The following is a 72,089-nucleotide window of genomic DNA, read 5'->3' as shown; positions in this document are numbered from 1 at the left end:
AGAGATTATTGGTGATTATTATTGGATTATTATTGGATTAATCATTGTTATTACATTGTATTATTATTGGATTATTAATAAAAAAACGAAAAAAGAAAAAAAATAGCATGTATTTGCTGCAGTCAGAGGCAAAACCTCAGCAAATAAGTGGGCATTATTTGCTGCGGTTTTGCCTCTGACCGCAGCAAATAATGCCCACTTATTTGCTGCGGTTTTGCCTCTGACTGCAGCAAATAATGTCCTTTTTTGCTGCGGTTTTTAACCGCAGCATTTAAAAGTAGGACATTTGCTGCTATTACTATTGCTGGGGGCCAAAACCGCAGCAAATGAGGTTTTGTCCACTAGTGTTTGTTGTGATCCAAGTATAAGGGTGATGAACAAGTTGTCCTGTTTGGTTAGTATAGCTGCCGACAGGTATTATTATTTCTGATACTTGATACGATGTTTGGTCTTTCTTCTATTTGTTGTGATCCAAGTAGAAGGGGTATGCATACTAGGGTTCCCTGAGACTACTATGCTGGCCTTGAATTATTTGGGGTGACGACCTCTTGATGAAGTAGGTATAGGGGTAAAGCCTCGGCCAACTGGTGTTTCTCGTTCCCTCAAATTAAAAAATTTGATTATGTGTTTGTCATTATTAAATATTAAATTAATAAATTGGTTCATGTGATATTATATATATATATTGTTTTCTCAAATTGTTTTTCTTTTAAACTCAGCTATTAGTTATTTTCTAAAATTATTTTCAATTTGATTATATTTTATTTTTTTGAAATTATTTTCAAACTTAATCGTTTTACGGGATGGAGTTGGAATTACTCAATTTCTTGATTTTGTGAGTTTTTCCCTTGTTTTTCTTGCATTCTTATGTTGCAGGTTATTGATTGCGTGGGAATCGTGGAGTGAGGATCACCTAGAAACATAGCTTTTGTTAGAGTCGTATTTCAGTTTAAATTTTACCTTAAGTTATTTAAATTTTATATGGACATAGATTGCGTTTCAGTTTTCTCTTATGTTGTAAGACCCTTTGTTGTATTTAAAGTTATTAAGTTATTTCTTAGTCGTTAAGCCTTACATTTATTTTATTAGAAATAGATGTGGCGATAACACTCTCATGAGTAGGTTTTGGCTCATGTTTTTCATTAAAGGTGTTTTCAAAAGTCTGACCTATTCCGAGAGCGTTACAACACGTGTCACGCATACAAACGCTTCCATATTTGTAGGTACTGTACGATTAAATCGTATATATATCCCCGTTATTTGCCTGTTTCTTAAAAAAAATAAAATAAAATAAAAAAACATAAAAACATAAAAAATCCTTCGTTCCCAAGCAATTAACTAATTACAACTCCAAATAGAATTATTAATTCTGTTCAAATAAACATTTTGCAAAGAAAAATTACACAATGATGGAAACGACAACTCCCAAAATCTAACGACAGGAATCAAACAGAGCAGCTTAGATTCACTGAAGAAGAATTGGAAGTGGCTGATATCTTGGTTAACCTTCTTCCTTTTTCTTTTAATAAATCATTAACTCCAAATCCTGATTCTGTTGCTCTTAATGATCTCTCACACTCAAACTTAAATCATTCTTCTAATAAACCTCCCACTAAGAGAAAAAAATCTAAATCAAATAAGGTACTTTTTTCTTTTTATATATTTATAATATAGTAGGAGTATTATTTATTGATTTATTCATTGGACTAGTTTTTTTTTTTTGATAAAATAGAGTTTCTATTAATTAATTTGTTGCAGAAAAAAAAAAGAAATTAAAGGAATTTGAAGTGAAAAGATTAGTGGAAGGAGATCAACGACTGAGAGTGGTGTGTTTTTCTCTTAAATAAATAAATTGAATATTGTTTTGGATTAATTAATTTGATGATTTTAGTTTTTCGATTAATGATTTGTTTGGAATTTTTGCAGACACAAGAAAGCGGGGAAGAGGGATTATAATGATTCATTGGCTGAAAATGATCATTTAAAGCCTAAGAAATTACCTAACGTATAAACACTAAAAACATCTGCATGTAGAATTGAGTTTTTTTTTTTTTTTTTTTTAATGTTTTTGAATTCGTTGAATATTTTTCTCATAAGTTATTGTTTTAACAGTTGTTGATAAAATTTGGTAATGAGAAAAGCATCAGTAAGATAATGCAACAATAAAAACAGTAGATGATTCTGTACCTGATGCGGTCCATCAAGTATGATCAATGATTCAATACATGCAAGTCCATCAAAATTTATGCAATACGATCATCAGCATGATCTACAACATCATCAGTTGGATACGGACGAGCAAGAAGATATAGGATTTTGAAAATGAAGGAGAAGAGAACACGTCGCAAATTTTGATCCATTGTGTTTCCTACATTTTTTTTTTCCCTAGCCAAAAGTTCTCATATGGAAGATAGCTAGATACTCTACTAATTCAAAAAAATTAGTTAGATTGAATCGCTTAATCAGGCAGTAGCATATTTGCAAAAATTATAGGGCATAATTGTAAATGTAGGATTGATAATATGAGGTTTAGGTGGAAAAAAAAATAATTTAACTGATATTAGGATAGTGAACTTTCATAATTGTCAATAATTAATTTTTTTTATTGTGAAATGTTATATGATATTTGCTTTTTAAATCATATTCACATTTAGGGGATGAGGCCATATCAATTTTTTTTAAGTTAAAACGATCATTTATAATTTTAAAGTAATTAACTATAAAAATTGATTAATTATATGAGACCGTCTCATAGCTTGCCTCACAATGAGATGGTCTCATACGAAATTAACTTAGTTCATATATATTGTTGAACATACTAGTCTGTCAAAATAATGATGAATTAACATGGTCTGTTAGGGTAATAGTTGAAGCGTAGAAGTAACAATACCGTTATATTTGTTTTTGTTGTGATTGGTGTGACTTGAGTGCACATTTGATGAGGTGCATTCATGTGTAACCTTTGGGATGGAATCCCATGAATGTGTTAAGTTGGTGTATTAAGTTGATTATTGTGGTTTATGATGATGATTAAAGTATGGATTAATGAGGTAATGAAGTATGAGTTAATTAAGGGAGTTATGGGACTTAATGAAAAAGTGCAAAGGTTTAGTTCAAGATGCTCTACAATGTAAGGTCGAGCAACTACTGACAGAAGCCTTCTGAAGTGCCGCTCGACCAGCTCACTCGACCGAGCGAGCTTCAGAATGGGTCGAGCGAGCAGACAGAATGCAGGCAGACACTTCCTGTATCCCGCTCGACCGAGCGAGCCCCTGCTTTGGTCGAGCGATGTTTCTGATGCTCCTAAGATGTTGTTTTTGACTCTTCAAGTACTTGGAGATGTTTTATTATCATTTATTCATAGCTTTAATATACTTAATGTAACTTAGTGTGATCTCTCCTATAAATAGAGAGCTCTCAATCACATAGTAATAATCCACAAATACACCCCAAGCCAAACACTAGCCTATATCTCTTCTCTATTGTAATTCTCCATATTTGTGAGTTCTTTGAACTTCTTTTGATAATATAAGAGATACTACACACCGGAGAACGTAACCTTAGTTGGGTGAACCTCGTTAAATCTTTGTGTCATTTTATTGCATTATTTTCTCCTACAAACATCGATATCGTTGATAGCGTAATTTGTTTGTCACAAAACCTCATACACTCGATCTTGGTAATATTAGAGTTTGAAACACATTGTTCGAACTCTAATACATCGTCGTTTACAGTTTTTAGTTAGAGTTCTAAAAATGGGGATGAAATTTAGTCTCTGGTTGTCAATTTGCTTAGATTTAGTCATACGTTTTGTGCGACTTGGCTTATGTTAGGTAGTTTGTTTGTGGACTAGATTTGATTTCATATTTTTTTAAATCAAAACTGAAGAGTCCATTAAAAATTACGTTAAATTGTTTTTTGTGTGGTTAATTTAATTATTATATCTAAGTTTTAAATAAATGAAAAGTTTGAGGAGAAACGTCAGGTATGTTTAGAGATAATAGTGTTGGAGTATTATTATGAGGCTATTTTTAGGGAGAAGGGATAATTTCATAATTTCATTAAAAAAATTACCGACACAATCAAATAATGTCGAAGAATTGAAACTAATTAGAATAATACTTATTTACACTTTTGTTGTACAAAGACTTCTCCATATTTGTGCCTCGATCCTCTTTGGTTAAACTTGCAACTTGTTACGTCCTTCATAATCTCAACTACTCCCAAGTATGATATATATATATATATATATATATATATATATATATATATATATATATATATATATATATATATATATATATATATATATATATATATATATATATATATATATATATATATATATATATATATATATATATATATATATATATATATATATATATATATAATATATATATATATATATATATATATATATATATATATATATATATATATATATATATATATATATATATTATTGTATTCATTTGAGTCAAATCTATAATCTAATAACATAAATTTAGATTTAATTTTGAAGACTCAACTCCTTTTAATGATGTTATTCAAAATTCATTTTAAACTAATCAAAAAATAAATAATTATATTCAGTTAATTAATTGGTCCAAAATCATATTTAGTATAAAAAGGATAGGTTTGTCTGAGTCTTGAAGAACCCTTAAAAATAGTTATACGTGTTTAATTTAGTCAAGAGAAGCGTTTAACAAACTGATGTACAAGGATTTGAATCTTAAGTCGAAAACTTGACCAAATGGAGAAAGATCAAATAATATATATAACAGCAAGTAGGAGTAGTCCTATATATTTAAAGCTTTTATCACACTTGAAGAATTACATCTATCATTAAGTAGTTTTTGAAGTTTTAATGATCCACTGCCGGTGTCCTGCCTGTTTGGGTTCAACATAGAAGAGATAAATGATATGTTCAAAAACACTTATGATGCAAAATTCAATACCATTTCAGTCAATACAAGAGATACATACTCAAATCCAAGCTTTTAAAACAATGACAGACAAAGAACAAATTGATACAATATAATGCAGGTAAAAACTGAAAAAGATAAGCATATGAATGACAAGAGTGTATGTCTAGTTCTCGTAACCATCTTCCTCGTTTTCGTAATCTTCCTCGTATTCCGCAGTTGCATCTTGGTATTGTTGATATTCAGCCACAAGATCATTCATGTTACTCTCTGCCTCTGTGAACTCCATCTCATCCATTCCTTCTCCGGTGTACCAATGCAAGAAAGCCTTGCGCCTAAACATAGCTGTGAATTGCTCACTCACTCTCCTAAACATCTCTTGGATGGAAGTGGAGTTCCCTACGAATGTGGAAGCCATCTTTAAACCAGTCGGTGGGATGTCACACACACTCGACTTCACATTGTTAGGGATCCATTCTACAAAGTAAGACGAGTTCTTGTTTTGGACGTTGATCATCTGCTCGTCTACTTCTTTGGTGCTCATCTTACCACGAAACATGGCAGAAGCTGTAAGGTACCTACCATGACGCGGGTCAGCAGCACACATCATGTTCTTCGCATCCCACATTTGTTGCGTCAGCTCAGGGACTGTGAGGGAGACGTACTGCTGAGACCCACGAGAAGTCAGTGGGGCGAAACCCACCATGAAGAAATGGAGCCGAGGGAATGGAATGAGGTTGACCGCTAGCTTCCTCAAGTCGGAGTTGAGTTGACCAGGGAATCGGAGACAGCATGTCACCCCACTCATTGTGGCCGAGATCAAGTGGTTGAGATCACCAACTGTGATGCCAACCAGACATCAAATACACAAATTATGATTGATCATGAATTAACTCAACCAAAAAAACGAACTAATTGACCATTTAGACGGGTCGACATCCTAATTGAACAATAAGAACTAATAATCATCATTTGAGATCAAACACTTACAGCTGGGGTTGCTGAGCTTCAAGGTCCTGAAGCAAATATCATAGAGAGCCTCATTGTCCAAAACCATGCATTCATCAGCATTTTCAACCAATTGATGAACAGAAAGAGTAGCATTGTAGGGTTCAACGACGGTGTCAGAAACTTTCGGAGAAGGGAAAACCGAAAAGGTAAGCATCATTCTGTCGGGGTACTCCTCTCTAATCTTTGATATTAAGAGAGTTCCCATACCAGAACCTGTACCTCCTCCAAGTGAGTGACATACCTGGAAACCTGTCATCAAATAATTCAAAGTCTTAAGTGAACTCAGAGTGATGTACACTCAAAACATACCTAGAATATCAGTAAATTAAATAATCCTTTTTGGTTTAAAAGCATTTTCCAAACAAGTCAAACCGAAAGGCCTACTCCATCTTTTTTAGTCTTGAAAAAAGTCAACACACAAAATCTGATTTGTTCTCAAAAGTCTGAAGCATTAAAGTACACTTTCAGATAAGGAAACTTCTAAATATGTAAGTTCTCAAATTCCAAAGGAGATCACTTGCCTTAATTACCAAAAAAGAGTTATGAAGTATATCCAAAAATGATCGACTTTGTAGCAATGAATTTTCACACATAAACTATAGAACCTAATCCACCAACTACTAGTGATCAATATATTTCATTGGCTCAATTTCAATAAGTGGGCCAACAAAACAGAATTTGAGAGTTCATGTATACACAATCTTATCCTGTAAATATATATTCCTATTTACCTTAATAATACTTCATAAAAATTTTTACCTTCAACAATTACAGATCATCACAAAAATAATCAAATTTGTTATAAACAAATTAAAAAACACACAACTATGCTATGATCAACAAAATTAATAACCATTAATAACTAAAAGATCTTAAACCTTGATTTTCTACTATCGAATAAATCTCAAAAAAATGAATGAACCCGGAATATCATATACTATGATCAACAAAATTACATTAAAATAAGATCATAAATATTAGAGCAAGAAAATCTAAGTTCGGGCCTCATCTAACTACAAACCTTTATTTATACACAAATTCTTTATAAGAGACGGTCTCTTTGAGAAACCATCTCTAATTGGACCGGCCTATTATATATTTTTTAGAATATTGTAAGTAAGCATTAAGAATGATGTAAGTAGACATTTAAGTTATTGAAAGCAGGCATTAAGAATACGATAAGTAAGCATTAAGGATAATGTAATTAGCATTAAGGATAATGTAATTAGCATTAAGAATACGATGTGTAAGCATTAAAGATAATGTAATTGTTGGGTTTTTGGGTTCCTGTGGAGAAACCATTTTATGTGGAGCCCAAATGTCCACTTGTTATAACTCATGTGGGGTTAGTATTTTAGCTTCTTTGGGAAGCTTAGGGTATAAGTGTTTTTTTCCCACCTTTCATATAACATATCTAAGGTTAATATTCCCGCTGATAATGATAATGTTGAAGAAGTTGATCATCAAGATCACCCTGAAGACCAGCCACCTCATGCTCCTGTTAGAAGATCCGAAAGAGGTCATATTCCTTCTACTAGGTATCCTTCTACTGAATATATTTACTTGACCGATGAGGGAGAACCTGAATGATTTGAGGAAGCCATGGAAAGTGATGACAGGGAGCTTTGGATGGAAGCAATGAAAGATGAAATAGGTTCATTGCACGAGAATCACACTTATGACCTTGTGAAACTACCTAAGGGTAAAAAGGCTTTGAGGAATCGTTGGGTCTACAAGAAAGGTGTAGACTTTGAAGAAATTTTTGCACCAGTTGTCAAAATGTCTTCTATTAGAGTTGTTTTGGGTTTATTTGCTAGCCTTGACTTAGAGATTGAGCAGCTTGATGTGAAGATTGCCTTCCTTCACGGTGACCTTCAGGAAGAAATTTATATGCAACAACCAGAGGGTTTCAAAGTTAAGGGAAAAGAAGATTATGTGTGCAAATTGAAGAAGAGCTTGTATGGTTTGAAACAAGCTCCAAGGCAATGGTATCGCAATTTTGATCTTTTATGGTGGAGCAAGGCTTCAAGAAGTCTGCTATGGACCATTGTGTTTTTCAAAAGAAATTTGTTGTTGGCAGAATGTTGATCATATTGTTAGCTTGAAGCAACAGTTGAGCAAGAAGTTCTCCATGAAGGAACTTGGGCCCGCGAAGAACATTCTTGGCATGAAGATTATTCGTTATCAAAAGGCTCGAAAATTGCGGTTATCACAGGAAGCATATATTCATAAAGTTCTTCAACGTTTTAATATGGATAAAGCAAAGCTAGTGAGTACAACTCTTGGTTTGCATTTTAAGTTGAATGCTGAACAAAGTCCTTCCACTGTTGAAGAGAAGGAAGCTATGCGACATATCCCTTACGCATATGTCGTGGGTAGTTTGATGTACGCTATGGTTTGTACGAGGCTTGATATAGCACATGCAGTTGGTTTGTTTAATAGGTTCTTGTCTAATCCCGATAAAGAGCATTGGAATGCTGTGAAGTGGATTTTGAGATACTTGTGAGGCGCTGCGGATTTGAAGTTATGTTATGGGAGTGATAAGCCTATCCTTGTGGGTTACTCAAACGCTGATATGGCTGGTGATATTGACTCGAGAAGGTCTACTTCGGGTTACTTGGTCACTTTTGCAGGGGGAGCTGTAGCTTGGCAGTCTAGACTACGAAAATGTGTTGCTTTGTCTACTACAGAGGCCAAGTTCATTGCTTCGACTGAGGCATGAAAGGAATTGCTTTGGATGAAGCATTTGTCCGACAACTTGGTTTCACTCAAAAGAAGTATTTGTTGTTTTGTGACAATCAAAGTGCAATTCATCTTGCTAAGAATTCCATCTTTCATGCAAAGTCGAAACATATTGATGTGAGGTATCATTGAATTCGTGATGTACTTGATGCAAAATCACTTGCTTTGGAGAATATTCAAACCAATGACAATGGTTCCGATATGATGACTAAGGCCTTACTTCGTGGGAAGCTTGAAATTTTCCGTGAGATTGCCGGGATGGCAATTACCTCGACATAGTCGCGAGGGGGAGTTGGGTTTTTGGGTCCCATCCTTTGCAGAGAAACCTTACGGCTTGTGGACAGAACCTGCAGTTTTGGGTGAATTCTTCCTCTTTTGTTCCTCAATTGTAGCTTATTATGGTTGTTTGTTGTTAGGTAGTTTGAGGACCCTTTTGAGAACTTGGATTGGATTTTTATAACCTCTTTTTCATCATAATAAGAGAATTTTGGGTGGACTCCTAAAGTCCCGTGGTTTTCACTCTTCACGTAAAAATCTTGTGTCTTCGCCCTTGATTATTACTTGCTTTATCTTGTTTAATTGCTGATTTTTATTGTGATTTATTGGCGATATTTGAGTGTGTTAAATTGGTGCTAAGTATAAATTTGGTGAATTAATTTATTCGGGTTATTTCCGCTATTTTTATGTAATCAATATGTGTAATTGGTAGTTATTGGAGGTGTTCTTACCTCATCTCTCAAGAGACAAACTATTATTATATTGACTTGTGTTGTATATAACACAAGAAGGATGGTAGGCGAGTTGATTAAGCACATTTGCAGATGTGATGTTTACTCTATGCTATGATAAGATCCTGGATTAGCCCCTCATTAACAGACTAATCGATCTATATATAAAATTCAGCATAACATGATAAAATCCAGAAATCAAATCACATAAAAACAAAAAATTGATAAACCCAGAATGTCAAATGTATTGACCATCAAAATTACATTAAAACATAATCATACATATTAAGCATGATGAATCTAGATGAACAGAATCATTTTGCTAAAAACCCAGTTAATATTGAATTGTGTAAGGTATAGCAATTAAAGCAAGTTAATTATTAGGCTAAACTGATCTATTTATTAAATCTAACATAAAACCCAGAAATTAAATCACAGTAGAACATAAAAATATCAAAGGAATCATTTAAAAATGGAAACAAAATATCAAAAAATCAAAAAAAATACCTTGAAGGGCGTCACAATTCTCTGCTTCTTTACGAACAACATCAAGAACAGAGTCAATAAGTTCAGCACCTTCAGTATAATGCCCTTTAGCCCAATTATTCCCAGCACCAGATTGTCCAAAAACAAAATTATCCGGGCGAAATATTTGACCTAAAGGTCCGGATCTGATACTATCCATGGTACCAGGTTCAAGATCCATAAGAACAGCCCGAGGAACATAACGACCAGCAGCAGCTTCATTGAAGTAAACATTAATACGTTCCAATTGAATATCAGGTGATCCAGCACCATCAGAATTATTGAATCTACCCGTTTTATCAACACCGTGTTCATCACAAATAACTTCCCAGAATTTAGACCCGATTTGATTACCACATTGCCCACCTTGAATATGCAAGATTTCCCTCATTTTGATTGGATTTTGATTGGGATTTTGGGAATGGAAATGAGGATGAGAAATGTAATGGACAGATGGTAATGGAGTAGAGAATATATGGAAGAACAGGGGAAAGACAGTTGTCAGAGGTTTTTTTTTTGGGGGGGTTGGAGAGGTGAAAGAATAAATAGAAAGGCGGGATATTTTTGAAGAGTAACTGTCGTAGAACATGGAAGAGGAAGGGAGGTTACGTTTTTTTACTTTTGTAATTATTATTTTTTTAAAAAAATAATGTTAAGATTTCTGAAATTTTAATTTATATTTTATTTCTAAACTACTAGTTAAAAGTATTTATATTTACTAGTTGGTGTAAGAATATTTATGTTATTGGAAATATATTAACTAATACTTAGGGAGGAGCAAAGTTTTTAGAGGTTCTATTTTTTTTATGTCTTTTAAAATTGGGTCATTTATTATATTAAAACTTAAAAGTTAAAAAAAAATTATTTCAAGAAAAATAATTCAGCATTATTTACTTTAAATATAAAAAAAGTTTATAAATAAATCAATTAAAAAGTGTTGCTCAAAACTGAGTCTAAATAGCACAATTATATTTAAAGCCCCTTAAATTCGAAGGAGTCTTAGGCGATCGGTTACCTCGGATGCCCTAAATAGTAAATACTGGCCAAGGTAATACTATTTATAAATAAATTGGTCATAAATAGTTACTCCATGGTTCTATTACAACACTACTCTCTGAATAAATATTATTGATTGCACACGGTCTCACAGTGAGACACACCTCATATATAGATTTAATAGCCTAATAATTAAAACTTTGCTTATAGGCTTCTTGTTATGATATCGCCTTACAGTAAAACGATCTAATGCAAGACAGGCTAGAGTGATTGAGCTTCTAATACAACAATACTCTCTAAATAAACATTAATAAATATTATTGATTAGAAAACGAATAATCACTTTTTAGTATACGGAATATTTCAACTCCACTCTTTGCCATTTTCTTTTACATTAATATATAGGTGAGGATAATATTTCTAATATAAAAATATAGCAATTAATTTGAAACAACTTAAAAAGTAATATGTAGCAACTAACTTAAGATGGCGGGAATACTAAACATAATTAACAGAGATGTTATTAGATATGTATTATTTAGGCACATATTTAGTGTAGTAGCTTGCGTGGTTATTGGTGGATTAAAATTATACTTTTTAAAACTAATACATAAAAATGTTAGGAATTTAATTTACCAAGAGCATGTCGATAATTTCACCATCATGTGTTAATTTCAAATTCCTATGTTCAACAAAACAATAGAATTTTAGCGATAGAAGTATCTTATATATTGAGGGTAAATATTGTAGTGGAAAATAAAGTTAAATTATGAAGTGAATTTGATATAAAAGATAAATAAAAGATGATGTCAGGTTAAACAGAGTTTGGTTTAAACCGCAAATTAAACTGGATCAAACTGTGATTTTAATATTTGGTCTGGTCTACGGTCTAAACGGTTTGGTCTGATTTTTTTTTTTTTAAATTACGATTTACGTTCTGATTCTGGTTTTTCATTTTTCAGACCTAACCAGACTGCAAACCGTACTATAACCAAAAATCATAATTTTTTTTAAAAAAAAAATGTTGCTATCTAGATATTTCAAGATGTAGTTATTTTAATAGTAATATATACTTAAATAATATAAATATAATCAAAAAATTACAAATTATTATATTTGGTCATTCTAGGTACGAAATATTAGTATAAACACGTATATTTAATTTGGAAAAAATATAAAAATAAAAAACCGTAGACCAGACCGTTGTAGAATAGTTTGGTCCGGTCCGATCTGGTGATTTAAGCGGTCCGGTCTGAAAATTTTTCAAATCGAAATTTTTTTGGTCTAATTTTAGAGTCAGACCAGACTAAATCAGACCGTGTGCTGTGGTAGGAGTTGGATGAAGTAAAGATGAGATTATTATCTTATTTAGGGAGTGATGGGGGGAAATATTTTCACTCATCCCACTAGATAAATATTTGTACCAAAATAAATGGATTAATAATTTGTAAATGATATTGTGGAAAACAAATCCATATTTATGATTGTATTAGTTGCTACACTTGCATAATAATCAAAATTCATTAAGCACAATATGTTCAGATATAGTAATAAATTTATAGTTATAAGATGAAAGTATATTAGGAAATTAACTTGTATGAGACTATCTCACCATGAAATGGATCCATATAATAGTTTATTTATTCAATTGATTACTTTAAGATCATAAGTAATCGTTTTAAGGTTATAAGTTTTTACTCTAAGTCTATAAAAAGTAATTATATTAAAATTATAAGTAATTACTTTAACGTTATAAATGATTATTTTAAGAAAAAAATATATATTAATTCAGCCCAATAGAAACAGTCTCACCATAAAACTATCTCATATAGAAATTAGTATTAGAAATTGTCTATCAATTTAACCAAGGGAAAAGATTCAGTTGGAAACATGGACTAAGTTATGGAGTGTGTGGATGGGACCCACGTAGATATAATTTATTGACCAAAAGCAGACAATTTTAGGAGAAAATTATAGTAATGGGGGGGGCTTCAATAATTAACAAGTAGTAGTAGTATGAATGAATGTATGATAGTAAGTGTTGAGACTGGATCTACCTTATGACAGCTCCACATTTTGTTTGTTTTTGTTCATGAGGTGACTACTTAGCACTTTTATTATTTTACATCATTCATTATATATAATACCAATAATAATTATAGCAAAAATAGTTTCTTGTCTGTTACATATCAACTCACAAAACGGTAATAAATAATAACTCTACTATGGTGGACAAGGCTGTAAATTAAATTTACTTGTTTGGGTTTTAGATAGGACTATATATTGAGTTTTAGTTATGTCAATTTAAAATATTAAATTAAATTAAATTCGAAAGTTTTAATTGAATAATGCTGAATTTTCACTCAAAAAGTTAAGTTTATATCGGGTACATAGTAAAATAAAATAATAAAAGTCGAGTTATGATCAGTATTGGGTTCATGTGTGCTGAATCAATATCGTGTTAAGTCAAGGTTGAGGTCTTGTTAGCTCATTCAATTACAAGTCAATATATTTCGAGTTAATTTAATTATATCCTTGCTACTTGAGTCAACTTGTGTATAGAAAAGTAGCAATCATGGATGAAAGCATCCCAACCTTCCAAGAAAAGACTATCAAATGAATAAAAGGTGGAACAGCAATTCATTACATAGGATGCTCCAAACATACTCAAGACACAACCATAAAGCCACAATGATTTAACATTTCTCATTCCTGAGGTAGACACTAGACCTCCAACCTTATCAATATAAGACGAAACTACTATTAGGGATGTGTTCTTTTCAAACTTGATTCCAGTTCAATAAGCTGACTGAAGTTTAATTCAATTTAGTTCAGTCCAATCCTAGAGAACACACTTTTAAGTAAACGGAAAAAGAAAAATAAGAGTGTTACGCCCTCGTCAAGGCCTAAACAGTGCCAATCATAGTGTAAAAATAAGGTCGCATCTCCTCGCGTCAACCGCATTGTAAAGGTTTTCAAAAACAATGAACCGATATATCCCACATTGTAAAGGTGTAAAACAATCGCATTATGGGCCGTATCAAGGGATATCTTACAGTTTCGACCGATATTTAGGCATTACGATAACCACATCACTCCTGTTACTGTACCATCATTACGTTACCACGATCGCAACCATTACCACATTTTTACATTATGGTGTCGGCATAATGGGATCATGGCTTGATTTGCTCTAAATTTATATATATAAGGTCTTTTTAGAGAAAAAAAACTCTCCGTCTGTTCATTATGTCAGGATACACTGACCATGAAGGATGCAAAACAAGATAAACCATAGAAATTAGATGAGCAATAGAAACCATCAAGAGAAGTAATTTGTTGCAACCAAAAGAGGAGAGATTCCCAGTATAAAGGAATAGTAATCAAATGTTTTACCACATTGGAAATAGGTTTCCTAATCTACTTAGTGTGCACCTACAGATTCTGAAATAGCCTTACAGCTCCAGTGACAGGTACAGGCCCTAACGTTGCAAGGCGTCATTACAAATCTTCTTGAAGTTGGAAGACTCTTCGACTAAGAAATCACTGTTTGAAAAAAAGAACATAAATGTAAAAATGTAGGCAATGTGAATAATTAGGTCAGAGTAAACCAAAAAAGGAAAACAAGGGCTCTAAAGAAGATTACAAGATCCGAGAAGCCATTTCTGATAGTTCCCATCTGGGACTCCAAGGATAGTTTGACATAGGAGGTGACTTGACTGGGATCCCTTGTGTGTTGAAATGCTGCAGTAGCAAGTGATTCAAATATTATATATACATATAAAACTACCTCTATGCCAGTGGCAAGTAAAGTTTTATATTTTTTTCAGTCAACCATTTCAAAATATCAATTTAAATGTGCATTTGAACATGTAGTCATAACATGAGAAAGCTCTTTCGTAAAACAGCTACGTGTATGCGTAGGACGAATCTCCAATATTTCAATGTACTTCATATATTGAAGTAAAAGCAATATTATCTTATATGTTGTCCTCTAGTGTGGTCCCCCTCTAAGCTAAGCTTGAGACACTAGTCGCAACACAACAACATGCCATTACCCTAATACAATTAAATTGCTATGACTTTTAAAAGTTAAGAAGAAATTAAGAAAATAAATTTGAAGAACAGAAATAGAAAAGGTAATAGAATAGCTGATTTTCGACTATCAGTAACTCCCTGTTAATTTTATTATACATTTTTTATATTCAACTCCTATCTCCTTTTGTTCAAGAAGAAATTGTAAGCTACTATGATCGATGTTTACCATTAATTTATGTCCCAACAAATAATGACTCCATTTGATAAATGCAAATACGATTGTCATCAATTGCTTCTCGTAAATGGGCTTCAAGCTGGCTCGAGGTCCAAGATTATACTAAAAAACGCCATTGGATGCTTATCTTGAACCAAAAAAGCCCCTATTCACTACTTGAAGCGTCAGTTTCCACCACCAACTTCTTCTCAAAGTCAAGCAATGCTAAAACGGGGGCTTAGTCATGGCTACCTTCAAAACTTCAAATGTTGCAGCTTCTGTATTCCAATTGAACGCATCTTTTTCAATTGATTGGTGAGTGGCCTAGTAATCGATCCATATTCTTTCACAAACTTACCGTAATACCCTGTCAAACCAAGGACTCCCCTTAACTCTTTGAGATTAGCAGCTATTTTCTCCAAATTCATGGACAACCCTGCTCCTGAGATAATATGACCTAGATAGGCCACTAGCGGTACTCCAATGCCAGACTTTGATTTATTCACAAACAATATATTTCTTCCAGTATACCCAAAACAGTGTGTGAATGTTGCACATGTTCCTCTACTGTTCAGCTAAAATTGTCACAAAGAAGACTAAGACAAAGCGTCTCAAGAACGGCCGAAATACCTCATCCATTAGAGATTGGAAGGTAGCTGGCGCATTCATAGTGTCCCTCGTGAGTACGAAATGCGGTTTTCTCCACGTCATCTAACTTCATTCTTATTTGATGATATCCCGACTTCAAATCCAACTTTGATATATGTTTGCCCAATGAAGCTCATCAAGTGTATTTATCCAAAACGATCACCTTGTACCATGTCACGTACCATCTTTTCAATTTCATTTTTTTTGGATTTGTGGATAGCGGTATGGCCTAACACTAAACGGATTTGCTCCCTCTTTGAGTACAATTGCATGATCTTACTCACGAGTCACGACATGGAGACAATCCTTAGGGGTCTCAAAGATGGATTGATGTAACTGTACTACCTCCGTTAAAGCTACTGCATACTGGAACCTCCCATTACTTTTCCTGCTTCACACCTACACACGTCAACTCTATTAGTACACCTTGTTTTCTTTCATTAATACTCTCTCCATGGCTTTTAGGGTAATTTGAGTTCCCTAGTGAAGGATCCCCTCTAAGTTCCACTACTCCCTGTTCCCATGAAAAAGCATATGTTGGATCTTCTAGTTAGTTGCTATTTCTCCTAACTTCTCTAGTCATTGCAACCCCAATATTAAATCAGTGTTCCCTAATTCTAGGATTAGGAAGTCCCCCTTAATCTGAATCCCCTGTAGGGTCAGTCATACATTATTGCACTCTCCTTTTCCCCATACCTTCTCCCTGTTACCCTAAGTGACCCCAAGTTTTCACTGATCAAAAATTGGTATATTTAGGCGGTCTACTGTGGTTAAGGATATAAAATTATTCATGGCTCTAGATTCAATCATCACAATTACTTCTTGTTCCCCAATTTCACCCTTCATTTTCATGGTTTTTGGATTAGTCAATCCCACTACTGAGCATATAGAAAATTTATGCCATGGTGTTTTCGTCCCCATCTTCCTTTGCTATCCCTTTATCCTTCTCTAGTTCTCCTTCCTCATCATTTCTTATAAGCATCACGCTAAGTTCTCTTCGATTCTTACGGATGTGGTTATAAAACCATTTGTCATCACTGGTGAAACAAAGACCTTTGGCTCGTTTATCCATCATCTCCTGGTTGGTAAAGTTAAGCTTAGGACAGTTTCTGGGTAGCAATTGTTTTTGTTATTTGATAAGTTTGAAGGGTTTTAGAGGTGGGTTCGATGGGAAAGGTTTCTGGAATTTGGGTAGTAAGTTTCTTGGTTTGTCGGGTTTGAAGGAGATGGTAGGTTCTTTTGTGGGTGGAAAAAAGAGTGGGTCATAAAAGATGAGGAGTTTCTTTTGTTATTAAATCCCTCTTTAGGTGGGTCTTTCAAATTCCTGTGGTCCACATTTAATTTTTGGTTTTTTTAAATGACCAATATTGTATTCTCTATGGTTGTTGGTCAATGAACTATGAGTTCTCTTTTCACCTCTTCTTCCATGCCATTAATGAAAGCTACAAAATACAACAATTCTAGATTTTTTTGCCAAATAGGTGGCTCTCCCGAGGAACTCCAAACAGTAATTAGCCACTGTCCTAGCTTTCCCTACAGCCAGCCATTGCTCATGCAATAAACCTTGGTTAGTCGATCGAAAGTGTCCCAACGAACAATCGACCTTCTCTAATGCTCCTATTGAAACCACACATGGGCGTCTCCTTCAAGGCCGCTTCCACCTTCTCTTCTTGATTCAGTCTATAGAATTAAAAAAAATGTTCCACGTTCATGATCCAACCATAGGGATTATTCCCATCGAACATAGGTAGGTCAAGTTTTTTGGTTTTCCAACTTCTCGTTTCAGAGTTGTTGGTATTTCAAAAGTAGTTAAGGTCGTTCTCCATCATTGGAGTGACTCTGAAATTGGGTTGAGTTTGGTTGATTTCAAAGGTTGGTGCGTTTGGAGTGGTGAGTTTCTCTCCCAGCAATTGTAAGGTTGGGGAGATATTTTCCATTTGTGAGGATAGGGTGGTGTTTTGTTGGTTTAGGGTTTCGATTTGGGAGCGAAGGGCCATGCTTTTTTGGGTAATTTTAGAACAAAATTTATCCAATTCTGAGTTTATTCGGGGTGGGAAGGTTGTGAACTTGGTTTTCTAGTTGTCCGAGCCTCTGTGACTGTGATGGGTTTGCCATCATTGATAGCTCTGATACTAGATTTTCTATGATTTTCACAGGTTAAGAAGAAATTAAGAAAATAAATTTGAAGAACAAAAATAGAAAAAGGCAATAGAACAGTTGTATCGGTAACCCCCCAAGCTTCAAGGTATTTTGTATTCAGTTTCGACGTGCTTCATTACATTATTTCTCGGCTATTTACACTACTTGCTAGATTACTTTCCACTTCATATAACTGATTCATTCCCCCCATACATTGTACTTGATCTCCTCCACCCTACATTCTGTTATGACATAAGAAATAAATTATCAAACATTCGTTTCTGCCAGCTCAGCATTGGCATTGTTTCTTCCTCCTTCTCTTGTAGGTTACCCATGGTTTGCTATGTGAATACGATATAGCGTAAACCACAAAGGTGGGTTTTGGGAGTGTGGGTCAATATGCGGAACCTAAACTTGTGGACTGTGGTAACAAAGAGGTTCTTCCAATTGACCCTTGATAGCATACTCATCTACAACTTCCCATTTAAGAAAGAAGTGAACTCTTGGTTGGCGAACGATTAAAAATAGTTAGCATTATTAGTACGATGTTAGGGTTTTTAAAGAGGCAAATCTTCTCCCCAACCAAGATTGGATCCTAAATTCTGGCCAATTTTCTTACCCAATCCAAGGTGTTTTCTATTTTAGTAGGCCCTAATACTCTCATTTCCTTCTTGACATCTTTTAAACCACCTAAGAATACACCACATCATCATAGCCTAGGGAACCCAATCAAGATGCATCACCTTCTCCACAAACATCCTTCTATATAAACTAACAACCAAAAACAATAGACATTCATTATTCATATAAATCACCTTCATCCAAAGTACGAAAGTGTTTTAAGATAAGAGCCTCAGATCCTTTCACTTTGTTACTAGAGTGTGGCCATTCTCCCATTGGTACCACAATAACGCTTCACCCTCCATGCTTACCATAACCACTTCTACTTTCTCTTCTTCAGTCAATCCATAGAAGGTAAAGTACTTTTCAGCTTCATGACCACTATGGAAAATTGGTAATCCAACTTTTTAAACCGTGGGTTAGAACTAACTTCATTTTGGTACCCTCTACTATTCAATTCATCATTTGGCGAGAAGATTCCATGTGGTAATTCAAACTCCTACTCTTTGTTCTTTCCCAAAATACCATGAACATTGGGTGAAACTTGCCTTCCACAAACATTAGTATGCATTTGATTTTCTCGGTCAAATTACCCCTTTCAAGAAGTTTTGATTGCCCCTTCATGATAATAACCAAAGCTTTACCATTGATTCATGTTTCCTAGACAATCATTCCTCCATTGATTTTTGTTTCCAAGACCAATGTTCCTCCAACGTTGAACATTTGGGGTGAATCCAATTCTTGTTCAATCTTTGTTTAAATTGTTCAGCACGTTGTTGATTAGTAGGATTTCCCATGGGATCGAAAGAAAGTGCTTTGATACCAATAGTAATGGATCAAGTTATGGATTCTAGAAAAGAGAAGAAAAGTTAAGGAAGAAAATGGAGAAGAAAGAAAAGAAACAGCACATCACATTTCAAGCATTGCTAACTCTAAGACTTATCATTCATTCATTCATTGCCTGATCTTTCCCTATATCATATCATTATATAGTTATTAAGCCTAAAAGTCTAAAACAGAATTCTCATAACAGAATAATTATTCCACTCTTGCTAGTTACTTGCTCTCCTCTAATAAATTTTTTACGCCTTCTTTTGTAGGTTGCAAACACACTTGGTCCCTCCTTAATAGTTGGTGTGAAACATACGTGCGTATTTTCTTCTTTGGTTTTCATTGGCATTATGTTGTGGAAGTAAATATAATATGGAAGAAGATTATTACAAGAAACACATCGAAGCTACTTCATACTTAATAACCAAAGAAACAATCGATTGAAGCCTCAACAACTACATCAGTCATTATCACAAAAGCTACAATCAACAATCAAAACTTATGTTTCATAGACAAAAGTAAGTCATATACACAAGAAAAAAATTGACATTATGAACTAAAATAAACCAAAACATACAATACTTCAAAGTTCCTACGACACGTTAGGTTAAGGTAAGTGGCACTAAATGGCGATAATGGTGAAACAATTTTACAATTACAAAGGATGTCATATCTTGACCTTCATATACTTGTACATATCCCCAACAATTTATATTCAACATAAAAATCATTACCACTATATTACCACGAGTACAGGGACTATAGTATTATGTAGCATTGGAAATTTCTAAAGAAAGCACATGTTTGAGGATGGAGCGTCATTGACATAAGAATGACATTAAGCTTTGCTGGTTTATGCTAAGATTGATTACTAGTCATACAGCTAGCAAACAAGATATCAAAGTAAAATTTAGCCAAAACTTACTTGTGAACTTTGAAGGATTAGCGTTGGTTTTTGCTTAGGGAATTGGAGGGGAATAAGAAAATGCACCTACAACAAAAAAAGAAAAAGCAAACATTAGATAACACAATAGTTGGCAATCAAAGCACAAGCACTCATGTAAAAAAAAGCGCGATCCTAGATCCATTCGCGGAAACAGTCGTTGTCACAGAAACTACTATAACGAAGTAATAACGCGAATCGCTGCCGACGCAGTGTGAATTTTTGGGAAAAAAAAAATCACATAAGTTGAGTTTCAAACTTATAATTGCATTTTTGTTGTTAACTACTATAGTAATGCAATAATATGCCCATAACTATCATAATTTCACTATATGAGATACTTTTAGTGGATTATAAACTAACTCATTAGTTGATTATTTTGTTTAATGATTAAAAATTATGGGTATATATAACTTAAGTCATCCGTAATAATTAAAGTTAATGGGTGATAATGAACTTTTATCCGAAAGATATTATAAGAACTTTTTCTACAATTTAGAGAGATGTTTGAAGAAAATTTCTATGACCTCTTTTTGACAAATGACGTAATAACGGACAAACGGTAAAATATCTTTGCAATTAGGGGTGTAGGTTATTTGGTGAAAAATCGAAAACCAAACTGAAACACATTGAATTAGTGATTTGGTTTAACAATGCTTTTAGTTTGGTTTGAATCTGAACTAAAAAACTTGTTTTATTCAGTTTTCGGTTCAGTGTCGATGTTGATTTCTAAAAACCGTATACACCAAAAAAGCCTGGCCCGACTTGAAAAAAATGTAAAGAGTAAATGCACAAACAAACCCTACTCTCATTCTTCACTCTTTCAATGTCGCCTTTCATTCTCTTCTTTTTGTCCTCATTCTCTCTCATTTCACGGCTAACACAAATTCTAATTTCTTCTCGTTGTAAAATGCATGCCTCCCATTGAAGGCCAAAGTAGGTTTTTTCGTTGTTTTCTTTAGTTTATATTTATACGTTTCATTTTTTTGATTTGTTTATGTTTCATTTTTTCAATTCAAATCTATGCTTCAGTTTTTCCAATTTGTTTTTATGGTCTTTCATCATCTTTCTACACTTAGTTTTACAAATAATTTCAATTAGATTCTTTCTAGGCTATGAACTTGTTTTAATTATTAGTTTCTTTGTTTACGTTTTGTGTATTGCTAACATTTTTCTATTTGGTCTAATGAGTTTGTATTTTTTTTATTTTCATTACATTTGCTTGATTTTATTTATCTGTTTATGTAAGATGTGAATTTATTGATTTTTGTATTTTTGTTTTCAACTTTTAGCTTGTGTTTATAATTTTTTGATTTTTGATTTGATGTGAACTCTATTCCTTAATTTTATGGTTTCTGCAATTTTGAAGGAAGCTTTGGAAAATCTTGAAAAACTTGAAGGTTGAAGATTTTTGTTGTTGCTGATTTGGATCATTCAATGGATTTGGATCCTTGCTTATTTTCATTTACTTAAAATGGTTGTTTCAAATTTTATGTTCTTAAAATATCTGTATTGAACTCATTCTAGGATGCTTTTCTTGAATTTGAATAGTTATTATTGCTTTGAAATGCTTTGTATAAATTTTATTGATTAGTTAGTAGCTTACCTGCTGATTTTAGCAAAATACAAGTTATTATATATTTTAATTTATAACATTAGGTTCAATTTGGATTTCCGGTGTAAAATGGACATTCGATGCAATCTTAAAAACTCGGCTTAATTTGGTTTGGTAAAATGCAATTCGTTTGGTTGAAATCGGAATTTATCAAATATGAATTGGAAATGAAATGAACAATTCAAAACCAATTTTGATTTGGTTTGATTTAGTTTTGTATTGAATCTAAACCAAATACCAAACTTTAAAATCTAGACATAACAGTGGAAATATCAATGTCACATGTTACGTAACGATCAACGCGCAACGAAATTTCATGCACCGTTATAATGGGATTTAACGCCACAACAGCTCTCAGAAAGGTTACATAACGACTGTTACATAACGTTACAAGCGAGTTTGTATTCCATGCAAGCATTATAATTTGCATTTCAAAGAGAAATCAAGCTACGATAACTGTTGAGTTCCAATGGCCGAAGTTAATCGCAAGCAGATAAATGTGCACGCATCTAAGAAATTTTTAATCGATTTTTAGCATATTGCAGAGTAATGAAATGAGGACCTAAACATACCAAAAATGTGAATACTCCATTAGCAACAAGAAATGTTGCCTTCCTGCAAAATATCTGCACACATGCACACAAACACATTACAAGTTGATGAATTTACAGGCATAATCAAAATACATTAGTGGATTCAGCTTTTAGTACATACTGGTTCGGCTTCCAAAGGTCTCCCAAAGACAGCAGGTAATGTCTCAATAAAGTGTTTTCTCACCCCAATTAGAGAAACTGCCTCCAAGATCTAATTAAGAGGAAACGAATCAGCAAATCATGAGTATTTTGTGTAATACTTGGATACAGAATACAGACTTAAAACACGAGATTAACCTGCATCTGGATAGTTTCTTCTACACCAGGAAGATACTCAGCCATGCACCTGCAAACAGAAAGGATTATTGAGAAATACTATGAGACACCAGTACATCGCCTCTGGAGAAATTCCTCATGAGTTTTCATACATACATCCCGCCTGACCAAGTAGGAAGTTTGATATCTTCAGCAGAAAATAGAGACCTCAACTCTGGAGTAGATAACAATTTCAGTTGCGGAGCAGATTGATACTTCCTACCAATTGGATATATCACCTGTAGCCAAGATATTAGCCAAGAGTGTACACTGTAGTACATTTATCACTGTTGCTACTTGCAAATACAAAGAACACAGAAAATATCAAAGATTCTAACCATGCTCAAGATAGAATGACCTACATGAAGTTGCTTATAATATATGCACATAGATCAAAGTTTCCACAGTTTTGAAGACTTCCAGGAAACAAAAGAATTAAAAGAAGTTGAAATACATACAAAAACAGCAAGTGGATTATAGAAAGGGCATTGTCTCAAGTAATTTCCCATGATTTATACATTAGAGATTAGAACTAAACCTTCATGTTCATGTATCTGTCCATATTTTGAAAATTTTCCACTTTCACTACAAATACTAGTCACTAATTCAAAGACTGATTGAATGTACTTCATCTTAGACCTTATATTAATTAGTACATGGACAATACACTTCAATGACACAGTGGTAGTAATCTCATAATAACAGAAATATACCAAGTTTTGGGAGTAAACACATTAGCATACCTGTAAATAAATTTTCTGCTGTCTCCAGGAGCAACCAGGGACCATATTGTTTATACTTGTCCCAAGCAATGGTATTGAAAACTTAACCTCCTCTGGCTATGCTAAAGTTTAAGAAATCAGAAGCAGTAGTATTATGACACAACCAGAATAATCTCCAATCTATGAAAATTTAAGGCTATATGAGAACAAGAATTCTGATATGTAAATACCTTTTCAATTCCTGACAAAAACATCTCAATCCCCTAAAACAAGAAATGATGATTAATCATCAAGTACACTGACCAGAATGGAGGATATAAAATAACCATAAACAATCAATTTACCATAATATTATCCCAGCAACTAATTCAGACTTCAGCATTAAGATAAATTAGAAAAGACTATCTATAGCATGCAGTCATGATTCGGAAAGGACATCTTATTGCCTTACCCTAACAAGTAAAGAAAGAAAGAACATATAACGAAGGAGAGGTTTGAATGCAAGATACGAAAGCTGCTAACAGGTTAATTTCCAAGGAATAGAAGTTGAGTAGCCAGCCCCCATGACACTTGAAATAAATGCACATAGACCAATCAAATGCACACTATACCAGTCAAAAAGGTCTGCCAAGTATGTTTTGGGTCAGATTGATTTGGGTCGGGCTGTTTTCGAGTCAGTTTCATGCTGGATTGGGGTCCACCCAAAAGGTAAACAGTTTTTAGTTCTTTTCCTTATCATTAAATATTCTTAAAAACACCATATACCATAAATGTAATGGACTAAAATATAAGATCAAAGATCTTAACGAGGAAATATCAACTCGAAATATAAAAAAGATGGAAAACAGACAGAATATGACTCAAAATGATAACCTAAAACTCAAAAATTTTAGATTTGGAAGAAAAATGTCAGAATATGTCAGGTCAGGCCACAGATGTGATACTCAAGTCGGGTCAAAAAATAATATTTTTGGTTATATCCCAATATAGACGTCTCAAGTTTTAACCGTGACCCAAATTGACCTGAAACCTGACCCGAAAACAGTGGGTCATAACCTGGAAATTTAAACAGTGACCCGAAAACAACCTGATCCCAAAAAATCAAAAAAATTTGGGTCAACCAAAATCCAAACCCGACCGTTCATCTTTTTTATTTGGAACCTATTACATTTACAGTCAATTTCTATAATTTTGATTTAACATTTCTTTATTATAAGGTCCTTTTTGACATAAAAATATTTTCTATGAAAACAAAAAAAAATTATTGTATGTTTTTTAAAAAATAATGATAAGAAAAAAAAATTATATAAGTCCTTAAACCATTGGGCCGACACAAACCCGGCCCAAAGTTGACCCAATCGAAAATGTCTTGACCTAATACCGTCCAACCGACAGGTGTACCCATTAATTATCTGTCACATTTTGGGGCGATTACAAGTGGGATTATATACTGACATCTGTGCACACACAACATTGGGTATGAATGAAAGTTTGACGTGAACAATAACAATTCTTAGGCACGTATCAATTATCCAAAAAATGATATTCAAGGGGTATGGATGCTATCCTTATGTTACAGATTAATATAATTTCTCCATGACTAATTACAACATTTCCTTTGTATAGGGAAATTTCAAAATGCTTGCATTATTACGATGTTAGCTTGCTTTTCTGCTGAAAATGAGACATTGTTCTTCCTTGTACATTAGCTCCTAAAGACTCCTCATTAACCACTAATGCAAAGTGAAACTTAAGGCAATACTACTAGTGTACTCCCTTTCTACTTTTTGCATATAAGGAATAATCAAAGCAAGTATTAGGTGAAATATGAAGTTATATGAATTAGGCTGCTAGGAAGATATAAATTATGTCTTCAAGCAAAATTAAAGTGTTCCAACTTCCAACTGTGTACGATCAAATACCATCAAAGCATCATTGGTACAGTAAGGGAGAGTTATCAAGTCGGACTCTATATGTCTAGGAAGTAGACTGAATAGTGTTCTCTCCAACTTGTAAACCTAAATTCAGTCAATTTTATTCTGAAATCAACCAACACCTTTTTAGATCCTTTCATTTTAAGAAATGGGTGTGGTACTAGACATATAGTACTAGTAGTAACTTTCTACTGCTCCAACTAATAGAAGAAGGAAACCAAGTTACATTGAATTGTAAGACTGGGAGGTCAAGAGATGGGGGTTAGAGGAGAGACAAGAGCCAACTCAAGGAAAAGAAGAAAACCGGGGAAAGAGTTAGGAAAACTAAAAGGCATGTAATGAATAGCCCAGAACAAAGTGGCGGCCCAAGTACAGCAGCAAGCCCACGTACTTTCCTCACTTACAAAAGAAGAAACAAGAAGAATTGAGAAGGTTGAGCTGGCAGAGAATCTTGGAGTTTGTTAAGGCCTGCATTTTTCAGTTATGCATTGGATTTCCCTTCTTATTCTGTTATGAGATCATGTATAAATAGAGGTAGGATATATCATCAGATTTCATGCTTGTATTCACTGAATTGTGTATTCACACTAAGGAGTTACTCAACCACTCGAAGAGTTTAGCGGGGCACCTTACCTTGGTTACATAATATACAAGCATTCCACCTCTACTCTCTCTTTTTTCTCTTTTCTCTTCTTCATCTCATCTCTTTTTCTGTGTTAATTCCGTTGCTATAAGTGCAGAACAGTAGTGGAGTATTACAAACCACTACCCCTAATTATTCACTCTCAAGGGCAACAGAGAAATAAAACAATCTTAGCCCGTAAGCATCTCTTCAAACTCCCTTATCTGATCTATAGCACACCCCACAATCAGCAACCAAAATCCTTACTCTAGATCTAGTTCCACCAACTACCAACTTATAATTGACCCCTTCCACCTCCATTTCCTTTTTCTCCCTAATAATTGCACCAACACTTCACAACCGCCCTTCTTGATTTCACCTTCCACTGAAACCTACTATCAACACTTAAATATAATCCCATCACCCTAAATCTCTCGTCAACAACAAAACACATTCAACCTCACAAGTAAACCAAATTATACAAACCTTAGGAACATCAGTCTACATTTTTGGCGAGAATGATAGCGCTTTTTAAATTAAGTATACCACATGCTTAAAAACCCTGTTAAACAAAGAAAAGGCAGTAAGAAGTTTAAATCTATACAAATTTAGTTCTCTTCAGATTTAATTTTCATTAGAAAATTCTAAAATTTAAAAATCAATGCATATAAAAATTTCATTTTAACAAAAACCATGTGAAGACAACATGGTTGTAAGTAGTTGGAATTAAAACAAGAAAGTTCAAAATCTAAAATTCCAGAATCAAAACTACATGAGCCCAATACATCCATATTGACAAAGAATAGTGACACTGATCCACTAATCAAAATTTCTCACCGATGCATACTAATGGTAAAGATTGTTCTGTAAATTTTCTAACTTTTCTAACTGCTGGTTCTCAATGAAAATTGTATAGGCTCGAAATCTAGAGTGGTTAAACTCATAAGGTGAAAACATATTGGGGAGAAGCCCATGATTGAGGGAAAAGGAATCAAACACCGCAAGTTAATTTTAAATGGGGGAAGGAATAAAGCGAAGCTAAGGAGTAAGATGTTGAGATGTGGTAGATGATTAATTAGCTAATATTCCAGGTTAAATAGATAGTGGGTGGTGATACAAAATATTTAGATCTTATAGATGATTGGCAATAATTATTTTGACATGGGGTCTTAGAGATGATCTAAGGCATAACACCCATATATTTTTTTTGGGGGGAAGGGGGGGGGGGAAGATTACTATACAATCATGATGCTTGATACGGGCAAACCAATGGAAGTAATGGATAGTACAATTATTGATGTCAAGAACTTCGATGATTGAAATTGTTTCTTCTAAATGAAACCTTATAAGTACGTCAAATTCCAAAAAAAAAAAAAGAAAAAAAAACCTTCAAAAGTATGATATCAGAAAATAAAAAAGCGATCAAGTAGCAATACGAACATTCACCACACCATCACCACTAGGCCCTACACAATAACAATGTAATAAAATTACCCTTTTGAGCTTTTCTAGACTTTTCCAAACATTTCTCAATTTTCTATGCCTCTTTTACTACATTGGGTGCTTTTGTAACTTTGCACTAGGATTCCAAGATTGAAAACAAAAAAGTCCAACACACCCTTATAATACTAGGTGAACTCAAATGCTACTCAGCTACTGTATATGTGCACATAATTTTCCATAATGACGTTATTGTCCAATGTCATATGTTGAATCATTTCCCTTTCAAGCTTCCCCTATTCCCCTTTGACAATGGATGATCCCATAATGGAGTCTTTGCGTTTGGGGAACAAGTTTCATTCCAAAATGATGGAATTTAACATTGATGCATGATGGCTCAGATTCATATGGTTTGCTATCGGCTATACAGACAGCACGTTCAGTACACATTATAAGTACTAGAGTAATTTAAAAAAGGAACTAAAAATAAACATAAAATACAATGAAAACATTTCAGGGTCAATGGTCCATTGATATTCGTATTTAACAGATTTGAGATCGTTGAAACAAAGACATAGATTATGGGAATCATGTATGGCATAGTGTAAAAATGCGGTAACGGTCACAATCGCGATAACGGAACGTTAATGCGGTAACAGGAGTGATGCGGTTATTGTAACGCCTAAATATCGATCGACACTATAAGATATCCCTCAATTCGGCCCTAAACGCGATTTTTTTTACACCTTTACAACGCGGGAAATATCGATCCGTTTATTTTGAAGACCACGACCGATGCGATGCGATGCGGCCTTGTTTTTACACTATGAATTGTACGGACAAAAACTTTCAAAGCCAGGGGTTCTTTTTATGAAAATAGTGGAGCCTAAGACATGAAATAGCCTCAATTAGAACGGGACATGCACTAGCTTAACCATCCTATCAAACAAGCAACCATAAGAAATGGGATTTTTTTTTCATTGTTCTATTGGTTATGTTATTCTGAGAGGGTAATGTCACAAAATTGCACTCTTCAAAACATTTTTTAGTCAATTAGGGCAAACATTAAATAACACAAGGAGTAGGCAGTTCGAAAGAAACAATTTCCTTTGTTTGCTCCAAACAAGTCTATTATGTATATTGCTGTCACATCCGTTCTAGCACCTATGTTAAACAACACTTTTCCAACTACGATCCAAATTCATTTAAAATTCAATTCTACTAAGAAAACATCACCCAAAAATCTGCTACAAAATCACTTGTATTATTTTGAAGAAAAAAAGAAAAAGAAAAAGAAAAAACAATCGTTACACAAAAAAAACCTACTGAGCAAAGGCTCGAGAAAGGGTTCCACCACAAAAGAGTATGTAGGAAAACCTTACCCTATAGACCTTTTCAGTCACACCTCGACATCTACACCGAAGCGCCAAGGCTCCCCTTAACCAATCACATATAGCAATCTTAAACAAGAAAAATATTTAACCCAAACATAAAGAAGCACTACCTCCCTAGACAAGATAGTGCTAATTTCAAACTTCACTCTCTCATCATCAACATCTCCAACACGTTTCCATTGATAAGCAGCATAAAACTCCCTGCATTTAAAGGAAACAAAATCAAAAAAAATCCCAACTCAAATTACAAATCCCATGATTTAAATTTTTGGAGCAAGATAAACCTGAGTTGAAGAATAAGATTCAATAATCTTGAAGGATCTTTGCTATTCCAATTACTTAAACTATGCATAGGTGATTTACTAGGATCACCAGACATAAGAAATGGAAGAAATTTATCATCTTCTGCCCCAAATATTACATCGGGTGCTGATAATGGACTCTCCACATTGAATATAATATCCCCTAAATCCATCAATAATAAATACAGTTGAGAAATTCAAAATACTTTCATGTTTATTTCAAAAAAAGTTCCAAAATTTAGAGCCTAAATACAATTATTAAATAAAAGTAAAAATCCCTTCGTTTCTTTTTTGTTTGTCCATTTTAACTTTTGCACGCATTTCAAAGCAAATTTTGAGCCTCAATATCTCTACGTACGCATCATACAAAATTATAAAAATTATATATTAAAAAACTTTGCATGATTACAACAAGATAAATCTTACAAAATACCACATAAATATATTTTATCTTCAATAAATTTAATTTAAGTTTCTCTCTCCTGAAGTGAAAAAACTTAAATTAGACAAATAAAAGGGAACGCCGGAAGTAAATAAAACTAATATTTAAAACCATTAATTTTCTCCACATTGAATATGGTATCCCCCAAAAATACATCAACAACAAATAGGGGCGAAACCAATTTAATATATATTTTTCCTAAATTTTGAGACAAGAAACAAGTACATTTTTTTTTAGAATTAGTAATGTAAACTTTAATTCAAAAGAAGCATAGTAAACTAATACTCCTGCTCATAAATTTCAAGTGTCCCATTTGAGATTTAGCACTATTAACCAATCAATCTTGGTTTGCATTTTATTCTTGATCTATAAGTATAATCATAGACAATGGGATCTTGTTTGATTCATCTCAATGTAAATATAATGAATATCACAATTTATAAATTATAATTATAAACAATTAGAGATATTAAGAGTCACATTAGTGCATTGGCAAGTTATAAAGGCAAATGGCACACTTGAAATAGATGTGAGGGAGTGTAAACTAATAGTAGTATTTGAAACCCTTACTTGGCTCCATAATGAATATAATAGCCCCTAAAAATCAATCAACGATTAAAATGTGGAGCAAATACAAGCTACAAGATCAAGCAATGATCTAAAGAAAATATGCAAGTATGTAATGAATAGGCATAGAAAAGCAAAAAAGATAATAACACCATATTTAAGGTGGTTCACCAATTAAAGGCTACATTCACTGTACCCAGCTACGGTTGTATTAATAATGTGTTTAAAAGAAAAAAGCAACAAGCTTCAAGGGACAATGGAGAGATTAATGGGGAGGAAAGACTTAATGTTAGAGGATAATATGCTAGAAAGGATAGCTAATATATTAGATTTTTGGCTTGCTAAAACATATGACCTAGGTGTGTGGTATTTATATATAGGAAATATCGGGCAAAAATAAGGCAAAGACATAAAAACATCAGCACAATGAACAAAACAAGGCAAAAGACTTCTGGTGGCTTGTGCTCGTTCGAGCATAAAGTTTCTAGTTGGATCTCAACTTTGTACAACGTGTCCCTTGGTCCCCAAATCCCAATGCACTATTTGGGCATCCTACACTTGTCTTAGGCTCGTTGCTAACCTTGGTGCCCAAGGTTTCTCCAACCAATGATTGCTCGATCATTTGTACATTGATTATTCCCTTCCATCCAATCCCAAACTAGCATCTGGCTCTTTTTAATCCATGCCAACAGGCAACATACTCAATTAATTACCTTAATTAAGTCCTAAATACTTGGTGAACAAAAGTCACCAATATTCCTAACAACAATAAATATGGGCAGAGCAAAAATACAAAATAATTTCGTGTCTATTATATTTTTTCAAAATTTTGGGCTAAAACAAGTAATTAAGCTACAGTAAAGTTTAAAATAAACTAATATCTGAATCCGTAATTTAGGCTAATCAATCTCTTCGGACACATTGAACATGCCCGTGCCCGTGCCCGTGCCCGTGCCCATGCCCATACCAATGACAACAAAATAGGGTTTCGGATCGGAAACAGAAGCCATAGATGATAAACTCACATTTGATAAAATCGAGGCAAAAGGGGATATGCAAACTAAATCGATCAATCCAAGGCAGGGTTTTCGAGCCAGACCACATTTGTTCAACCTGAAATCGAATAAATTATAAAAATTAGGGTTTCTGAAAAGGAAAGAAAAACTAATCTTGAAAAAAGGAGGGAAATTACCTTGATTGAGTAAGGGGAGTGAGACAGAAGGTAGTTAAGTTGAGCTGCGATGATGGGTGGAACTCCGTCGACCGCCATTGTTGTACACTAAGAGAAAACGCTTAGGTACGTATTAAAAATGTCATCAAAAGTGAAAAGACATCTTTTTTAAGGTTTTGTTTTAAAAAACCATATAGCTGGTTAGAAAACATTAATTTACTCATTAAATGTTTAATTATTTTTTTGTACAAATAAGTTTTTTGGGTATTGATATTCACTTTCTCGTTATGAAATACTTGCTATTGATGGTAACATGTTTAGTGGAAAAATGTCACTATCAGTAGCAAGTATATTGGAACAGAGTAAGTATAATTTTTGGGGTTGTACATAAAAATTAACAAACTCTCTTTATTATCAGTAATTTAATTTTCAAGAAAATCTAATCTATAAATTGGAAAATAATTAATATTTTATATAATAACCCCAACTAAAAATGATATAACCCACACTAAACATTGTTTTAACCGCAACTAAACAATGTTATACTTCCACTACATCATGTTATAATCTCAACTAAAAATGATCTAACCCACACTAAATAATGTTATACTTCCAACTACATCAACCTATGTCAAATGTTCACAATTATAAAACCAATTATATTTGGTTATATCCCCAAATAGGTAAATTTATAACCACAATTGGTCTTATTACCTTTCTCCAAACAATAGACATTGTTGTATTCTTTAACATCATTATTTTCCACCATTGAAGAAGCTTAATTAAAAAAAAATAAAATAACCACAATTGCTTTTATTACCTTCTCCCAAACAGTAGACATTGTTGTCTACTTTAACATCGTTGTTTTCCACCATTGATAAAGCTTATAAAAAAAAATAAAAATATTGTACACTTATTATTACAATCATTTTCAACAAATAAAATCTTAAATTTTCATACCTTTCAAAACATTATTGTTGTCTTGAATTTAAGATGTATTCGAATAACAATCGAATTCCTGCATTAAATCTTCTATTGTAATATGCACTAGTGGAAAAAAACGTATCTGCAGCTAATCATTTGTTGCAATTTGCTGCGGTTTTTATTATACGCAGCAATAAATAGGAAAAAGAATTAGAAAAAAAAATAGTCAACAAATATTGCGGTTTTTTTAGTTGCCCGCGGCAGATAATCTTATGGATCATCAAATGTTGCGGTTTTGTCTTTGCCCACAGCATATAACTTCATCAAATGCTGCGGTTTTGTCTTTGTCCGCAGCATATACTCTTGGAATTCCTTGTTAAACCGCAGCATATGACTTGTTTTTTTTTTCTTTCAAAATCCCGCCAACAGCATTAATAATATAGGGCAAAGCCTCGAAATTTTTTACACTTCTTGCATATTATTACTGTACGTATGGTTCTTCTTCCTAAACTTGCATACCACTGTGTTCATGAAAACCCACGTAAAATTCAACTTTCATCTTCAAAATCCCGCCAGCATTGTTCTTCGAAGACCCATCATTGTTCCTTCTTGCATACCACTGTTCTTCGTTTCCTTCAAAAACCCACCGTTGTTGTTTTTCCTTCTTCATCTTCAAAGACCCATGAAATTTCAACGTATTTTTGATTTTCCTTGTTTTAATCTATTACATTTCAACCCACCATTGTTGCTTTTCCTTCAAAAAACCCACGAAATTAGGGCTAAGCATTCTTCTTCTTCTTCTTCAAGGTATAAATTTTTCAATCTTTATTTAAGTATGTACATGAATATTTGAATGTGAATAATTTTAATCAATTAGGAATTTTAGGGTAGATTGAATGTGAATAATTTACTTATGTATGTAGTTGTATATTATTAGTTATGTTGTTTTATTCTGAAAAATCTGAAATCTTCCTTACAAAGGATTAGGCCCCCTATTTATAGAGCTATAAGACCTTCTAAAATTAGTTAATACACATGTTTACACAGCCAAACGAGAATAACGGCTAAAAATTAACACGTGACTATCATGTGCACGTTTGAAGAACAAAAATCAGAAAACAGAATGCTGATTTATTCTGGTATGATATCAGCTGACCAGGGGACCTTGGTGCTGGTCCTGTGGGTTCTCTATAGATTATTAGGCTACCCTTTGTCCTTGACTTCTTGTTCCATGTACAAAGATGTCATCCCTTGGGTTTTTTTGGTCCTTGGTGTACAAACCGGCTCTCCAAATGTCGTGCAAGTTCAGCTGGCAGAAAGCCTGTTCTTGTTTGTTCTTCTGTCTTTGTTGTTGGATTGATTGGTGCACATTGTGCTGCTGCTTCACTTTGCTGAATAGTCATACACACACTATTTGCTTACTTGCACAAGTTATTACATAGTTATGAATGTGTAAGACACCTGCATCATGTCAAACATGGATTCTTATTATTTTGATTTATGTGTATTTGATTAAAGAAAATGGCTTTTTTTTTAGTTATATATGTTTTGTCATTAAGATATGTTTTTGGTTATATAGGGTTAACTAGGCTTAATTTGGGTTAATTATATATGTTAAAAGTTGTGTATTAATTTTGTTTGGAATTAATTATTCACACTAGTTAGGATGACAAAAGATCATTCTTGGATGTATGGAAGCATTCAATCGTCAGAATTTATTGATGGCGTATTAGAATTTTGTAGTATTGCGGTTGAACATCAAGTTAGGACAGGGGAAGTTGGTTTTTATTGCTCATGTGTCACTTGTGGCAATGTATCAAAGGTAGATAGTGTTGATATCCTTAGGAAGCACATACTTCGACGTGGGTTTAGGCCTCAATATCATGTTTGGGTTTGGCATGGTGAGGAGAGAGTTTACAAAGAGAAAAGTATTGTTGAGGACGTCAATAATGTGGCTGATGTCAATGAGGATGTAGTAGATCATGTTGATGGGTATGAGACAGATGAACAGAATGTCAATGAGGATGTGGATCGTGTTGATGAGATGATGGAGAGAGTCGAGGATAAGTTAGGAAAACGTCCTCGTGTTATTGACTTGTTGACAGAGGATTCTCAAAAGCCTTTGTAACCTGGATGTACAAAGTTCACCAAACTAACAGCAGTGTTGACAATTTTCAACATTAAGTCAAAGTTCAATTGGAGTGACGCTAGTTTCACAATGTTATAAGCGTTAAGTGAGATGCTTCCTGAGGGAAATAAACTTTCAAAGTCGACATATTATGCCAAAAAGCTCATGTGTCCTTTCGGCTTAGAGTACCAGAAGAATCATGCGTGTCCGAATGATTGTGTGTTGTATCGAAATGAAAACGAGAACTTAGAAGAGTGTCCTAGGTGTGGGTTATCGCGCTACAAGCGTAAAGGGGCTCGGGATGCTAAAGGGCCCGGTATTGTATTATCTTCCAATAATACCTAGATTCAAGCGCTTGTTTTCTATAAAGAAAAATGCGTTAAATTTAAGGTGGCATGCAGATAGGGTGAAGAAAGGTCACTTGCTCACACATCCATTTGATTCTCCGGAGTGTAAGAGTATTGATAGGTTGCATAAGACTTTTGGGGATGAGGTTCGTAATTTAAGAATCAGGCTGTGTAAGGATGGAATGAACCCATTCGGCAATCTTAGTTCTCAACATAGTACTTGGCCGGTACTGTTAGTGATCTATAATTTACCATCTTGGTTGTGTATGAAGCGTAAGTACATTATGCTTTCGCTTCTTATCTCGGGTCCTAAACAACCTGGCAATGACATAGATGTATATCTTGCACCTCTCGTTGAGGATTTGAGAAATATGTGGGATGAAGGCGTTTTCGTGTTTGATGCATATGCTAATGAGGAGTTCACCTTGCGTGCAATGCTTTTATGCACCGTTAATGATTTTCCGGCATATGGCAACTTATCGGGGTATAAGAACAAAGGGAAGAAAGCATGCCCAATATGTATCGATGACATGGAATCCACGTGGATTCCTAAGTGCAAACACGTATTCATGCACCATCGAAAGTTCCTCCCACGAGATCACCAATATCGTAAGAAGAAGAAGATGTTCAACGGGGAGGTTGAGGACCGTCTAGCTCGTCGACTGTTGACCGGTTATGAGGTTTATGAACAGATTAAGGGAGTTGAGAATGTATTTGGTAAAACAGGGCAAGTGCAAGGGGGTGAAGACCGATTATGGAAAAAAGAATCAATCTTTTGGAAGCTTCCATATTGGAGAGATCTACATGTTAGGCATTGTCTTAACGTTATGCATATAGAGAAAAATATATGTGATGCTATACTCAGGACTCTCATGAACATTCCGGGTAAGACAAATGATGTTAGGGCTGTGCGAGATTGGTTTGAATGTAAGGGTCTTCGTCCGGAGTTGTGGGGACATGTTAAGGTGAGTAAGAAAAGAAATAGAGCTGATGAAGTTGGTGGCAGTAACAAGGGAAAGGCGGTAAGAAGAAGTTGAGTAATGACAAAGTTTATTTGCCTCCAGCTTGCTACACATTGTCCAAAAGCAGAGAAGCGAACATTTTGTGAATCTTTGTATGGCATTAAGGTTCCGTCTGGGTACTCATCCAACATGAAGAGATTTGTGAGCCTAAATGGTGAGCTGAAGTTGGGAAGCATGAAATCTCACGATTGCCATATAATGATGCAAGTGTTCTTATCAATTGCAATCCGTGGAATACTGCCAAAACATGTGAGATATGCTATTACCGAGCTATGTTCTTTCTTCAACACAAGTTGTAGTAAAGTTCTTGATCCCTTTAAACTTGATGCTCTTCAAGTCGACGTGATTGTAACTTTATGCAAGTTTGAGATGTATTTTCCACCTTCTTTCTTTGACATAATGGTTCATCTTATTGTCCATCTCGTTCGTGAGATCAAGCGTTTGGGTCTAGTTTTTTCAATGTGGTGTTATCCTTTTGAATGACACATAGGTGTTTTACAAATCATGGTGAGGAATTTAGCACAACCCGAGGGGAGTATGATTCAAGGCACTGTGAGCGATGAGATTAGTAACTGTATAGCCGAGTATTTAGCCATGGCAAAGCCTATTGGACTTCCCACCTCTCGACATGAAGGAAGGCTTGAGGGAAAAGGAACAATTAGTTCCAAATCGACCACACCTCCTAGAGACAGTCTTCTACAAGCACACTTGTATGTGTTGCATCATATTCCTGAAGTTCATCCTTTTTTGAGTGAGAATTTAGATATATTGCGCGCAAAATATCCTTGTAAAGGGGATAGAGGATTGATGCAGTTGCATAACAAGACGTTTATTAATTGGTTTCATAATCTAGTAATAAGTGAAGAACTCAAGGGTGTATCAGAAATTGTTAAGTGGTTAGCTTTTGGTCCTTGTGATGATTTCAACAAATATGAGGGTTACGATGTCAATGGCTTCACATTTTGGACTGAGGGTTAAGATAAGAAGTCATCTTATCTACAGAATAAAGGGGTTTCTATTTGGCATTATCTATATTTTACGCGAGTGCCAAGGATTAAGCGCCAGTTGATGCTAAATTGGTATACTACAGGCGGGTACATGAAATATAGGAGCTTGACTACTCTACTTTCATTATTGGTCATTTCAAATGTAAGTGGGTAGATAATAATCGATGATGTATAAAAAATGACGACCCTTGAAAGAAGCATCCTTGGTATAAGTGATGTTGAGGATGAGGAAGAATATGAAGCTTTTGAAGACTCCTCGCCCTTTATCAATCCAAAATCAGTGGATCAAGATGATGTAGATGTTGGTTATATGCGTGTAGATCACACGGAAGGAATACATTTGAATTAAGTGATTCACAAGGTATGAATTTTAAAGTTTTTAAAGTTTTTTTGGCACTTTCGTGCATAAAGTAGCTCAAACTTGGTTTTTTTTGCATGAAACTTTGCACACAACACTATTTGGTATATATTATTGTGTTGAACGTATTAGAATTGTAAATCATAGTCATATTCTTAATATTACTTGGTAAGTTGCGATTTTAAGGTTTTTTAAGCTTTTTTGGCACTTTAACACACAACACTATTTTGTTAAAATTGAATTTACGTTCCTATGTTCTAATATATTTCTATTTATACTCTTTCAGGTACTGATATACAATGCATCTTTTCAGAGACGAAATTGTCCCCGAGATTGAAATCTCGAATAATGAGCATCATAGTTGTGACACTGAAGAGGACCAAATTGTTAGATACGAGCGTATGGCTGAAGACGCTCCACCACTTAACAATGATTATGATACTGAAGACGCCCCACCAACAAATGCTCCCACTACCACTAAGAAAAGAAAAGGGCGAGGTCCTACGAAAAACCTCAAAGTCACAGAACCCATGTATTTGGAAATCAATGCATTTGGTCAACCCTACGGAAAATGGCGTAGGCAATATGGAAAACAAGTGGGCCTATGTATCTGCAAGATTTCCATATTGTACGCATATGTATCTGCAAGATTTCCATATTGTACGCATGGAACGAGGTTTCAGAGGGTTTGAAGAACTCTCTATGGAATGATACTGTGGTAAGAAACTTTACTATTTTTATTCATTTAGTTTCATTTTAAAATTAAGTTAACTGACACTAATAAATAAAATTTTTTATTGGTAGAATCTTTTTCACATCGAGAGCGATGAGGAGAAGAAGAATGTGTTTCTTTCAACTGTTGCTGAAAGATTCAGAGATTTCAAATCCAAGCTAGTAACAGGCTGGATCACGAAGAAGCGTGCCCATACGACCAAAAAGGTCAAAACGGGAAACGAAGGTGGAGAGCAAGCACCTTCGAAGATGCCCTACGAAATATGGGGTCACATATCAAAGAAGGATTGGGAGGCTTTTGTTGCCAAAAGAACAACTCCCATTGAAGTTGTAAGTATTCCATATTATATTATAGCTTTTGATTTGAATTTACTTCTTTTGATTCAATCATTAGACTAATATATGACATTTGATTTCTATTGATTAATTAGGAAAAGCGTGGTAAAGCTTCTGAATCAGCAAGAAAAAGAAAGTTTTACCATCGCCTGGGCCCAAAAACATACGATGAGTTTCGAAAAGATTGGGTGGATGCGGGTTTATATCCCAATCAAATTCCAGCCACACCCTCATCTACGACTACCTCTGCATCCATGAATACTCCTGCTGGAGATCGGGTGCGAGATTAGTGTTGCGGGCTTCATTCCCGAGATGCAAGTGGTAAATTTACCATTAATGATCCGGGAACGAAGAAGGTTGCTGATGCTGTGGTGAGTTTTGAAATTATTAAGTATATTCTTGATTTGTTTTGTATTTTTTGGCTTTGATTTTGTTGATTCAATTAGGAACGGGAACAGCAACAAGAGGGGGGGGTGAATTGTTGTTGTTGCAAGTTTAAGCGATTGTGCCCTGTTTTTTTTTTTTGCGGAATTATTCAAAATAAATAAAGCTTAAACTAAGAGCAAAATAATAAGAGAGACACACGATTTTACGTGGAAACCTTTTGGGCCTAAACAAAAGGAAAAACCACGACCACTTGGGATTTCTAACAACTTCACTATGTTTAAGGCAATTAGTTACAATTACAATAAACACCTTACTTCACTCGAAGCGAAACAACTAGGCCAACTCTTCACTCTCTAATTGCTTTACTCAAAGCAACAAACTTAGCTTTACAATAAGCTAATCCTCTCTAGCTTCACTAAAAGCTATCTAACTTCCCCCTTAGACTCACTCGAGTCTAATTACATAAACTCTCAAAATCCCTTACAAAAATGATAGAAATTCTCTAAAATAAATCAAAGAGTTGCACAAGTAAATATTATGAATTAATTGGCAATTTAAAAACACAAAATATTACTTGTAGAATTTCAAAATCAAACGCACAAAAATTATTTTTCTCTCAAAGCATGCGTTAATTCTTTTGAAAAACCGAGCTAGTTAGCTTATTTATAATAAAATAAATTTCTAAAAATAGTAAAATATTCCAACCCATTATCCTTAGTCATGGATCAATGAATGATGCTGAATGAATCACAAAACGGTTAATACTTCAGCCTTTGAATAAATCAAACAAACGGTTAAGGCAATCAGTAACCGCTATACCCTGATAACCACTGTTCCTTAATAACCGCTGTTCCCTAAAGTAGCAGTTTCTTCAGTAGTAATTCCTGTTCCCCAAATTAATGGCTGGAACTTCATGCTATATTTAGAAAACGGTTTTGGTAAAACGGTTATCTTTTGACTAACTCTAAAAACGGTTATATTTTGACTAATTCTTAGAAAATGGTTATTTTTACTATTTTTAGGAAAAGATTATTTTTATTATATTTCAGAAAATCCAAAAATAATTAAGACCTAACTGCTGTTCCTACTTTTTAGTAGATCCAAGTTTATTTCCTAAAAATAAGGAATTAATCTTGAAACCCACACGTGAGGAATTTTAGAAATTCTTTTTGCCAATTAACTTTAATAAACTAATGCAACCAATTAATTTAAATACATTAACTAAAGAAAAATAAAAGATAGAATTTATTTAGCTAACGTAAATTGACTTCAGTTTGGGAACACTGCGCTGTCTCCAAATTCCAACTTGCTAGAACATCAAACCTGGGAACAGTAGACTTCCTGTCTCCATTTTACATCCCACGTGATATACTCTTCTAACATCTCTTGAAACCTTTTGACATGTATATTCCCATGAACTAAGCCATAGGTACTATCAACGATCACAATTAATCGGATATCGACCTGCACAAAATCTCTAAACACATATTTGCTAAAGTGTAGTCATCATCAAAACTCAAGAGGTCCAACATATTTACTTATACTAATTGTTATATATGTCACTTTTTATTTGAACAGATGGGCTGGAAGGAAAAAGAAGCTACGAGGGAGTTCACCCCATAGAGGGCGGGTAGTCGGAAAAGGAGGCGTCCGCGTGGGGTTAAAGAAGGCATTCGGCAAAGAGTGTGTTGCTACTCAATCCCGAACGATGCCACCTGATGAAATAGCAACTCTTCGAGCAAAAATTACGAAGGACGTTCTCGCCAAAGTGGCACTCATGTTGCAGAAGATGGGAGCACCCATTGTTGACTTGGCATTCCTGATTGTCGAGGATCAGCAAAGTCAACATGGGGATCCTAACGCTTCGGTCGAGCCAACACCCGAGCCCATTACCCTCGTAGCACCCCAGCCCATTACTACCCCTGAAGGGCAAAATCCCACACCGGAGACCATGAACTAAAAATCCGGAGCGAACTCCCGAGCCAGTGGTATAGGTACATAGCTTTTAAATATATAAGCACTTATTAATTTAAATTGTAACGTCTTTTAATATTTTATTATGATGCTTATTATACTAAACGACACAATTTTCAGGAGGCGACTCCTTGTTCTCTTTTGCTGCCTTAGTTAGGTGTTGCTAGTGATGGTGACTTAACTGAGGTTGCATATGGTGTGGCACAGCCAACCAAAGAGGGTCAAACAGTGCATTCGATGCCTGTTACAAATGGCCACATCAGTGTGACCGTGGAAACTATTCTAAAGGGGTTTGAAGATTTCTCACTCCCGGTTCCAATGCCAAAATGAAGCCATGAGAAACTATCAGACGCCCTAGGTAGTTTCGTCACATGGCCATATGCTACGGTCCGATTCACTACCATGGTAATAATCATTTGTATCTTATTTATTTTTATTTTTTTAATTGCATGCTTACACTAATTTAATTATATAATTTGAAATAGCAATGAGTCAAAAGGGATCTACGAGAGAGATCGGTTCCTCACCAAAGGTGTCAACTAGGTCAAAGTCGATGCCAATCACTCCAATTTTGACTGATGCGGAGCAAATAGATCTCTTTCAAGATTGCAAATGGCTGCACACTTGTGCATCTCGCATAAGTGAGGAGGACCCAATCATAAACCTGCAGAAGGAACAATTCTGCTTTGTAGATAGCCCATTTGTAATTATTGGTTCTAGTGACATTGGGCAATTTTTGAGAGGAGAGATGTAGAACGTAGCTCTTATCCATGTCTACATGTGGTGATGTTCATTATCTTACAAGTTAGGCATTGTTGTTTAATTGTTTTAATAACCGAATTACTAACAAAATTTTCTTATTCGTGAGTTTAGTGCGGCTTAAGAGAAGCTAAATTCTTGCGAACCTCCAATGAAATTGGATGGTTTTGTCCTGACTCGATTTCGGGTACTAAAAGCGTAAATGATTCAGATGACGTCAAAGCATACATTGAGACTACTTTGAATAATTCTCTTGCATCTAAACACACGTTCATTCTGGCTCCATATGTGGAAGAGTAAGTTTTTATTTTTGAAATTGAACTTATCTTTTGATTTCTAAGTTCACATAATCTCTAATTTGTTGATTTTAATTTTGCGTTTGTAGTTTGCATTGGATACTTTTGGTCATATGTTCTTTAACAAACACTGTGCACGTCTTCGAATCATTACAAAAACCTCAAAGCCCGCCTCGCAACACAAAATTCAAAGCCTTGTTGAATGCGTACGTAATTTTATAAATTTTACCAATTTTCATTTAAATAAAGTGTTAAATATATATATATATATATATATATATATATATATATATATATATATATATATATATATATATATATATATATATATATGTGTGTGTGTGTGTGTGTGTGTGTGTGTGTGTGTGTATATATATATATATATATATATATATATATATATATATATACATATATATATATACATGTATATATATATACATATATATATATATGTACATATATATATATATATACATATATATATATATATATATATATATATATATATATATATATATATATATATATACATATATATATATATATATATACATATATATATATATATATATATATATATATATATATATATATATATACATATATATATATATATATACATATATATATATATATACATATATGTATATATATATAAATATGTATATATATATATATATATATATATATATGTATATATATATATATATATGTATATATATATATATATATATATATATATGTATATATATATATATATGTATATATATATATATATGTATATATATATATATATATATATATATATATATATATATATATATATATATATATATATATATATATATATTTATACTTTTCCCATGCATTTCAGCACAATGAAGAAAGTGTGTGGAGAAATGAGATCTATATCCAGACCCACATTTTCGAAATGGAAAGCAGTTAGGTACACAACACTATTCAATTTTATCATTTTATGGGTTTTTAAACTTTTTTTGGACTTTCGCGCATAAAGTAGCTCAAACTTGGTTTGTTTTGCACGAAACTTGGCACACAACATCATTTGGTATATATTATTGTGTTGAAGTGTTTAGAATTCAAAATAATAGTCATATGCTAGAAATTACGTGCTAAGTTGCGATTTTATGGGTTTTTTAGCTTTTTTTCGACTTTTGCGTATAAAGCAGATCAAACTTGGTTTGTTTTGCATGAAATTTGGCACACAACACTATTTGGTATATATTATTGTGTTGAAGTGGTTAGAATTGAAAATCATAGTCATATGCTAGAAATTAAATGTTAAGTTGCAATTTTATGGGTTTTTAAAGCTTTTTTGGCACTTTCGCGCATAAAGTAGATCAAACTTGGCACACAACACTATTTGGTATATATTATTGTGTTGAAGTGGTTAGAATTGAAAATAATAGTCATATGCTCGAAATTACGGGTTAAGTTGCGATTTTATGGGTTTTAAAGCTTTTTTTGCACTTTCGCGCATAAAGTAGCTCAAACTTGGTTTGTTTTGCACGAAACTTGGAACACAACACTATTTGGTATATATTATTGTGTTGAAGTGGTTAGAATTGAAAATCATAGTCATATACTAGAAATTACGTGCTAAATTGCGATTTTATGGGTTTTTAAGCTTATTTGGCACTAAAATCTATTTTCTCTTAGTGTTTTCGACAAGCTGATAATACCATTGATTGCGGCTACTATACTCTCAAATACATGGATGATATCTTAAAATCCGTGAAGGAGGTTGGAGTTGAAAACATAGATGCCGTAAGTATTTGTTACGTTCTTAAATTATAATATATATTATATATTTACTATTATTGGTAAAATCTAATGTTTATGTATCTTTTAATTTAATATTATATTATAGGTTTTATACGATATTCCAAGGGAAACACGACCTTTGAGAGATGGGGAAATACGTGAATTGAAAGACAAAATTGTCGCGTATCTTGCTAATTTTTGTTCTTGGTAAATAATGTAATTAGTTTAGATTTATTAGAACTTTAACTTGTATATGTACATATTATTATATTATATATACGATTGAGAGTTTAAAAAGAGAATATTGGTCATTATTGGTGTTAATTGGTGATTATCATTGGATTAATCATTGTTTATTACATTGTACATTATTGGATTATTTAATAGTATTAAACGAAAAAAGCAAAAAAAAAAAATGTTGCGGGCCTCTTAAAAACCGCATCATATAGTCATACACTATAGGCTGCGGTTTTAAGGAGGCCCACAGCATAGTGTATGACTATATGCTGCGGTTTTTGGGATGCCCGCAGCATATAGTGCACTTTTCTGCTGCGGTTTTAAACCGCAGCATTTAAAATAGGCCATCTGCTGCTATCACTAATGCTTGGGGCCAAAACCGCAGCATATTATGGCAAAAAAACCGCAGCAAATAAGATTTTTTTTTTCCTTACCTTTTCTTATTTGTCTCATTCTAAGTTATGTTCCAAGATCAAAGCAACTTGATTTCAACCTTATCATTTTTATTCTTTATTTTATTTTTTAATTGGATTAATATGGGTATTAACTTGAGATATAATATCAAATTGTGGAAACGTAAGATTCGTAGATGAAGATTAATAGGAGCGTACATTAAAATGCTCGCTTTACAAGGTAATTCTCAATATCCATCTATTTAGGGTTATCCCGTTAGTATCATGTGCTAAGTGATAATGTGTTTAAATGGGATGTATGATTTTATTTTATATTATATCTATTACTATTTTTGTTATATTAATTTTTAATATTTTATTTTAATTACGAATTTAAATGCGGTTGAATTTGGAAGAGGAATATTTATGATTTTAATTCATGTTACCACCAATTAATGTCAAAATGGTGATTTGGCAAATGAGAGGATATTTTTCAGATGTATATTTATTAAAAAAAATTATGATAATAAAATAAAATATATAATGTATGTTTGATTATATAATTGTGTGCTCATGGCTAATTACAAAATATATATACTAAATCACCTAAAGTTAAATATGAGGGAAATGAAGCTCTTATATTTATTGTGATTCAAGTATAAGGGTGTTGAACAAGTTGCCTTGTTTGGTTAGTATAGTTGCCGATATGTTTTCTTTCTTATACTTGATACGATATTTGGTCTTTCTTCTATTGGTTGTGATCCATGTAGAATGCATGTGCAAACTAGGGTTACTTGAGATTATTCTACTGACTTTGATTATTTGAGGTGACGACCTCTTGATGAAGTAGGTATAAGGGTAAAGCGTGTGCCTATTGGCGTTCTCGTTCCCTCAAATTAATAATTGGAATATGTGATTTTCATTATTTAATATCAAATCAATTAAGTTTATGAGAATGTATACAAATTGATTTTTCAACTCATTTATATATTATTTTTAAAATTTAATTATTTTACGGGATGAAGTTGAAATTATTCAATTTCCTGATTTTGTGAGTTTTCTCTTGTCTTTCTTACATTCTTATTTTTGCAGGTTATTCATCGCGTGGGGATCATGGAGTAAGGTTCACCTACAAAATTAGTTTTAATTATTATAGTCATGTCTTAATTTAAAATTTACTTTCAATTGTTGAAGTATTATAGACTTAGATTTCGGTTAAAAATTTCTTAAGTTGTAAGTCCTTTTTAGTTGATTTAATTTTATTAAGTTATTTTATACTCTCTCCTATTCAATATACTTGTCCCATTTGCTTTTTAGTTACTATTTATTAATCTTTCTAAATTTATATTTTAATCTTAATCTATAAGTTAAAATATGGTCAAATGAGATCTTGTTTTATTCGTCTCAGTGTGATGAATATTAATATAAATTTTTTATGATTTTTAGTTATGCACAATTAGAGACACTACCTCTTAAAATATTATCTCGGCAAGTGTGAAAAAGTAAATAAGATAAGTAGGTTGAATAAATGGAAGTACATGTTTAGCCTTATATTTATTTCTTAGAGATAATTATAGCGGTTACACTTCCATAAGTAGTCTTTTTCTTTAAAAATGTTGCACCATCTTTTTTTTTTTTTTTGTTTTTGAGAATTAGGAAAAATATATAACAAAAAAAAGGGGGGAGAACACCACACTGCATCAAGGCTGCACCCCATCCGCCGGCATAAAAACCCAAGACAGGGGAAAAAGCCATTAGACGAGGGGAGCAAGATACAGGCCACCCAGAAACAGCATAGGGGTGGGCTATGCGAGATACAAGCACCGTATCATATCGTTTCACCACCAGCAGCCCAGATGAAAAAAACAAAAAAAAAACAAAAAAACTCTCTGAACACAGTTAGTTCAACACCTTACACACCATGTCTATAAAAAACTAAAGAGCTACATCAACATAGATAGTACATTACACACCATGTTGCACCATCTATGACCATGGTTAGCTTCAAACTTGTTCAACTGGAAAAGGAAAAATAATGCAAAGCTATTTAGTTAGAAAGGAAAACTCACATGGATCATTTTTAGACTTTGAAGCTTAAATAATGAATCTTTACTAAATAAAAAAGAACTTTTTATTGCTTAATCAATTAATATCTTTCTATAAAGTTTGACATGAAAATATTTGGAAGTTACATGATTCTAATTCACTTAAAAACCACCTGATACCATCTTAGAACATAAAGACTTGAAAGCTTTTGCATATTCTACTTCACTTTCTCATTTTTGTAACTATCTTTAGCTTTGTTTGTTGTTTGAAGTTGTTAAAAGTTTATTAATGCGTGTTTCTTAGGTAATCTTTTGTTTATTGAATATAGGGTGAATGATTTATTGAATAAAAATGTTGGTTTGAATAATGGTGTCATTATTTATCTAATTATCTTACATGATCTAAACTATGGGTTAATTTTTTATGACGCGCAAGTTACAACTTGTCGTCTTGGTAAGTATCTTCAATTTATCTTGCGGTACACCAACAAGATTTTATTGTCTGATTCTATTAAATTAGGTTTTGAGACTTATTAGGTACACCAATCCGTAGTCTAGTTATATGATTTCGATATCCATCGATTATGAATATGAGATCATTTACAATTATATTTGTGTTTTATGATGATGTTAGTCAGGATTTTCGGTGGATCTCTAATTGACCTAGTCTGTCGGATTGTGAATTTTAATTTTTCAAATTCTAGTTTACTAAATCTTCTAGAAAAAAATTATTGTTCCTTATGTTCAGACTTATACCTAAGCCTAATACTAATTTCAAGATACTACAACTAAATCCTATTAGTTAACTAAATACATTATAGAGGTGTAGAAAGAGTAGTATAATAACAAACTCGATAACATGAATAAAATATTCTTTAGTCTTGTTTGATAGTTGATTTTTTATTCGTTAACTTTTAATTTTTGGCTTATTAGTAGGTCAAACAACTAAACATACTTATTTAGTAAATTGCTTTAACAGAGCTGAACATCGCCACTTGAACAAACAAAATAGTTTGTATTTTTTTCATTAGCTTTTGACTTATTAACCAACTTTTAAAACAAATAACGAATTATCAATAACTAATTTACTAAATATCTGAGTTCCGAATAATTAATACAACCAGCTTATCAACTAAAAACTAATGCATCACAATCAAATACTGATAAATAAGTCAATTAAACGATTAACCAACAAACATTCAATGGCAAACAAGCAAACGGCAAACACATTCTCTAATTGATTATTGAGAGGACAGTCTGAGTTGAAATTTAAAATTTGTGGAGTCGTAATTCAACCATTAAGACTTAAGAGTAGCTGTACTGATTGAGTCTGCAAACCGTATTGAATTCTAGTAGTTGGGGCTACAGTTGGTACTATTCTACTTAGTACCCAATCCCATGGTAGGGAAGATAACTTAAGGGACCCATCACCATAAAATCAACCCTTTTTTTTTTCCTTTTTTTTCTTTTCCAAACAAAAACAGTGTTGAAGTGAAAAGTCAGAGTCAGAGATTATTTTGGCAATCAGGCTCACATTCCTTTTTAATTTGTTGTATTACATTAATTTTATTTTTACTTTTATCATTATTTATATTTTTTTACTTTTTATTAATGCATCTAATATATATATTTGTATTTTATGCACATATTTTTTATTTATTTTATAAAATATCTCTTATCTGTTTTTTAAAATTTTTTATTTAATCATAAATAGAGCAATTTTTATGAGACGGATCATAATAGAAATGAAGAGTCGAGACAAAGACAAAATATGTTTTAAGTGAGAAAACAGGGTGGGTAAGGTGATGTTTGGTCAGCTCATACTATTTCTATTTTGCCTTTTTTTTACTCATTCTTATTAAATCACTATCTCATCAATTTCATCATCTTATTTATAAAATTCCAAACCAACCCTTCTCTTCTTCAACGCGCAATTCATAACTCCTTTTTGTTAATCCCCATTTGGAGATTTTCAACGATAGGAAATTCAACCATCCCCTTATTTTTAGATTTACCTTTTAAAATCCCATTTTTTTGTTTTTTCAAACTAGAGAAAATTTGACTTTTACTCTGATTTCTCCACCTCTCTCCTCATTATTTGTCTCATTCAATTCACGCGTCTTGTTCTTCATCTTGGTGTATTTTCTTCAAATCTACCCATCAAAGTTGTATTCTTTTTAAGGGTTTTTGGATTCTACCCTTCACAGTTCTAATCTTTTTCAGGGTTTTGGGAATTTACCCATCAAAGTTGTGATCTTTTATCAGGGTTTTTGGGAATTTACCCATCAAAGTTGTGATCGTTCTCAGGGTTTTTGAGAACTGACCCATCAAAGTTGTGATCTTTCTCAGGGTTTTTGGGAATTTACCCATCGAAGTTGTGATCTTTATCAGGGTTTTTTTTTTGGGAATTTGTGTTTTATACAGAAGGACAAACAAAAGATGGGAGGTGCTTGTTCAGTTGGGTCTATGGGAGGTAGAATTAGTTCAGAAGAATTGGAGCAGAAATTGGAAGAGAAGAACAAAGGTAACAACAAGAGCAATAATACCAAGTTAAAGAGGATGAAAAGTTTTGGGAATTTGAAAAAGAAGAAAAATAAGAAATCCCCTGATGATCCCTTTTCTGCTTCTCCTCAGAGGTTTTACTCTGGTGAATTGGGAATTTCTGGTGAACTTAAGGTATATTTTCCTTTTTTACTTTTTGTTGGATTTTGTTGAATTAGTCTTTTCTGGTTATATTTTGAAGTATTTGAAAATTTTGAACTATAATTATTGTCTAGGATTCATAGGGTTTTTGATTGGTAAAATGCACTTGATTGCACTATAAAGTTGAGTGGAAATTGTGTGATTGTCATCTTTTGTCACCACCTTGTCTTCTTAATTGAAAAATAAGAATAGGCTAATTTAGGGATCATAAATTTTGCTATTTATAGCTGAAAATAAAAAGGGAAAATTTTGATCCTTAAAGATTGATGTATGATAGGAATTCATGATTAAATTTCTGTCAAAATTTGTACTTAATAAACATGAAATTACTTATGTTGATTGCATAACAAAATTGAAAATTTGTAACATACATTTCTACCTTCATAAATCTTGATTTTGATTTTTTTTATTTAAAAAGCTTGAAATTGCCTTCAATGTTGACCAAAATTTTGGTTGATATATACATTAAGTTGAAAAAAATAAAGTACTTCTATGTTATATTAGATCATACTACTATTTTGACCAAAAAATCCGAATTATATTATAGAAATAATTTTGTTAATCATAAAATATAAAAATAAAATATCCATTATTTAGGAAGGGCAAATATTTATAGTTATTTTGTTATGAATTATAACGGGCTAGTAAAATGACCCGTTATATTATGTTCACTTTTTTTTGACGTGAAGTTGCATATCTTTAGTACCAGCTACCAGGGTCAATCGGGAATAAAGTCTTAATTATTACAAGTGTCCAACAATTGTAAGGTTTGGGAGCGACTTAATAGCATTGAGGCAATAAATAAACGTTATAAAATAAAAAAATTTTCTTTTGACTTTTTGAAATTTGAGCTGCATAATAGAAGCTCCACCATTGACATATTTGGAGACAAATTGCTTGTTGGTGCAAATACTTTTAGGTATTGTATGAGCAGTTTTTGTTTTCTTGGCTATGGATATTGTACTATAGATAATGCTATATAGCTCACCTTTGTTGCCCCACCATTTGGTTTTGATGGTCAGTAGCACTTTTGTTTGCTTGTTGAACAATCATATCAAACATGACAAAAAAACTATTCATAATTCTCAGAACAACCTTATTGCTAATCCCAATTGGTTATGGACTAATAGTTGATGTCTTTAGTGGTATCTAATTATTGTCATTGTCTGCTCGCCTTATTTCCCGACTTTGAACTTCAATATGCTCGGAATCTATCAGGATTAAGAAGTCGTTTATTAAATTATTTGATGATTATGGTAGGTTCCACCAAGAGGATCATCGTTTATCGGAAGAGCCAGCTTTGCTGGGCTAGAGAAGGCTGTTGATGTCTTAGATGCACTTGGAAGTGGAATGACAAACTTGAGTAATAGTGGATTTTTATCAGGCAAGGTGGCGAAGGGAAATAAAATATCGATATTGGCATTTGAAGTAGCAAACACAATTACGAGAGGAGTAAATCTCATGCAATCTCTCTCTAAGGAAAATGTTATGTTTATAAAGGACGAGGTTATTCCCTCTGAAGGGGTTCAGAATTTGGTTTCGTCGGACACTAAGGTGTTGCTAAGTTTAGTTGCTTCGGACAAAAGGTTTATAGAGCAAATTTTTATAGAATTCTCAGCTTGTTAGCTGTTTGTTTGTTTTCCATGACAAAATTTAACTATTCCATTTGTCTCCAGGGAGGAACTTGATGTCTTTTGCAAAGAAGTAATCAGATTTGGTGACCTTTGTAAAGACCCACAATGGCATAATTTGAATCGGTTTTTTATAAAGTAAGGTAGATGTTTCTATGTTGAATTAATGTGAACATAAGTTGAGTTTCTAACTGTATGAATGCATGTTGGAAATGGCTGTAATATTTCAGGCTGGATTCTGAAAATGCAGTATACGGACCTCCTAGAGAACATGTAGAAGCAAAAATGCAGGAATTGATGATTTTAGCCCAGAATACTTCTGTAAGTGTTTTCAATTTCTCGCATTTCTCCATCTTTGGCACTCAATAAACTTTCAACTGTAGTTTCAAATGACCTGTTTCATGCCGAGTTGTGTTTCACTTATGCTGAAAACAGCTAAATTATTTGCGTAGGAATTGTACCACGAGCTGAATGCTTGCGATAGATTTGAGCAGGACTATCGGCAGAAGGTCGAAGAATTGAAGTCTCTTAAGTTGCCCCGTAAAGGTTAGCTATTGGCTATCAAATCAACCAATTGAAATGATGATCTCTTGTCGAACATAATTTATTTCCTTAATAAACATAGCTTTATTAGAATGGCTTGTTATTAGTTACAGCTAGCTGCGTAATTGTACTGTCTGCCATTGAAATGCTTTTTGAGTTTACAAAGACACTTTTATATAGCACAATCTTTAATCTTGCAAAAGATTCTTCTGAAGAAAATTTAAGTTTTTGGTTTTTAGGTTTGCAAAATTTTCATTTAAATTGTGTGATATATTCTTGCTAATCATAAGTGTTGTTGTTTGACCTCGATGTAATTTTTTTGTTTCTTTCACTTTGTAGGAGAACATCTCATGATGTTGGACAGTGAACTAAGACAACAGAAGAAGATTGTAATGAACTTGAAGAAAAAGTCTCTTTGGTCAAGAAAGTTGGAGGAGGTAAAAAAACTTGTTGCTTGTTTTTGTTTCTTGAATTACGAATTACAATTTTTTTGGGTTTTAGCTGCATCAAATACCCAATCAATTACATTCTGTTTTTCTTCACAAGTCTTTGCACTAGGCGCTGGATTTGTCATCTCTGGAATAATCTGTTGTTCAAATAGTTGATTTCATTTAGATAAAACCCAAGTATCAAACACCTCATGGCTTTCATCTTTACGAGCATGATGGATATACGTGAGTCATGAATATGTTTTGTGTGCTTCTAAATTCGCTATTCTTCTTAAATTTCAGGTCATTGAGAAGCTTGTCGATATTGTTGCCTTCATCCATCAAGAAATCACACAAGTATTTGGAGCAGGTATAATACTCCCAACTTATATCTTATGAAGAGTAATATTTTTCCGCTTCTGATTTGCAGGACATAGACCTTTCTGGAATTTTGATTCTGGTTGGTTTAGGTATTATATACTTGATATTCAAATAGAATAGGCGCCTGGCTAGAACCTTCAGATTTACATGCTAGATGGCTGTCAGATCTGTGATTAAGATTTTTTTTCTTGACAATCAGACAGGCATCAAATTCGCTGCTCAAATAACCACTGCCCCAATAGCAAATTTTCTCATTTTATTTATTTATTTTTAAGTTACCATCTTGAGACATCTCTCATTTTTTTAAAAATTTTTAATTTTTTTTTTTTGTACCAAAATACTAATTTGTTACGTACTATACTGAAAATATATATGCTTATTTTCAGAAAAAAAACATCGTAACCTTTTTTAATATTTTAGTGCACCAGACTCCAATTTATTTGAGAATGTGATGGTTACTAAAACTGGCAGGTGGAGTAAAATCTGGTGAAGAAGCTGGTTTTTGTACCCAGAGACTAGGTCCTGCTGGTCTTGCATTACACTATGCAAATATTATCAACCAAATCGATAACATTGTAAGTTAGTTTTTTCCGTTGCTATGTAGATATATGTGTGTATTTGAAAATGATTTAATTACTAGATAATTGTTTTTCAGGCATCGAGGCCCGGTTCTCTTCCCCCTAATATAAGGGATACATTGTATCGCGGATTACCAGTTAGTGTCAAGACTGCTATGCGCTCCAGTTTGCGGAAAGTCCGTAATAACGACGAGGTACTTGCTTATGCCTTAACTCAAATTGAACGGGTCTTTACAACATGGCAATCACACAAGAATCCAAGAAAGTTAAAATGCCATATACAAGCGTATTATCTATTTGTGGCTACGTGTATCCTAACAATTCATTTTATGATTGCGACAGGCTGAAGTCCCCCAAATTAAAGCTGAAATGGAAAAAACTCTTCAATGGCTTGCTCCGATGGCATCTAACACTCTTAAGTACGCTATTGGGCCTTTTCTTTTTAGTTTTGTTATGTTCTTGTGTGCTAAGAATAGGATAATACATGACGGTGAACGCTCATAAGTGTCTTTCGTGTGCATTTTCCTTTTGAAGTTCACATTTTCTTATTTTTTGTTTTTGCAACTTGAGCAGAGCGCATCAAGGTTTCGGTTGGGTTGGAGAGTGGGCCAATGCCAGGTTAGTCTGCAACTCTTTTTTCGAGTTCTACTAGTATTCCGTTGTTTCCTTGTACAATATTTCTTGGTTTTTGAGTTTGAATATTATACACTAATATCGATTCAGAATTTTTTTTTATAAAATTCTATTGGTAATAAAGCTGTCAATTAGCTCTAGTTACCAAGACATTACCAAGAGTAGACTAGAAAACGCTCTTGCTTGGAAAAGAAATACGAAGGATTCATGACCTTTATTCTGGTTTTGCAGCATTGAATATAACAAGAAGATGGCTGGAAATGGAAACTTAATCCGTCTCCAAACGCTATATCATGCAAATAAAGAGAAGATGGATAACCATATCCTTACTCTCGTGACTCTGCTTCATCAGTTGGTTAGTGGGATGAAACGAAGGGATTATGCGCTCAAGACTTTGCCTGCACTTCAATCTCCTAACAAAAAGATCCTGTTGCTTAACTCGCCCGTTACCAGGTTTCCTTCCCTAAACGACTGTAATAAACCCGTACGAGTTGAACTCACCGAGGAGGATCGAAGACTACTTGAAATAATGAGCAAGTCAAGGATTGCTCCCGGAATCAGCAAAAGTCAGGAATTCGGCAAGACATCTCAGAAGATAACTAAATCTTGGACTTGGAGTAAGAGTAGTGACAACTCTCCATACACAGAGCCGAGACCTCGTCGTACTGACAACTATTACAATAAAGGCTATTTAGATATGATGCCGGGCGGCATTGAAGCTCCATTTTGAGTAGCTGCATAATCCTTTAAAAAGGTCAATTTGCCCAAAATTATCACCCTTTATTCATCATAATTCTAATGTATATAATGGCATATAAATTTTGGGTTTTGTAATGTACATGCATAGATATAGATGGTTTATATTACTACTCTTGATTGGGGGGGTATATAAATGGGATATATAGCTGTCAAATGTGTTGGGGTGGTTGTAATGTTGAGTTTCTCAGGCTCAAGTTTTGGTTACATTAGTTAGCCTCAGAAAATCTGCATCTTGCCTCCTTGATGGCATATCATATCAAAACTTATTTTAGCCGCTTGAATTATTTTTTGTGTGTCATCATTTGAAACTAAAGAATACTTACTTGTCCACTAATTAGCAAATTACTATACTTTGCAATTATTTTATTTAAAGAAATTCCATATGAAGAAAATAATAATGCGGAAAAAGATACTATTTTTTTTATTAAGGTTAACTGGAGTACAATGCCTTTATAAATACATGAATAAGAAAGCTCATTAAGTCAACACTAAAAAAGGAATGAAATCAGAATATAATTACAATAATTCTAATTTCCTATAATTATGTACTTTCCTACACCATATTTTGATGAAATATAAGTTATTAATTATTATTTATATTGTCTTTTTTATTTTCCAGTATTTATATTTGACAATACTTCTTGTATGACAATACATTGTGAGATGTATATTATTGGTCTATTTTTCTTATTGATTACTTTAACATTGTAAGTGATCACAAACTCTATTTTAAGGTTATAATTTGTCATTTTTATGATTGTAAGTGATTGTTTGAAGGTTATAACTTATAAATAATTATTTTGAGACTGTAAATATGCATTAGACCAATTTAATAGAAATAGTCTTACCATAAGATTGTTTTATTTGATAATTTGTCATAGATTATTAATTAAGGAAAAAGAGAAATTTGTGAGAGAAAAATATCCCTTCCATGTAGGCATGGGCATGGTTCTTGGACTCTAAGGGTCTAGATCCAACTTGACCCTAATTTAAGGGTTTGGATCTACTTATATTTAGATCCTACGGGTCCGGGTCAAATTTGGATCTATGATCTTAAGGTCCTAGTCCACACGTTTGATACCCAGATCCGCCCATATGGACCCATTTACATCATTTTCTCAAAAGTATATATTAGCTATCATGTGTATTTAATTGTTTGATTTGGAACTTTGTTATATTTTGAAACATTATGTTAACTAAAACTTTTTCGGTTCATATAATTGGAAATGTGGTCGTTGTATATGTACTTTAAAAATCATAAAACTTGATGAATATATTTTGTTTTAATACTCAAGTGTTGGAAAACTTCATATATTTGGTCATTCCATTATCACATGATCCACTAATCTTACGAAGCACGAATCTAAATAAGCGATTTATGGTTCATTTTGGGCTATTTTAGGGTCATTTCAAATGAATTGCGATTTCAAAAAGCGAATTAATTAGAGAATTATGCTACACTTGGTCGTTCAATTAGTATAAGGTATTAGAAGATTGTTGTTAGTTGAAAATGTTTAAATACAAGAATGGATGAAAATTATATAATACTTATGTTTTTAAAAAAAATTAAGAAAAAAAAAATTATTTCAAACCCAGATGCAAACCCTAAACCCGCCAAACTCTAAGGATCTGGGTCATGGTCTAAACATTTCAGACCCTATGGATCTGGGTCTAAAAACATAGGGTCTGGATGTGGGTTTATCTGAGTCTGACATAGATCCGACCAACTTGTAAGTTAATTATGACTAGTTTAAGCATTAATTAAAGTAATTTTAGGGAGTAAAAAAAAGTATATTAATCCCTCTAATTCACTAGTAATGTCCCGTTTGCTTTATACATTCTATTCAATGCATTTATTCCATCCTTAATATTTTTAATTGTGCATAATTAAAAATTATGAAAAGTTGATATAAATAATCCTTATATTGAGACAAATCATACAAGAATCCACTTGACTATATTTTAACTTATAGATTAATAATAAAATAAAAATTAAGACTAAAAGATGGATAATGTCTAAAAGGTAAATGAGATATTTTAGTCCGAGTAAAAATATGTTCAATAAAACCCTCAAAGTTTAGCAAAAATTAAGCTTAAGAACTTACATAGAAAAGTTCAACTTAGCATGAAAATGAAATATTACTTGAATGAATAACTAAATTAAAATGTTTATGCTTCAAATTACAATTCTAAGTGTTAAATAATTGCACAAATTTTCAAATAAAACGGTCTTACAATGAAACTAATAATTCTATTGAGTTGCACAAATTTTCAAATAAAATGGTCTTACGCTGAAACTAATTCTATTAAGCTGACCTTACTTACACGTATTATCTTAATCCTAAAAAATAACACTGAAAAAGAAAAAAAACTGAAAAAATCCTCAAAGCTCTTGTCATTCAATTTACCTTTTACAAAATTAGTTATTTTGACTGATTCTTTTTGGAGTTGGTCGAAATGTTAGTTTTTACAAAATTAATTCTTTTTAGTTGATTTTTTTAATATTTGACTGAAATAATTAAAAGAGTAATAGCGATAATCACAAGATAATGAGAAAAGATATGTAATAAATAGTTGAAAATGAGTTGATAAGTTGTAGAAGTTTTTTTTTTTTTTAAATTTTTTTTATTATTAATCACTGATTTGAGTTTTTAAGTTTTGTTCAATAATGGTTGTTTAGTTTTATTGTTTTCCTTTTATGACTATACCAAATAATTAATAACAATAACCTTTACCTTACTATCCATTTCAATTTCACTCAGCTCATACCAAACACTTCCTAAAAATTATCTCTTATATCTTTAAAGTGATTATTTACATTCTTAAAGTGATCAATTAGTGAAATTGACTAATTATATGAAATCATCTCGTGATGGGTCGGTCTCATACAAGACTTGCTATAAAACTTACTCCTCCGTTTTTATATGTTCTTCTGAAATTGAATTTATGAATTATTATGTCAAACTTTAACTATAATTTCTCATTAATCTATTTGAAAAAACATATTCATATAAAATCTTAATAAATTCGTTCTCTATAAATATACTTTCTAAATTTCAATTTTTTAGAATTTTTTAAAACTCACTATTAAAAGAGTAATATTTAAGAGCGCATAATTAATATTTAGCCCCAAACTTTTTAAATCTCTGGCCAGCCCAATAATACCAGTTAGCTAAAAGTCTACTAAACTAAGAGTAATATTAAGTGTATAACTGCTCCAATCTTTCACCTCACCTTTATGAACAGCAAATACTTTATAGCATGTTTTTTGTAGCCAATCCATTACCATCACCAGCAGTAATTTTACCATAACTATTAACTAGCAGTAATTTGCATGCACGAAGTCATCTTTAGCTTTTGTATTTTCAGTTGTTCTGAATGTCCAATCAACTCAATGAAGAACAGGAATACCATTTCCCAACACTTTTGGTTTCGAGAAGTGACCTTAGTGACTTGGGTACATCTATAGATGATGGGACCCTACTCTCTCTTTCAGAGATTCTTCAAGAATCTCAATCTATCAGTTTATCAGCAACAAGCAGTATCAAGAGGACCCTATGCCTATGAAATAGCATTAGCACACCGTATCATGTCCATTCACAATAATAATTTCAAGGAAAACACGAGATGCATACACTTTATAGATCTGCCAAGAAAATATCATTCTAAAATCATATGATATTGGGAGAAAGGATTTTAATGACTTATAATGTATGCACACTATATTTTTATTTATCGATGTGTGCCTAAAAGATTTTCCAGTTTTAGTGACCTGGAATTACCGATTACGTCTTCTTGTCTTTGAAATCTTCATCTGATTTATCCCCCAGTCAATTCACCAATTTTAATCTTTTCATCTCTTTCATTTCTTCCCTTGAATTTTTTTCTTTCGACGATGAACTTTTCATCATTTTAATGCTCATTCATCTTTTTCATACTTGCTTTTTTCCTCTTCATCATTTCATAACCATTTGTGTATTTATTTAAATTGAAAGTCTTTAACATTGTAAAAAATAAATTAAAATCATGCAAATTTGAGTTTTTTCTTTTTTTTTTATTTCAATCTAATTAAAAATCTCTAAAAATTTAGTCACAAACCCATCTCAATTTTGATTTAATAATCTTCCATCTAATTTTAATTTTCAGCCGATTCTCATTAGAATAAATTGAAAGATTCTATGTTGAAACATCAATTAAATTTGACAAATGAGAACATCAAAAGCAAGTAAAGGCAATAGAAATTTTATATTTGAAAACTAAATTTATAGACTAATCTAAAGATCCCACTTGGATGTGTAATTTTTTTTACAAATTAGTGAGAAAAATTAGGACAAATTTAACCAATAAATAGTGTATAAAAAGTGTTGCATTTATTAAGGAAGTCAGGAAATATTCCTTTTGCTTTAATTTATTTTTAGGATCGGGAAAGTCAAGCCAATAGATAATTTTGTTAGTATCGATTTTGATCTAATGAGGCATTTGGTATGGAGGATAAAAAGAAATAAAATAAAAAAGATTAAGTAGACGAACTGGCATTAATAAGTGTTAAACTTATTAGTTGGTTGGTATTAATAAGATAAGAGAAACACTAAAGTGATTTTCCTTTCTTTTTGTTACTCATAGAAAATGAGAAAATCAAACCAAGAGTAATGTTTAACCCAAAATGGAATGGGTTAAATTTGTCATACCAAACAATACCTAATGGAATGTCTTAACTAATTCTATTACCCAAGTCCAAAAAATCGATACCAAAAAAACTCTAAGTCATAACCTTCTATGTTCTTCTCTAAATCTTTGAGTTGAGCATTTTAATTTGTCAAGTTGGTGTTGAACATTTAGTGTATAATAATCCTAAGTAAATAATCACCGAATACTACAAATAGTAGTGGAACAATATGTATTTAAATACAAGGTCCAAAAGGAGTTCAAAGGATAGGACAAAAGAAAAATTGGAAAATCAAGTCAGCAAGAAAAGCCGACTCGGCTTTCCTGATTTTGGGCCTAAAACTAACTCGGCTTTAGGTACTGGAAAATTGATTTTGTCCAGCAGGAAAAGCTGAGTCGGCTTTCCTGGGGTTGGAGCAAAAGCCGACTCGGCTTTTTCCTCTGATCTGACCATTGTGTTTTTACGTTTCCTTTGAGTTAATTGCATTGGATTCCTTCTCTTATTCCATATCAAAACTGATGTTACAAAGGCATAATGAGGAAGAATAATGCTTATGAATGCCTTGGTTAATGATATTGATTGGAGGTCATTAATGTTGATCATCAATGGGTGATTGAATGTGTCATGACCCTTGACTATACTTGAATTAGTATAAATAGCCAAATAGGGGCTTGGGAAAGATGCCATATACACCAATTTGCCTAAATTCTCATTCTTGCTTTTCTCTTTCACTTGTGTTCTTTCAAAAAGAGTTATAAATTTTTTGTTAGAACTTTCAAAGTTTATAATTCATCAAACACTTGTTATTAAGTTACATATCCTAAGTACTAAGGGTGCGTTGTGTTATTTGTATCTCATTTTGAATTTCCAAGTCAAAATCCAAGTACCTTTGTAGGGAAATATCATAAAAGAAAAGTGATTACACGCCTACAACAAGTATTAAGTTTCAGGATAACGGTTGTCGTTACAAAGATAATCTTCAAGTTTGTTCTTAGTGTATTTTGTAAGTTTTATTTTAGCCATCAATAAAGTGAAAATACAAATCCCAAATTGTAATTTGTATTTTGCATTATTAGTTTATAATAATCTTTTGTGATACTTTTCTTTGGGATGGCAAGTATCAAAGAACTTACTTGTAATTTCACTAAGCTGGATAAGTTTGTTGGTGTCGCTTTTCGACGTTGGCAAAAGAAGATGATAATCTTTCTCACTACTTTGAACGTGGCTTACGTGATAAGTACCCCCAAATAGGAGGAGGTAGAAAATGAAACTCTTGAGCAATCAAGGAAAAGAGGTAAATGGAAAATTTATGATTTCATTTGCCGGGGATACATTCTCAATGGGATGCAAGATTCGCTCTTTGACATCTACCAAAACCATGAGTTCGCTAAAGAATTATGGGAGACCTTAGAGAACAAATACATGGCAGAGGATGCTAGCTCCAAGAAATTTCTTGTAAGTAATTTTAATTCTTATAAGATGGTTGAAAATCGTCCCGTTATTGATCAATTTCATGAATTACAAAGAATGCATGCTAATATGAAACTTCATAAAATTGAAATGGATGAAGTGTTTGTTATTTCATGTATTATAGACAAGTTGCCTCCTTCTTGGAGGGATGTTAGACATACTTTAAAGCATAAAAGAGAGGAGATTACACTCTCCGATCTTGGACAACACATAGTTGTTGAGTCTAGGATAAGAATTCAAGAGAATCGGAGGGATGAAAATTCTAATGTCGGTACCATCAACATGGTTGCGGAGGGGAAATCATCCCACTCCGGTGAGAAGAGAAACAAAAATGACTCTTTCAAGGGGAAGACCACTAGTTCTAATGCCGGTGAAAAGGCATGTTGGGAATGTGGCAAGCTCGGACACCAAAAGAAAAATTGCTTTGTTTCTAAGAACAAGCAAAAGAAGGCAAATGGTGGTCAAGCTTCTACAAGCAAGGACCCTTCTACTCAAGGATGATACTTTGTCTTGGTGGATCGATTTGGGGGCTTCATATCAAGTGTGTAATTCTACAAGATGGTTCAAAACCTTACATAAGGTAGTTGATGGGGAGCATCTCTTTGTGGGAAACAATGTACCTATCATGGTCTAAGGCAAAGGACAAATTGAGCTATTGTTTACTTCGGGGAATCTCTTGGTTTTAAGGAATGTTTATTATGCACCCAAAATTAGTAGAAATCTTGTCTCGGGATCGATCTTGAATCGATTGGGCTACAAATTAGTGTTTGAAGCCAATAGGTGTATTATCTCTAAGAATAACTTATTTGTAGGACGTGCTTATCTTTGTAATAGTCTTTTTAAGTTGTCTTTGGATTTGAATAAAGATGTTATATGTAATGTTTCACATGTTTTGAGTAATGAAAAAGAAGATTTGCATTATTTGTGGCATGTTAGACTAGGACATGTTAATTTTGATAAAATTGCTTTTATGTCTAAACATTATTTGATTCCTATGTGCACTAAAATGTCAAAAAAATTACAAAATGTGCATGTTGAATAAGATCACAAGAACACCTTTTAAAAGTGCTGAATGAAAATCCAAAATTTTGGAATTAATACATAGTGATCTTTATGACTTTAATAGTACACCATCATTGGGAAATAAGAAATATGTCATAACTTATATTGATGATTTTTCCAAGTTTTGTTATGTATGCCTTTTACATACAAAAGATAAGGCTCTTAATTACTTTAAGATTTACAAAAATGAATTAGACTTACAAATTGGTAGTAAACTTAAAAGGTTAAGAACCGATAAAGGAGGTGAATATTATGATCCAAATTATTTTAATTCATTGGGTATTTTACATGAAACAATCGCCGGATATGCACCACAATCAAATGGTGTGGTGAGAGGAAAATCCTTACTCTACAAAAGATGGTTAATTCTATGTTATCCTACTCTGGCTTGAGTGAAGAATTTCGTGGTGAAGCAATGTTGACAGCTTGTCACATTCTTAATCGGGTTCTAATGAGAACAAATAAAGTAACTCCTTATAAGCTTTGGTACAAAAGAAAACCAAACGTAAGCTACCTTAAAGTTTGGGGTTGTACGGCCATTGTAAGATTGCCCGGTAACAAACGAAAGAAACTCGGTGAACGAGGGATAGAATGCATTTTTATAGGTTATGCTATTCATAGCAAAAGTTATAGGTTCTATGTTACAGAACAAAATGACTACATGTCGATTCATTCGATTATTGAGTCAAGAGATGCAATTTTTGATGAAAATAGATTTTCATCATTGAGTAGATAAAGAAATCTACAATTTTGTACCAATGAGGATGTTGATGATAATCAACAAGGTTCACCTCTAGATGTTGATGGAAATCTACAACTAGATGAACAACAAGGTGTTGATCCTATTCCTAAACGGAGTAAGAGATAACGGAAAGCTAAAAGCTTTGGACCAGATTTTGAAGTATATTTGGTTGAAGGTATCAGAAGCGAAATTTCTTCTAGTGTTCCATATTTATTCAATGTGGAAGGTGACCTATTGACTTACGGAGATGCTATGGCATCACATGATAGTGCTTTTTGGAAAAAGGCTATTGATGATGAGATGCAATCCATCATGGGAAATAACACTTGGGTGTTAGTGGATCTTCCTCCTACTTGTAAACCAATAAGGTTGTAAGTGGATTTTTCGTAATAAAATGAAAAGTATGAGTATGTAAAGAGTAGTAGAAATGATAAAGCTTATGTAAAAGATGAACAAAGTGTATCATGCTCAATGTATCACCTCTTCATATGCAAGTTATATTTAACTTATACATGTATTAATCATGATAAAATTTTGTTTTAATTCTCAATTAGAACACACAATTAAACCACTAGTAACTCTTCACATTTTTATCTTATAAGTAACATTTATGATGATTAAGTACATGTTTTAATTCACAATTAAACATTTAACCTATTCATGTTGTATTACTTCTCATACTTAAGTATCCAGTGTGCATCTTATATTCTTGGTGTAAACTATAAACATATGTTCGATCGACTACTTATATGTGTGACCTAATGGGATTCGATTATAATAATAGTAGTAAACTAATCATAATAAATACATATCATAGTTGGTTCTAGCAAAAACTTTTGACCACCTAAATTGATCGAATATATTTTATCTCTATAATTTATCCATTTATATATAGTAATTACACTTGATCAAATGACACTAATGTCCTTCAATTTTCTTTATTTAAAGGTGTTGATTTTTCACTATATTGGTAATGAATAATTATATTTTGTTAGTATTTCATTAATAAGAGAGTATAATTACTAATTATGGCCTCATAAGTAGTTGCCTTTGGGCGGAATGATTTTCAAAATTTATGCGGGTACTAATAATCACAAAATGTTGTAAAATTAGTGGGATGAAGAATAATTTAACACCAAAACTAAAGACCGTCTCTTATAGAGACATCCCGTTTTGGGCCGACCCATTTTTAAAATTAAAAAAAATAATTAAATACAATCAATTACTCTCTCTTTCTTACATTATTAAAACATCTTTTTTCTCAATAACTGTACAATTTCTATTTATGATTCTTTCAATTTCTCTCTCTTTCTTTCCTGACATTGATTTTCTTTCTCTACCTCTTAAAGCATATAATTTTGGGTTGATTTTTTTTTTCTCTTTATCTTCAAGTATACCATTTTAGGTTTCTTCTCAAATCATATTACAATGGAATATTTTATGTGGGGATTCAATTGTTTTGAAAAGTATGAAAATTTAAGATTTTATTTGTTGAAAATGATTGTAATTATAAATGTACAATCTTCTATTTTTTTTAATTTTTTTTTTAAAAAAACTAAGCCTCATTAATAGTGGAAACAATGATGTTGAAGAAGACAACAATATCTACTTTTTTGGGAAAAGGTAAAGAAAGCAATTGCGGTTATAAATTCATATATTTAGAGATATAAGCATATATAATTGGTATTATAACTATGAACATTTGACATAAGTTGATGTAGTTGGGAGTATGACATAGTTTAGTGTGAGTTATATCATTTTTTTATTAGGTTATAACATAATGTAGTTAGGAGTATAACATTGTTTCGTTGGGGTTATAACATAATTTAATTGGGGTTATAACATTGTTTAGTTGGGGCAATGACACAATGTAGTTAGGGTTATAACATTGATTAGTTGGAGTTATAATATAATTTAGTTGGGGTTATATTTTCAAGTTGGGGTCTTAACGCATTTTTTATGCATATGACTATCTATGATCATACAAGCAAACATACATAGTTATAATACCAATTACGTATAATTATATTACCAAATGTTCAGAATTGAAACTCCAAACCCTTTTAGAAAAAGTATTGTTCAATCAACCTAATGTCAAATGTTTATAGTTATAATACTAATTATCTTTGGTTATATCCCCAAATATATGAATTTTTAATCACAATTTTTTTTATTACCTTTCTCCAAATAGTATATATTGTTGTCTTCTTCAACATCATTGTTTTCCACCATTGATGAAGCTTAATTTAAAAAAAAATCAGAACATTGTATTCGCATAATTACAATCGAATTCAAGTATTAAGTCTTCCATTGTTAGATGATTTGAGGAGCAAACAATGATGATCAGTTGAAGCTTGTACAAGGGAGATGAAAAAAACTGATTTCTTCATTTCGAGGAGGTGATAAGCATGGGGAAGAGGAAGATGGACAGTTAACAATGAGACATTTCACATTCCTTTTCAAAAGCTTGATTTTTTGAACTTGTCAGCAATATTTTTTTAAAGAAAATTAACCTGATAGCTTTTTTTTAAATGAAATTTAATGGGCTGGGCTCTTGAGAGTCGTCTCTAGGAAAGACAGTCTCTCAAAAGACTACTTGATAATTTAATAGGATGAAGAAAGCTTAACATTTAGCATAATTCTACAAGGGCGAAGTAAATTTAGTTGGTGATAATGTTTGATGAATGAGTAAAAATTAAATAATGTTAGTGAAAATGTTTAAAAGTTAAAGAGTTGTTTTGGAAAGAGATACAAAAGGAGAGAAAAAATTTAATCAACATGACTTGAACATAAATGCCCATTAATATGTTAAGACTTTTACCAATTACTCTATCACAATATTATGTTACTCCAATATAATTTTTCTATATGAGACCCTTTTAGTTTGAGACCCTGCGCTATTGGGCATCTCACACACCCCAAAATTACCCCTGTAATTCTTAGTAATATTATCATTTAGAGATGTTAATTAATGACTAATGATGATTAATGATTGTTATTCACTTTTAAACATTCCTTAAATAAGTTTGATTGATTAATGCTTGTTCATTGAGTAATAAAATAATCTTGAATAAAAACAATTATTATTTATTGTAACAACCCATCTAATTAAAACAAGAAAGGTTTGCAGAAAAATCTTTAGGACGATTATCACTTATTCTTAAATAAATAAGAACAACTATTGTAACAACTCCACAGTTAAGCGTATTTGGTGGGGAGTAATTTTAGGATGGGTGACTTCCTGGGAAGTTTCCCGGGTACGCACGAGTGAGGCCAAAATGCGCTGGAAGGACTTGTCTTAGTTTGTGGGATCACTCTACAGTCTCCATGAGTAGTCACCAACGCTCCGTTGGGCCAAGGTGTTATATATTTGATGAAGTCTGAAAAAAAAGTTTTATCGATCCCGAAATGAACATTACGACTCTGATACCAAGAAAAGATTAATAATGTAAAAATAAAGATTAAAACAAAGATTTAGGATTTTGAATACTTGATTTGTATTATTTGATAAAGGAGTGGGGACCCTCTATTTATACAACCTTAAAGAAACTAAAGATCGAAACAAAATAAGATATACTAACAAAATAATATCAAAAATATTTTCTTCCTAACAATATCAAAAATAATCTCATAGCTAATAATATCAAAAATAATATTATAGCTAATCTTTTACTTTCCTACAATAGAAAACTCAAATAATTTTGTGAATTTTTATTATCATTTTATTCTAATTTCTATAAAATAGCTAAAATACTTACAATTTTTTTAAGATTTTAAATATATTTCTCTTTTTATTAGCCAAAAATAATTTATCAAGTCATAAATATGCAATATGAAACTCAATTAATGCAAATTGACATGATATAATAGGTTAGACAAAAAAATTTTGATATAAAACTCAAAATTTCACTAAATTTTCTGAAAACAATTTCAATCAATATGTTTAATCAATATTATGTTTGGAAACGATGATTTTATTTGGAAATTTGAAATTGACTAAAATTTATTGTTTAGCAAATTAAAAATTTTTAAATTTAGATTTGGATCAAATTTTACCATTGTTTTTTAAGTTGTTAAAGTTGAGAATTTGAGAATGACAACCCAAATCTTGTCATTTTCAAATTCTCCATTTATGATTTTATAATCGAAATTCATAATTTAAAATGAAATAGTTATTTCCAAATATTATATTAGGAAATTCAAATAAAGTGATGTGATTGTTTGATCTTCTATGTGGGACATGTGATTGTTTGATCTTCTATGTGGGACATGTGATTGTTTGATCTCTTAAAAAATAAAGATAGAGTTATCTTGAGCTCAATGTCTAATTTTTTTTTTGTTTTCAAAACATAATTCAAAAAGTAATAAATTCAACTTAATTTGATGTAAATATTTTCAATTCAATTCAATTATTTGCAACAAAATTAAAAGAAAATAAGTGTACCAATGCATTATAATACAAACTTAACAAATTCTTGTGACTCTAATTGAGTTCGCCCAAAAAAACTATAAACTAAATTTTTTAGTAGGTATTAAAAATATTGTAAGCAGGCATTTAAAATATGGTAAGTAGTTGAGTACTTATTCGGTGGGATTAAGTAAATTGTAAGTAGATATTAAAGATAAGTAGACGTTAAGGATATGGTAAGTAAGATAGTAGGCTAAGTTTTTTGGTAGACATTAAGAATATTATTAGTAGGCATTTTAAGTACTCTTTCAATGGCATTAAATATATTGTAAATAGGTATTAAAGATAATGTAGGTAGACATTAAAAATACAGTAAGTGAACTTTAAGGATTAATGGGGTTGCCTCAGAAACGTCTAAAAAAGACGGTGTCTTTGGGAAACCAATTGTACAAACTTTTGTGAATATACTTTTCTTGGTTTACTCAATTCTAACAATAATATTCAATAGACATATTATAATTTGATTCTTCTAATTAATTGGATGAAAGGAATGAGATAAGGAACTATTTTGACGATTTCTTTGTGATGAGAAAATGACTTGGACACATAAGATTGACACTGCATTGCTCTCTTTACCATTCAATTCCTCTAAAATCATAGGTCTTTTTCATACTAAGTACTGATTTAGCCTAGTCTCATTCATTTTTAAAAGATTTCCAAATCAATTTCTAATACTACTACCAATTCCATTCATAGATATAAAATATAAATCCTAATTTTTAAGTTTTTGTTTGTCGAAACCAAATTAAATAAATTTATACAAAATTTTACCTTATACAACACTCTATTGTACCGTTAAAAAATATCATTTTCATCAACTATTATTGATTAATTCTTATATAAGATTATTTTTATGGTGAAACATGTTTATACAAGGAATTAAATTTACGTTCAAAGTCGTTCTTTAAAAAAAACTAAAGTTGACGTTAAATATTAGTCTCCAAATCGTTTTAGCATTAGATATGACGTGTTATACATTAAATAACTAAAATGAGTATATTAAGTAAACAATAGAAGTTTTAATTAATTAATTTAATTGATTGATTTATACTCTTGAGAATATGTGAGTAATACTCCTATTTAAGAGGAATTCAGAAAACAGCTAGTAGACCTCTCTTTGAGGAGATATATATTAAGTTCATTCCATTAAAGATTAATACTTACTTATGTTATTTTTAAAGTCTATTTACATTATCCTTAATATTTATCTACCGAATTTTTAATGCCTTATCTTAAACGTCTACTTAGATTATACTTAATGTTTGCTTACAATATTTTTAGAAAATATATAATGAGGCGATCCAATTAAAACAGAAGAATTTGTGTTGAGAAAAAAAATCCAAGTTTGCAAGAAAAAAATGGAGTGATAGTTACCAATACAACTGTCCAAGGCCCAAGATTGGTATCCAGTCATCCATTAGATCATCACCAAAATTGATTGCAAAACCATGTGGCCTCGTCACACGTTAGCCCCGTTTTGATGGTGACCCCTACCCTACATCATCTGCCTTATCCAATACAAATTCCAACTAGACTAATACCAATTTTTGAATTATAGCTCATGTTATTTTGATAAAAGAATAGTAACTCTGGATTGTCTATTCGTCTTACGGTGATACCACTATGCTTAATTTTGTTTTTTTAAATTACAAAAAATGATCATTAAATTAATCATTTTAAGGTCATAATTAATATTTTTTAAGGTAAAAATTGAGATTTTTAAAAAGTTACAACTGATCATTATAATTTACTATTATTTAAAGGTCAAAATTGACCATTTTAAGATCATAATTAATCTCTGCATATAATTGTCTCCTTTAGAATTATAAGTTGTAATTGATCACTATACATGTAATGACTTATAATTTAGCACTATAAGCTTTAAATGATTTTTTATGGTTGTAATTGATAATTTTTAAACTTATTAGTTATCAAGTTAAAATTGTCTGCTATAATGTTATAATTGATCACATTATATATAACTTATCACTTTATGGTCAGAATTGATCACTTTAAGATCAAAATTAATCATTTTAAAATGTCATAATTGATCTATTTAAGGTTATATACTTTAAGTTGAATTTGATTACTTTAAGGTAAGAATAGATCACTTTGGTCAAAATTAATTACAACAACAGTCACAAAAAACAACTAAAAAGCCACCAAATAGAAAATGTATCAGACTGTTGGTCTTACTATGAGACAGTATTTCTTTTTAGTTTGTGAAAAAATTCCCTATAATAATCGTTTGGAAAAACTTATTTCCAAAATAAATGTATTTGCATCCAAGCCCGTGTGTAGATCTAAAAAGTCAAAAACAAAATCTGGGAGTATTTTGTTCACTGTTCCTTTGTTCGTTATTAATAACATTAGACAGAAGACTCCTCGACTCTTTTTGACCCTTGTCAGTGTTTCAACTAGTCGTTGCTTCGTTCACTATTAGTAGTAGCAAACAAGTGTTTTATAAAAACATATCCAAATGACAATCCATCCAACATCTCATTCTTTCTCAAGTATTCATAAAAACATATGATGATCGCAAGTTTAGTTAAAGTATGTAGCTCTAATTCCTTTATTTATGCCTTAATTATTTATAATACATAGTTAATTTAATTTTAACTGATTACTTTTTAAATTATTATAATGAGTTATTTAATTTAATTACATAGTGTTGATGATCTTTGTGTTAAGATGTCAAACATTGATATTGTTCTAGAGAAGTCTTATTATGGTTACGAAGTTGAATATCATCGAGATTGGATAGACTTTGATTCAGCTCGTTACTTTGCTACATGTCAGTTCTACAATGATGAAGCATTAAGTTGCAAGTTACTTTAGGTGGGTTGATTCAGAGGGCAATAAATAGACGGAATATATTATTTCTAAGATCGATGAAGAGAAAAAAAGAGATTTAAAGCGAGTTAGATTGCTGGAAGAAGTGATTAGATGAAGTTTTGACTACACATAGGAGTGAATAGAGATGTTCATGAAAGGGTTTGAACGGATAGTGAGCTGGCTTGCCCCTAAAGAACTACCCATTGACATAAAATTTCAAAGCCCGCCTGCTTTAGCGGGTTTTTGATTTTATAATATAATTAAGTATATGAATATAATTTTATGTTTTTAATGTTGATTCATAATCTACAACGAAAAAATAACATTATCGATTTTAAAATGTAATTTTATCACGGCATTCCCATTATATACACTAAAAATATTACAACCAAATATGAAAGCTAAAGAGCCAGGAATAAGTCGGTAACCTTCTTCCCAAATCTCTCAATATGCACTCACATTTAGATATATTAGGCCTATATTCAGAAGGACCATCCATTCATCAACCTCTTATTCAACCATATTAATAATAATTTTTCCATAACATTTTTGAGTATATAACATGGATACCCAACTCGCCTTAACCAGGTCGAGTCATAGGCCGAAAATATATCTTAGACAACACCCGATGACCCGCTTTTAAAAGAGAAAATTTTGTTTTATGTGTAATTTGCCTTTTTATTTTCATTTTTGTAGCTAAAATGATTGGGGAGTTGCAAGCTAATTCTTATTTCAAGGGAGGGAAGACTATGTCATGTTGTTAAATCTAAAAGCCGTAATCCAACATGAATAGACTATTGATTCTGAAAACCAATCAATGAAGATTGAAGAATTTAGAAACTGAAACCGGGAATTCAAGTGATCATTGTTCCAGCCCTTTCATCAGTCAAAATGCAGTAGCAATGAATGCTTTATCCTACCATCAATTATACTTGTCTTAACCCCCTTGAAATCATATTCCTTAATTATGCCTGTAATATCAATTTCCGAATGATAAATGCAGAGAAATAATTACGTGACAAATATCGGATATTCGGTGCCCCGACCCAATTTATCCGGGTACCCGAATAAATTAAATAGGGACACGGGCCGTTAAAAAAGATATCCGACTAACCGGGTGAAGAATTAAGTCAGTTAAGTTTAGGGTTTATGAATACTGTTTGTATTGATTTTCATTGTTTACAGATTCAATATTTATACAAGGATTAGGCCCTAATTTAGGAAGGAAACTAAGCTTGGAGAAACAGTAATTTCCCTAATTACAATGATCTAAATAAACTAACTAAATATCTTTAGAATAACTTGATTATTCCTACACTCCCCCTCAAGTTAGGTGATGGGATTCCCAATGCCTAACTTGGATAAAGTAGTTTCGAAGACTTCAGTTGAAACACCTTTCGTGAGAATATCCGCTAACTGATCTTCTGATTTTACATGTGGAATACTGATGATCTGCTTCTCCAATTTTTCCTTTATGAAATGTCTATCAATCTCTACATGTTTCGTTCGATCATGCTGGACAGGATTCTCTGAGATACTGATAGCTGCTTTGTTGTCACAAAATAACTTGCATGCTTCTGTTGATGGAAAGCCAAGTTCATGTAAGAGCTTTCTTAGCCATAGTATCTCTGTTATTCCTTTTGCTACTCCCCTAAACTCTGCTTCTACACTTGATAGTGCTACCACCTTTTGTTTCTTACTTCTCCAAGTAACCAAGTTTCCCCCTACAAGAGTGAAGTATCCTGATGTAGATTTTCTACTATCTCGATCGCCTGCTCAATCTGCATCTGTATAGGCTACAAGGTCGAGATGCCCATTTTTCTTAAAGAAGACTCCTCTATTGCTCGTACCTTTTAAGTACCTCAAGATTCTCAGAACAGCTTCCATATGTGAGATCTGTGGTAAGTGCATGAATCGACTTACAACTCCAACTGCATATGATATGTCGGGTCTGGTGTGGGATAGGTAGATAAGTTTTCCTACCAGTTTTTGGTATTTCTCTTTGTCAGCGGGTTCTTTTCCGGGTGTTGTTTGGAGCTTATGATTGGTGACTATTGGTGTTTCAGCTGGTTTACAGTCAAGCATACCTACCTCTGCTAACAGATCCAGGACATACTTCTTTTGATTGATGAAGATTCCCCTTTTTGATCGAAAAACTTCAATCCCCAGAAAGTATTTTAAGTTTCCTAGATCTTTCATTTCGAACTCCATGAATAATTTTCCCTTAAGTTCCTTTATTTCTTTCTCATCATTTCCAGTTATCACCATATCATCCACATAAATGATTAAACATGTAATCTGACCATCCCTTTTCTTTAAAAACAGAGTATGATCAGACTGGCTCTGTATATACCCAAATTCCTTCATTGCTGTGGTAAACCTCCCGAACCAAGCTCTCGGCGACTGTTTCAAGCCATACAACGCCCTATTAAGTTTACATCCTTCTCCTGGAGCAAATTCATTTGAGAAACCGGGTGGAGCATGCATATACACCTCTTCTTCAATCTTGCCATGTAGAAATGCATTTTTTACATCAAACTGATAGAGAGGCCATTCTTTGTTGGCAGCTATGGAGAATATGACCCTGATGGTGTCTATCTTGGCAACTGGGAAAAAAGTCTCAGAGTAATCAATCCCGTAGGTCTGTGTATACCCCTTTGCCACAAGCCGTGCTTTGTATCTGTCAATAGTTCCATCTGCAAGATATTTAATTGTAAAGACCCATTTGCAGCCTACTGGTTTTTTCTTCTCAGTTAGAATACACTTGTCCCATGTGTTATTTCTCTTCAATGCTGAGATCTCATCCTCCATTGCTTCTTTCCACCTTGGGTTTTGGAGAGCCTCTTCAGTGCTCCGAGGAAGAGAACTTGAGTATAGACTGGTTTGGAATGCAATAGCTGTCTGTGCCAAGTTACTCGTCTCTCGGTTAATAGGATACCGGGATCTCTGAGATTCAAATTCTGGATCATACCGTCTTGGG

At 32.6% G+C, this 72,089-nt stretch overlaps 3 protein-coding genes and 1 long non-coding RNA gene across 4 annotated transcripts; 2 read left to right on the top strand and 2 right to left on the bottom strand.

Annotated features, from left to right (window-relative positions):
* Positions 1 to 4,943: 4,943 nt before the first annotated feature.
* Positions 4,944 to 10,503, bottom strand: LOC130798971 (tubulin beta chain-like). Its single transcript, XM_057662060.1, has 3 exons — positions 9,917 to 10,503; positions 5,919 to 6,188; positions 4,944 to 5,768 (listed from the first exon to the last, which is right to left on the bottom strand). The coding sequence occupies exons 1-3, from the start codon at positions 10,323 to 10,325 to the stop codon at positions 5,095 to 5,097; spliced, it is 1,353 nt and encodes a 450-aa protein (XP_057518043.1). The 5' UTR covers positions 10,326 to 10,503; the 3' UTR covers positions 4,944 to 5,094.
* A 3,614-nt stretch (positions 10,504 to 14,117) lies between these two features.
* LOC130798969 (uncharacterized) lies at positions 14,118 to 31,691 on the bottom strand. Its single transcript, XM_057662059.1, has 13 exons — positions 31,503 to 31,691; positions 31,336 to 31,423; positions 29,284 to 29,464; positions 29,110 to 29,200; positions 23,840 to 23,872; positions 23,631 to 23,726; positions 23,005 to 23,126; positions 22,870 to 22,918; positions 22,694 to 22,783; positions 22,552 to 22,605; positions 20,347 to 20,412; positions 14,577 to 14,674; positions 14,118 to 14,476 (listed from the first exon to the last, which is right to left on the bottom strand). Exons 1-13 carry the CDS (start codon positions 31,578 to 31,580, stop codon positions 14,413 to 14,415), a joined length of 1,110 nt encoding a protein of 369 aa, XP_057518042.1. The 5' UTR covers positions 31,581 to 31,691; the 3' UTR covers positions 14,118 to 14,412.
* Positions 17,466 to 19,798, top strand: LOC130798970 (uncharacterized). The gene is made up of 3 exons (XR_009039159.1): positions 17,466 to 17,577; positions 17,987 to 18,075; positions 19,691 to 19,798. It is a non-coding gene; the product is annotated as an uncharacterized LOC130798970 (long non-coding RNA).
* A 16,340-nt stretch (positions 31,692 to 48,031) lies between the features above and the next one.
* LOC130798968 (protein PSK SIMULATOR 2-like) lies at positions 48,032 to 54,150 on the top strand. Its single transcript, XM_057662058.1, has 12 exons — positions 48,032 to 48,886; positions 50,174 to 50,499; positions 50,590 to 50,682; positions 50,775 to 50,865; positions 50,997 to 51,090; positions 51,427 to 51,524; positions 51,819 to 51,885; positions 52,368 to 52,471; positions 52,552 to 52,668; positions 52,817 to 52,893; positions 53,048 to 53,092; positions 53,339 to 54,150. The coding sequence occupies exons 1-12, from the start codon at positions 48,650 to 48,652 to the stop codon at positions 53,835 to 53,837; spliced, it is 1,848 nt and encodes a 615-aa protein (XP_057518041.1). The 5' UTR covers positions 48,032 to 48,649; the 3' UTR covers positions 53,838 to 54,150.
* The last annotated feature ends 17,939 nt before the right edge of the window (positions 54,151 to 72,089 follow it).

Source organism: Amaranthus tricolor, chromosome 13 (assembly GCF_026212465.1).
Source record: "Amaranthus tricolor cultivar Red isolate AtriRed21 chromosome 13, ASM2621246v1, whole genome shotgun sequence".
Classification (NCBI taxonomy): domain Eukaryota; kingdom Viridiplantae; phylum Streptophyta; class Magnoliopsida; order Caryophyllales; family Amaranthaceae; genus Amaranthus; species Amaranthus tricolor.
Note: the sequence above shows the minus strand (reverse complement) of the source record. Positions and strands in the feature narration are given on the sequence as shown.

Bases quoted from the DNA above. Each gene is read 5' to 3' on its own strand.
- LOC130798971 (XM_057662060.1), bottom strand. From the start codon at position 10,325: ATGAGGGAAATCTTGCATATTCAAGGTGGGCAATGTGGTAATCAAATC. The intron at 6,189-9,916 runs GTATTTTTTTTG...ATTTGATGACAG, and splicing joins GAATTGTGACGCCCTTCAAG to GTTTCCAGGTATGTCACTCA. The intron at 5,769-5,918 runs GTAAGTGTTTGA...TTGGCATCACAG, and splicing joins GAAGCTCAGCAACCCCAGCT to TTGGTGATCTCAACCACTTG.
- LOC130798969 (XM_057662059.1), bottom strand. From the start codon at position 31,580: ATGGCGGTCGACGGAGTTCCACCCATCATCGCAGCTCAACTTAACTAC. The intron at 31,424-31,502 runs GTAATTTCCCTC...ATTCGATTTCAG, and splicing joins ACTCCCCTTACTCAATCAAG to GTTGAACAAATGTGGTCTGG. The intron at 22,784-22,869 runs GTTAATCTCGTG...CCTCTTAATTAG, and splicing joins AAGAAACTATCCAGATGCAG to ATCTTGGAGGCAGTTTCTCT.
- LOC130798968 (XM_057662058.1), top strand. From the start codon at position 48,650: ATGGGAGGTGCTTGTTCAGTTGGGTCTATGGGAGGTAGAATTAGTTCA. The intron at 50,683-50,774 runs GTAAGGTAGATG...GTAATATTTCAG, and splicing joins TTGAATCGGTTTTTTATAAA to GCTGGATTCTGAAAATGCAG. The intron at 52,472-52,551 runs GTAAGTTAGTTT...ATTGTTTTTCAG, and splicing joins TCAACCAAATCGATAACATT to GCATCGAGGCCCGGTTCTCT.